Below are 72,089 nucleotides of genomic sequence, written 5' to 3' on the forward strand. Positions count from 1 at the left end.
GCAGGGTCGACTCCAAGGGGGGGCATTGGGGGGCAATACCCATCCAAATAGAATGCTGTGCCCCCTCAAAAAATATTGATATGATCATATGCTTTAAAAATAATAAATAAAATAATGAATTGTTATGTAATGCTGCCTGCAGGGGCGGAGTTATCTGCTGAACTGTGAGGTTGCATCATGCATCTGCAAGGAGCTCTGTGTCTTAACCTCTTATTTGGAATCGGAAATGAATTAGAAACTTTTTGCACTTGTCTTTAACCCTATTAATTTTACCTATCATGAGTTACTCATTTTCTTAACCCTTTGAGTGCTAAGCACTTTCCTACTTGGGTGCTAAGATTTTTTAATGTTTTTTTTATTTATTTTTATTTTATGAACAATTTTTTTAACTTTTTTTTTTTCAGACCCCCAGGACTTACACTGTTGGAAAGGTTGGGTGATTACCTTTCCAATGGTGGGTCTTGGGGGTCTGTAGCTGCTTAGATGCCTGAGATACAGGCTTCTAAGCAGCATGCCCCCTGCTCCTATACTTAACATTGTTAAGTATAAATAAAGTTGTGCGGTGCCGTCATCACGTTATTGCGCGTGACGTCACCATGCAAAACGGGAAGCCCTGGCGATGCCTGTCACTCTACAGGCACGATCGCCAGGGTAGGAGCGGGTGGGAGCCCTCAGATCTCCCTCAAGGTGGGAGAGTGCTAGCGACAGCTCTGAGCCGTCGTTAGTACCAGAGTGGAAAACTCTGCGACAGCTCAGAGCCTTCATTAGCACTCAAAGGGTTAAACAATAGACCATGATAAGAATATGATTGTATAATATAAATATGTCTATAAATGGCTACCGGCTTCTATCGACGCCTCAAAAGTGCACTGTGATCTTAGGCATTGATAGAAGCCGGTAGCCATTTATAGACTTATATTTATATGATACAATCATTATCTTATAGGTTTACAGTACATAGGTTGTATTAAGTAGCTTGATATCCGTTAGTTATTGCGAAACAGGTATAGCTAAATATAATCTACAAAATTACCAGTACCTGAAAACCTAGTATCCTCACTGCTATTGCAAACAAAGGGGTTAATTGCATTGGGAGGTTTGGGGTGTTTAGGGGACATGATTGGGATTTGAGAATGAGTTTAAAGGGACACTGAACCCAATTTTTTTCTTTCATGATTCAGATAGAGCATGACATTTTAAGCAACTTTCTAATTTACTTCTATTTTTCTTTGTTCTCTTGCTATCTTTATTTTAAAAGCAGGAATGTAAATCTTAGCAGCCAGCCCATTTTAAGTGTTTAGCACCATGGATAGCGCTAGCTTATTGGAGGCTTACATTTACCCACCAATAAGCAAGCATAACCCAGGTTCTCAACCAAAAATGGGCCAGTTCCTATGCATCGCATTCCTGCTTCTAAATAAAGATAGCAAGAGAACGAAGAAAAAATGATAATAGGAGTAAATTAGAAAGTTGCTTAAAATTGCATGCTCTGTCTGAATCATGAAAGAAACAATTTGGGTTTAGTGTCCTTTTAAGGGTTTTGGATCATGGTGATTAAGGGGTGAATTGTTTTTAAGGAGCTATTGTACTGGGGGTCTCAAGTTTAATGGCTCTGTTTTAGTGCACTGCATAGGATTTAGACTTCATTATTTTACCTAGTGATTTAGCAGATATACTCCAAATGTTAATAGTGGGGGATAAGACAGCCAGAAGCTAAACTTTCCTGCAGAATATGTAGGTCTGCTCTTATTTTGACTCTCATACATGTTTTGTAAATGTGTGCTCCTCGTGAAAAAAAATGTCCCCCAATTTCATTCATTCTGGAGCCGACCCTGAGTTCATGACAACCTTAGACCTAAAGGATGCATACCTTCATGTTCCCATTCACAGGGACCATCACAAGTTTCTGAGATTCGCCTTTTTGGAAATCATTTCCAGTTCGTGGCCCTTCCATTCGGCCTTGCCACAGCTCCCAGAATTTTTTTAAAGGTTCTGGGGGCTCTTTTAGCTGTTCTTCGATCATGGGGCATTGCAGTGGCACCTTATCTGGACGACATTCTGGTTCAGGTGCCATCTTTTCAACAAGCAGAATTTTTTTTTTCTTGTTGCTATTTCCTCTGCTCAGAGAGTTTCTGAACTTTCTGCTTTACAGTGTGATTCCTCTTATCTTATATTTTAAGATTGGTTCTGCGTACTAAGTTTGGTTTCCTGCCCAAAGAATATTAATCAGGAAATCGTTGTACCTTCTTTGTGTCCTAATCCTTCTTCTCACAAAGAACGCTTGTTGCATAATCTTGATGCTGTGCGAGCGCTAACATTTTATTTGCAGGCAACTAAGGACTTTCGTCAGTCTTCTGCATTGTTTGTTTGCTTTTCTGGGAAACGCAAGGGTCAAAAAGCTACAGCTACTTCACTTTCCTTTTGGCTGAAGAGCGTTATTCGCTTGGCATATAAGACTCCTGGACAGCAACCTCCTGAGAAAATCACAGCTCATTCCACAAGGGCTGTTTTTTCTTCCTGGGCCTTCAAAAATGAAGTTTCTGTGGAACAGATTTGCAAGGCTGCAACTTGGTCATCTTTGCACACTTTTTCCAAATTCTATAAATTCGATACTTTTGCCTCGGCTGAGGCTTCTTTTGGGAGAAAGGTTCTTCAAGCAGTGGTGCCTTCTGTTTAGGTTCCTGTCTTGTCCCACCCTTATCATCTGTGTCCTCTAGCTTGGGTTTTGTTTCCCAACAGTAATTGATGATGATCCGTGGACTCACCGTGTCATTAGAAAGAAAACAAAATTTATGCTTACCTGAAAAATGTATGTATTTCTTGACATAGTGAGTCCACGGCCCGCCCTGTATTCAGACAGTTTCTTTTTATATAAACATCAGGCAACTCTGCACCTTGTGTTACTTCTTTTCTCTCCTTTCCCTTTGGTCGAATGACTGGGGGATTGTGGGTAGTGATATTTAACAGCTTTACTGTGGTGCTCTTTGCCTCCTCCTGCTGGCCAGGAGTGATGTTCCCAACAGTAATTGATGATGATCCGTGGACTCACTTACTTTTTTTGTAATTTAGTGTTTGCTTGTTTTTGTAATTTAATTATTTATTTATTTTTGTAATTAGATACTTTTTGTAATTTTTAGAGTAGTGTTAGGATTTTTTTAGTGTGTCGTTTAGTTTAATTTAATTGGTAGTTTAATTGTAGTTTAATAATTATCTTAGTTTAATTGTTAGTTTAAAATTAATTTATTTAATTTGACCAGTAAGTTTTAATTTAATTTAAAATAGGGAAATTGTAATTTTAATATAAAATTAGGGGGTCGTTAGGTTTAGGGGTTAATAGGTTTATTATAGCGGCGGTGTGGGCGGATGGCAGATTAGGGGTTAATAATATTTTAATAGTGGCAGCGATGTCCGGAACGGCAGATAAGGGGTTAAAAAATGTATTATAGTGTTTGCGATACGGGAGGGCCTCGGTTTTGGGGTTAATAGGTAGTTTGTGGGTGTTAGTGTACTTTTTAACACTTTAGTTATGAGTTTTATGCTACAGCTTTGTAACGTAAAACTCATAACTACTGACTTTAGATGACGGTACGAATCTTGTCAGTATAGGGTATACCGCTTACTTTTTGGCCTCCCAGACTTTTTTAAAAGTGTGGTACTGACGTTGCGTGACAGGCTAAAAGGTGTGCGGCACACCTTTACTGACAAGACTTGTAATAGCAGCGTTATTTCACTCATAACGCCAAACTCGAAATCTAGCTGTTACTGTATTATTACATAGCATTCAAATTATAAATTGTCGATCATTTTTTAACCTGAGTGCAAATACATTTCACAACTAGGTTATCACTGCACAAGCAATTACATGTTCAGACATCCTGCCCACAAAACACTGCTGGGCCTCCAGTAAAAGGTGGGAAGTATTTTGGGCCCTTTCCCCTTTATGTGATGTCTAGAAGCCCCCCTGGTCAAGATTAGAAGTATGGAAGGCAGAAATGGAAATGTCAGGGTTATAATTGAGATCCTTGATTTAAAAAGGTACTGCAATTGGCTGGTTAACCAAATGAACCTTCCCTTAAATATATTGATCTTTGTATCCCAGGGGATATTTTATATATAAAGTAATAAAACTGGGTTCTATATAAATATCTGGTGCCTCTTCTAAAGGGTACTGTACAGAAAAAGTTGTTTCGCATTAAAGAAATAATGGAATGGAAATACAGTATAGAACAAAAGTGAGTACACCATATGCAATATTAAAATATCAAATGATTCAAAGACATATCACCTCGTAATAATCACATTATTTCTAAGTTGACAAGTAGAGTATTTCCTAAAATACTTTAGAAAAACTATATTGAAAATACAGACCACAAAGAAAAGACAGTTCCTCTTGTGGAGCCAGTATTTTTAATATAGTAAATCTAAACTGTTTTTTAATTTTACATAAGAGCAAATACCCTTCTGTAAAATTAAGAAGTAATGCAATTACTGTAAGGTGATAACATTTTGAATCATTTTATATTTAAGTAGTATTGCACAGGGGTGTACTTACTTCTGTTGTATACTGTATATATTAGGAAAATTGAGTCATAACAAATAAGCAATGTCCACACATAGTAAATGATATGTGTTATGAGAGCTTTCTTATAAGTGTACACACTGAGCTTGTTGCAGTGGCGGTCCTGTGGCTGCTGGTGAGCTTGCTGGGTAGCTCTGTGGTCCTGGTCTGCGTTGTTAGCACGTTTATAAGTGCTTTCTCACAAGTGAGTAGAATCTTCTTGCATTAGACTGTTTATTAAAGTTACTGCACCATGAGGAGCCTCCTCTTTCTTTTTCAAGATACGATGAGTCCACAGATTTCATCCTTACTTGTGGGATATCACCACCTGGTCAGCAGGAGGCAGCAAAGAGCACCACAGCAGAGCTGTATAAATAGCTCCTCCCTTCCCTCCCAACCCAGTCATTCTCTTTGCCTGTGTTAGTTAGATAGGAGATGGCAAAGTGAGGTGTTAGTATAGATTCTTCAATCAAGTGTTTAAGATTTTTTAAAGGGGTGCCTCTGAGTGCTACTTTGTGCTAGGGTGTACCCTAGACCAGATCAGTCTCTTCAGTAAAAAGAGAAGCATTTGGTGGCTTTAAAGCAATGGGACTTGCGGGACATAATTCTCACTGCACCTCCCATACTGTGATGCTGCCCTTTCTGTGATGGCCTAAGCTGATCTTAACTCAGGCTTCATTTTTCTGCAGGACTACAGGAGGGACCCAATGGACTTCTGAACCCTGTTGAGGCTGTCTTGCTGTCGGACAGCATAAGAAGTAAGTGCAGCCTTTATTTCTCTAGGGGAAGATTCCTCAGGGACCTATATACCTCAGTGAGGTTTTATGCACTTACGTATGTTTATGGTAATCAGGGTCTCTGTCTGCGAAGAGCTTTTTCCTGACAGCATGTTGCAGAATACTTGTTTGGGGACTAAGGGTTCGATGATTGAAAGCTCTCTGGGCTGGCAAGATTATTAATGAATGCTCGCCAATCCTTCTATTTCCCTGGTGGAATGATCTAAATCCATTTTTTACCCTGAAAACAGGGTTTCTCGCTAAGGGGCGTATACTGCATTTTCATATGAAATGTGCACAACAAAATTCGTATTTTAAACATTATACAAAACAAATATTTGAACTATTCACACAAAAATAAGCAGGGAAAATTTGTATTGTTAAGGGGCATCAAAAATCGTAACAAAATTCTTCACCAAAAATCGTATGTTAACAAAAAAGTAAAATTAGTATGTAATTTACACAGGAATAAATCAAATTAAACATGCACAGCGTAAATCTTAATTGTAGTACACTGGATGTGCAAAAATCACACAGAACTTTGAATTTATAAATACAAAATGCACAGCGTAATTGTTGTTTTTTCGTAAAATGGGCTGAACATAGGCGTTCCATGGGCGTATATGACAATGCCTCACTAATCTCAGCGTAATTCTATAAAGATGTTCGCACTGCAGATATCACAGTTTTTTCTCACCAAATAAAAGGTGGCAAGCTTTTCTCAAAACAATATGAACACTTATAACCCCAATAGAAAAACAAATGCATACTAAAATATAGGCGAATGTAAGATGCTATAAGCAGAAAGCAGCGTAATGTGAGTTATATTGGCTGCAGGATTTTAATTTTAAAGTGCTCCCCACTGCTCTCTGATAACTTCGCACTAAGGAGCGAAATTTCCCTAACCAGCGAGCTCCAATACTTTTAATAGGAGCCAATCGCAGGGACTGCCCCTTTTTTATGATCATTGCACCGGGGCAGCCCTGCGAGTGTCAGCGAGAAAAAGAAGGTTTGAGCTGGCGAACAACATATCATCGAGCCCTAAGTCTTTTTTGCAAGCTGGCTGCACATCATTTTATTATATATAAAAACACGCTTAACTAAGGTTATGTTGTCACTCCCCCATATCTAACAGCTATCCACTGCATACTGCATAGTGTGGAGACCGGGCGGTTGTGTTGTTCCCTACCGGCATTTTTTGTGTTAGATTTAATGGCGACCGGGAGAGGGTTCCCACGATGGGCGGGGTTTTTGGTTACGGACTCTATAATTTATAATGTCTGTCTGTTCCGGTAAGGCTGTTCTTAAGAGACAGCAAGCTGAACAGAGTTGCTTTGATGCACTGTTAATTTGTCACTCCCAGTACCCAATACATTGTTGTATATGTCTGTGTAATACAAATGTACTTTGCAGTGAGTTATAAATACAATAAATCATGGCAATATGTAAATGAATAATGGCGACCGGGAGATAGCTTGCAGAATGCCCACAAGAGGCGGAGTTCATAAAAAGCGCCAAAGTAAAGGGCGCCAAGGACACTTCTTCCTCCTTACTCCTGTTTGCCTATAGCACGGAGTGGAGGACCTTAATTTGTTAGATACGTTTTCCTCCTTATAATATTTTATATTAAAAGGAATGGAGTAATCTAGCTTGGGCAGGTCACTTCCGGTTTTCAGAAGCTCTGGTACAGTTGTTCGTTGCTCATGACGCATTTATACGCAAACTAGTACTTTAGTTGCCTGCATACTGTAAAGAGACGGTATAAGAATTTTAAAGTCACAGTGATCTAATTTCATAGAGGATTTCTGCTTTTTCCTGTTAGTTCATCCGTTGACTTTGGATGAAGATACACACAATAAATAGTCACTTTAGAGTTAAAGAGACAGTATCATATTGTCATGTGTTAATGTTTATTATAAATTCTGCTTATTCTAAAGTGACAGCTGTTAGCAGTCTGGTGCCATTGGTCAATCCATGACTCATTTTTCTACTTATAGTGTCCAAAATGATTTATGACCCACAGGCAGTGCTCTGCAGTTCTCTGCAAGAACATTATCTTTGATGTTCATAGGAATATCTGTGTAAATTTTACTAAACAAATTGCAGGGGCTTATTTGTTTCTTCATCCTTTATGAAGTAGGATGGTACAAAGATTTTATTTCGGTCATAGACACAAAGATGAGCCACTTTAAGATTTAAAGAGACAGTACTGTTTTGTTCTATGTACATTATAATCAATGAATTTCAGCTGTTTATTTGTCACTTCATCCTTTACGACTGAGGATGAAACAAACACACACGTTTCAGATTTAAAGGAACAATATCGTTTTCCTATGTCAACATTTATTAAAATTGGTTCAAATTTATTTTTCCTTTTGAACCTACTCCTTCTCGGCGATGTCGTTTGGGAGTCTGTTGTCATTGGCCACAAATTTCCCCTATAGCTTCCATCAAAATTTTATGGCCCACATGCAGTGCCCTGCTTTTCCTTCATACTCCATTCGGGGGTTATGATGCATCCTATAGTTTTACATAAGGTAAAATCATGGGCATTCCCTATTTTTGCAAGATTGTTTTCCCATAGCCGTATCAGCTAAGAGGCTTAACAACTTTCCTTAGGGGGGAAGGAGTAGTTTTGACTCTCTACAAGAACTTCTATACCCTTAGAGGTTAGTCCTCTGGACGGAATTTGGTATTGGGGCACACACCAGGGTTACATTGGCAACCATCTGTGTACTTGGCTACCGTCACTGGTGTGATGGTATATTGGTTGGATGCATTGTCTGAGACTATTAATCAGTATTTTCCCTGGATAGGATCCAGGACTGGATTAAGCTTTCATTGGCTAATCCCTTTATTTTAATCTTCCCTTCCAGTTATCAACCTGGGAGCATAGGTAACTCTGCACCAGCTCTTGGCACCTAGGGGTTAGAGCTTTGTTTTACGAATATATGTTCTAGGTTGAACACATGACCTGCTGTTGAATCAATTATTTTTCTCTCAGAGGCAATTTCTGCTTTCAAGTTTGTTTGAGGATCAGACAAAGGGAGAGTTGTCCTTATACTACGTAGGAGACCTCTCAGATCTGGGAGTGTTTTTTTCCAGTTCTCATACTGGTACTGGATCTGGGGTTCCCGATCTGGTTGTGGTTCCCAAAAAAAGGGGGAATTTTCAGACCATTTTTTGAGGGTTCTGTCCTTCAAAAGGGAAACTTTTCATTGTTCCATTCCTTCCTTGATCCTAGAGGGTCAATTTATATTAAGGATGGATTGAGGGTTAAGTGGCTTCATGTGCCGTTCAAGAGAATCGTCTCAGTTCTAGGGTTTGCCTTGCTGGACAAGCGCCTTCCATTCTGGTCCTTTCTTTAGGTCTTTCCTCCAGTTCCGAGTTTTAATGGAGGCTATGGGATCGCTGTTGGCGGCATTTCAGTTATGTGCAGGTGCCCTATCTGACCGATATCCTCGTCCAGGCATCATCTAGATTTATATGGACAGGAGGTTATACTTCCTGTGAGCTGATGGGTGGAAGGTGACTTGGGAACAGTGTTCCTTAGTCCCAATCATAAGGATAGTTTTCTTAGGGATCATGACGGATTCCATATCCATGTAGATTTTTCTGACTGAGGTTAGATAATTTGGTCTATCAATAATGGACTGGTCCTTCAGTCCACCTCTCGGCCTTCAGTGGATCAGTACATAGAGTTATTGGGTTGATGGTAATGGCAATGGACATCAGCCGAACAGTGGGCTCAGCATGCTATGTCTATGGCTGAACTCTGTTGCAACCTGAGGGTTGCAGGTTCAATTCCCGGCGCGGTCCACTCAATATTTCATCCTTCTAAGGTTGATAAAATTAGCAGTGCATGGTGTCACTTACACATTCCATTTGTTTGTTCTATTCCAGACCTGTGCAATTACACATACTCAATGGAATGGAGACTACTGGTTCAGGAGACAAGGGACTCTTTCTATGGTGATTGTGTCTGGATCACCTATTCCAGAGAACATGATTTTGCAGAGTGTGGATTCGAGTGGAGTCTGTTCTTTTTATAGTCTTCCTGTAACTGAGAGCGAGCTTCAGGGCTCTTCTGGTCTGGCCTCAGTTGGCTTCGGCCGAGTTTTTTTCTTGCTAATGGTCGGTGATCCATATCCTAGGGGTGGACGCTTGGGAATCGGATTTTCTGAGTAGACAGATTTTTCACTCTGGAGAGTGGGTATTTTCCAACCTGGTTTTCAAATGAGGATCTGTTTCCTCTGTTTGCACTTACTTGCCGTGTGATTGTTCATATCAATTAGGAGACAGCATCAATAATCCTCTTTGATTCTGTGTGATCTCTTAGGGTTTGGTTTACCGATCCGGTGACCATGTCATCTCTGTACCTTGGAGCCGGGCAGATAGCTCAGCATGCTAAGGCACCATGGCTGAGCTCTGTGTAAGCCAAGGGATTGCAGGTTCGTTCCCCGGTGAGGTTCACTCGGTCTTTCATCCTTCCGAGGTCGATAAGATGAGCAGCACCTTGAGGCCCTTAAGGGTGCTTGGCCGCGCTTTACAATAAGGTGATATGCTTCTGTTGAGGAAGGACCTTTAAACATGGGTTCCTTCTTCTGTCCGAGTCAAGTTTCTCTGAAGCTGATGGCTTGGAGATTGGTTGCTTGATCCTATTCAAGCAAGATTTTTATACAAGCAAGATTTCTTTAATTCGGTCCTAGATTCCTTACTTCAGGCATGTAAGCCTGTATAAAGGAAAATTTGCCGTAAGATAAGGCGTCATATCTTTAGTAGTGTGAATTCAGGGGCTACTTTTGGAGTAGAGTTAGGATTCCCAGGATTTTGTCTTTTCTCAAAGAGGGATTGGAGAAGGGATAATCAGCGAGTTCCTTGTGGGGACAGATTTTTGTTTTCACTATTGTGTTCCACAAATGTCTGGCAGATGTTCCAGTTGTGCAATTTTTTTGTCAGGCTCTGCCTAGAATCAGACTTGTATCTAGACCTATTGCTCCTCATTGGAGTTTAAATTTGTTTTTTAGAATTCTTCAAGGGGTTCCGTTTGCACCTATGCATTCCATAGATATTTAGTTATTATTTTGGAAAGTTTTATTTCTAGTTGCTATTTCCGCTGCTCAAAGAGTATCTGAGCTTTTGGCGTTGCAATGTGATTATCCTTATCTTATTTTCCTTTCGGATAAGGTGGTGTTATGAACCAGACCTGGTTTTCTTCCAAAGGAGTTTGTTGTTCCTTCATTATGTCCTAATCCTTCTTTTAAGAAGAAGCAAAAACCTGTAGGAGCAGAGAAAAGAGAGGCGCCTTATGGGACAGTATCGTTGTGCAGCGACAAAGAGACAGGAGACAGCACACACTGAGAGTCAGGGTACTCACAAGGATAATGGCATATACGTATGCCTCACTATGCAGGACGGAACCTTAGTCGCCCGCCAGACAAACCAATTGGAGAAGGTAACCGGAACTCCAGAGTCCAATCCGCAGCTACAGATGGTAGGAGCGTCAGGCAGCAAATCGTCCGTGATACAACCAATCACTGTAAGCTAAACAAAAAGCACCCAATTGGTGCTAATGGAGCAGGCTGAAACTTCACAGTGGTCCAGCACACTGGATCCTTGGCACAGAAACAGTCATGTGTCTTCTGGAAATCCAATGTTCAAGTGCTAGAAGGTGAGCACCTGCAGGACATGCTTGTGCAATGAAAAATGCCGACAGCATATGCTGTCGGCATTTATCGATGTCAGGCGGACATGATTCGCTACAGCGGATCATGTCCATCCGACATTTGATAAATCTACCCCTTACACTGATTTCATTCAGACTATTTTGTATGGAGTTTGCAACAAAGAAGGGGGGGGTGAAAACACATTTGCTATCCAGGTGGATTTTTAGATGCGACTTTCAGACTACATAGTGTGATAACTTGGAGAATAGGGGCAAAAAATATGTGAAATAAATAGATGTGAATACAAATCATGATTAAATCCTAGCGCAGTAAAATAAAAAAAAACAATGTTTTGGGTATAGTGCATACTTTGATAAATCTTAAACCTGAATTACATACATATTTGATGCGTGGACAAAGGGGGATTGAGGGTTGAAACTTTGATAAATTAAGCCCATAATATGTCATTTTAAACATCAATTAAAAACAGTTACGTACAATAAGTAGAGTTTGCAGCGATGATTTAAAACATTGCAGTTTAAAATTATGTTTACTGTCCCTTTAAGAAATTAATATAAAATCATTTTAATACAATGAACTTAGCCATAAAAAAGCTTTTAACCCTTAGCCTGCCAAGTACATATAAACAAACTGGCCTCCTTTGGGTTATTAAGAACTTGGCATTGGTAATTTGTAGAGGATATTGTGTGGCAGATGGACACAGATAAACATCATGAAAGATAGATGTCTGAATTTTACATATACATAATGTGTGTAATCAATCCATTACATATTAGCTTATGACTCTGCAACAGTCTACATTATTGCTAAGTATTAGCAATACAATTACAAGTAGAGAATTTAATACATCATTTATATTAATGGTGCTAAAATAATACCTTTTCTTGATCCGTATTCATTTCAGTGGAAACAGTGTTTATAGATACTGGATGATTTTGTATATTTCCTCTTAATATCAAGGAGCAGACATGTTGCGGGTTTAAGTGCAGACCTTGACTTAAATCCTTAATAGCTTTTTCTTTATCTTGCAGTGTACTCCACACAAGAGCGCGGATGGAGTAAACATCCTACAACAATGTACAGTACATCATATGGCTCAATTTAATATACTGTTAAAAGCATTAAATAAAGTAAAATGTATTTATATACTTCATGAACATTGCATGTATAGAATATTTTATATATATATATATGACATTTTCATAGAAATTTCAGTTTTCTTTTTTTCCCTGTCCCCTGTGTCAGGTGACAGCCAGCAGCAAATCACAGAACAATAAACATACATATTGTGAGCAAATGCTTAGTAGGAACTGGTGTCTCAGAAACTGTGCACTTAAAAATACTGTGCACAATTTTAAATGGGAATAAAATTAGAAAGGAATATTTGGTTTTGGTTTAAATATTAAACATTTAATTTGTTCACTCATGTCCCTTTCAGTCTTATGAATGTGATTCTGGAATACCAAGATATAAGAGAACAAATGGAGTCTCTATGGAAGTGCGCAAATGATCACAAACTGGTGTAAGGTGGCGGATTCAGCAACGGCAATCCAGGCAGCTCTCTTGGAATGTTGTAGATGAAAGTCTTGAACCTGTGGAAGACAGATAGAAGAGGCGCCTCATGGGACAAGTATCGTCTTAGACAACAAAGGAGAGCAGTAGCAGCGGACCCCCCCCCCCCACAGAGTGTTACTCACAAGAGCGGTGGTACAACCGTGTACCCAGACAAGCAGGACGGAACCAAAAGTCGCCCGTCAGACAAGCGCAAGCTCGATACGCTACAGCAGACGTCACTCGGCAGACAGCGTCAGAGTCGACCCAGCAGAGGAGCCAATGGGGTGGATGGAAACTCAGCACAGCAAACCTCCACGGAGGAGTCAGGAACAAGACCAAAATTGCACTTGATAATTGGAGACCGTGAATCACTAAACATATACAGCTGATGCTTAGTGCTTTACATCTCAGTCACTGGCATGAGGACAGCAGCAAGCAGCTTGAGATAAAGTTATACCTTCTGCTCTCTCTTTCCTAGTGATAATGATGTGGTGAATGACAAGGATCAGTACAGCTGTAGTGCTCAGGTAGATGTTACTCCTCTTACTAACAACATAGGCAGTGAAGTCACTGCCTGTGACTGAGATGTAAAGCACTAAGCATCAGCTGTATATGTTTAGTGATTCACGGTCTCCAATTATCAAGTGCAATTTTGGTCTTGTTCCTGACTCCTCCGTGGAAGTTTGCTGTGCCGAGTTTCCATCCACCCCATTGGCTCCTCTGCTGGGTCGACTTTGACGCTGTCTGCCGAGTGACGTCTGCTGTAGCATATCGAGCTTGCGCTTGTCTGACGGGCGACTTTTGGTTCCGTCCTGCTTGTCTGGGTACACGGTTGTACCGCCGCTCTTGTGAGTAACACTCTGTGGGGGGGGGGGTCCGCTGCTACTGCTCTCCTTTGTTGTCTAAGACGATACTTGTCCCATGAGGCGCCTCTTCTATCTGTCTTCCACAGGTTCCCGACTTTGATTCTGGAATACAACTATAAACAGTAAACTTTTTTAACACCTGTTCTGGTATATTGTTTATTATTAATATAATTGTATAAAAAGAATGTTTGCTTTCAATTTTGCTGAGGGCATTTTTTCTGTAACCAGGCAATTATAACAAGAAATTTTACAAACGCAACTGTGAGATCTAGATAAGGATAATAAAAATAGAGTTAAAATCCCATATGAATCCAGCAAACTGTAAACGACAATTCTATTTCAACCCACAATGCATTTGGTTCTCAGAGAAAATAAGTAAACCTACAGGGTTGGTTCTATCCAGAACAACAGCATTGTCAGCATCCTTCAAAGCATCCTTCAGCCGGCCTGAAATGATGTACAGATAGTTTTAGTATTAAAGAAATCAAATCAATAGATACACGCAGGACAGAATAAAGAAATTATGAGGTAGAAATGTTTTCTTCGAGGTGCAGAAAAAGAAAACTCTGTGAGCAGCCGTAAGGAACAGAAAAGGATTGAATGGCTTCATATTGCTTATATAAATATAAAATCTACTGTCAAATCTTAACTCTTTGCATTTCTCATAAGTTTGGGTAAAAACTGTACTAATATTGCTAAGCAAAGAATCTAAATCTGCTCACAGCTTTTATAGATAAGGCTGGTACATACTGATAACCAGGTGCAAAAATATTTAACCAAACCTTTACTTTCTGTGACATAAGCTGTTGTAAAGTGCTAACACCAGTTGCAAAGCAGAGTAGAACATTATTCATCTACTACACTAACCGTAACTTGGCAGCTGACTATCTCAATAAGCACCTAATTACAATTTATATGAATCATAACTTAAAAGGGACAAAAAAGTCAAAATTAAACTTTAAAGATTTAGACATGGCATGTAATTGTAAATAACTTTCCAATCTATTATGAAATATGCTTTGTTCTATGCATCCTTTGCTGAAAAGCATAGGTACATATTCACAGCAGCAACTATGCACTACAGGGAGCTAGCTGGTGATTTGTGGCTGCACATATACAGTATGCCTCTTGTCATAGGCTGACTTGATGTGTCCAACTAGCTCCCAGTAATGAATTGCTGCTCCTGTGCCTATCTAGGTTTAATTGTTAACACAGGATACTAAGAGAACAAAGACAATTTGAAAACGAATAAATTGGAAAGTTATTTAAAATTGCATGCTCTATCTGTGTAATGCAAGTTTAATTTAGAATGTATAGTTCCTTTAATTATCCTTAACTAGAACCCATGCCTGGTGTTAACCCTTACAAAACCTACTTCAGTCCCACTAATCTCAGATTTGGCACATCAACAAATTCCATAAAATAATACACAACTCAAAATTGCTATCTGTACCACACACTACACAAAACGCTATTGTTGGCATTTTTGGGGGGAGGGGTTAATGTATTAGGTTATGTTTAAGCAGAACTTATAGTGCATGTTAGGGATCATGTTCAAAGATTCAATCTAAAGTACAGTTTACCACAAGGTGAAAACATGTTGGGGTTAAGTAGGAAATAAGCTTTTGTGAAGGGTGCAGTTAAAAGGATAGTAAAGTCCAAATTCAACTTATATGATTCAGATAAGAAATGCAATTTTAAACAACTTTCTATTTTACTTTTAACATCACATTTGCTTTGTTCTCTTGGTATTCTTAGTTGAAAGCTAAACCTAGGTAGGCTCATATGCTAATTTCTAAGTCCTTGAAGGCTGCCTCTTATCTGAATGCATTTGACAGTTTTTCACAGCTAGAGGGCGTTAGTTTATGTTTTTTATATAAATAACATTGTGCTTATGCACTTGGAGTTATTTAAGAGTCAGCACTAATTGCCTAAATTGCAAGTCTGACAAAAGATCTGAGATAAAGAGGCAGTCAGCAGAAGCTTAGATACAAGGTAATTACAGAGGTAAGAAGTATATTTCTATAACAGTGTTGGCTATGCAAAACTAGAGAATGGTAAATAAAGGGATTATCTATCTTTTCAAACAATAATATGTTTGGTGTTTACTAGCCCTTTAAGGTAGTCAGGAATAATGCAGCAGGGCTTTGTGATTTTGCATTTTCTCATGATGTCACTTTTTCTTAAAGGGACAGTCTATTCCAGAATTTTTATTGTTTAAAAGATAGATAAACCCTTTTTTATCCATTCACCAGTTTTGCATAACCAACACAATTATATTAATACACTTTTACCTTTGTTATTACCTTGTATCTAAGCCTCTGCAGACTGCCCTCTTATTTCAGTTCTTTTGACAGAATTGCATTTTATCCAATCGGTGCTGACTCATAAATATATCTATATTTATATTTATATCCCTATATGGCACACATGAACTAGTGCTGTTTAGCTGTAAAGAACTGTCAAAATGCCCAGAGAAGAGAGGCGGCTTTCAAACGCTTACAAAAAATGAACATATGAGCCTACCTAGGTTAAGCTTTAAACAAATAATACCAATAGAACAAAGCAAATCTGATGATAAAAGTAAATTGGAAAGGTGTTTAAAATTAGGGTTACCTATCTGAATTATGAAAGTTTAATTTTGACTACACTGCTACTTTTATAAATTAATATGACCTTCTGTGTAGGAATTCCTGATATCCAGAAAAAAAAAAAAAAATAATAATATCAAAGATATTTTTCAAAACCTGGATTATGGATAATTTTTGCTATGGGTCACTAGCTGTCTAGAAGATGCAAATTTACATGATTTGCAGCTCACACAGTTATTGTGCAGTGCAATGGTTCTCAGCCTTTTTGTTTCAGGATGCCCATTTGAAATAGAAGTAACACCAGTGATTTATTTTATAGACATATTGTGCCATCACACAAGTACTATATTAATGTAATAAAATAATTTTAAATTAAAATGCTGTGACCTACAAAATTTGTATAGGCATTTTTTTAACAATGGATATCACTAGTAAATAAACTTACATGAATAACTAGTTTTGTAGGAAAAAATGTACCCTAACAAACTGTTAATATTGTCCTTCCGTCACTAATTATATGTAACACCCTAAACTGACGGCTGTGAGTCAGTGACACCAAAAAAAAACAACAACTCCATAGTTAAAAAATATATATGTAGTGAATAAAAAAAGAGAAATAGAAGAAATAGTAGTGAAAAGAATATAAATTAAATGTATACTTATTCTGCAGTGTCAGTGCTAATTATCTAATGGATAATGACAATAAAATGATAAAATATCACATCTTGACTTTTGTGACTAATTAAGCCGATTTATGGACAAAGAATGTAACTAAATCCAATTAATTCACACACATAGAGATTATGTTGAGCCCAAATGATATTGGAAAAAATATGTTTTATAAGTAATGCAATATTTGCCAATAAAATTCCAAGTAATTTGAAAATGTTATTTGTAGTTGAAAATACATGCAAGTTCTTTATTTTATTGTTTAAAAGATAGATAATCCCTTTATTACCCATTCCCCAGTTTTGCATAACCAACACGGTTATATTAACATACTTTTTACCTCTATGATTACCTTGTATCTAAGCCTCTGCCGACTGCCCCCTTATTTCAGTTCTTTTGACAGACTTGCATTTTAACTAATCAGTGCCCTCTCATAAGAAACTCCACGAGCATTAGCACAATGTTATCTATAAGACACACACTAACTAACGCCCTATAGCTGTGAAAAACTATCAAAATGTATTCAGATAAGAGGTGGCCTTCAAGGGCTTAGAATTAGCCTACCTTGTTTATGCTTTCAACTAAGAATACCAAGAGCATAAAGCAAATTTGATAATATATGTAAATTGGACAGTTGTTTAAAATGACATGCCCTATCTGAATCATGAAAATTTCATTTTGGATAGACTGTCCCTTTAAATTTCATAAATAAGAGCTGTTTAACTTAGGGCAATGCCCTACAATAGGCCATTTTAAGGGCCCCCTAAAAGGCCCTTTTAAGGGCATTTGGTAGTTTATTCTAGATTAGGCTTTTTTATTTTGGGGTGTTTTTTTTTAAGGGTATTAGAATAGGAATCATTTTTATGTTTTTGGATAATTTCGTTTTTTTTGTAATGGCAGGTTTTTTATTTTTTATAATGGTAGTTTTTTTTATTTTTTGTAATTTTAGGTTTTAGTGTAAGGTAGCCTAGGTTTTATTTGACAGGTAATTTTGTATTTATTTTAACTAGGTAGTTAGTAAATAGTTAATAACTATTTACTAACTAGTCTACCTAGTTAAAATAAATACAAACTTACCTGTGAAATAAAAATAAAACCTAAGCTAGCTACAATGTAACTATTAGTATTAGGTATTATTTAGTTAATAATTGTAACTTTATTTTATCTCTATTTTAATTATGTTAAAGTTAGGGGGTGTTAGGGTTAGGGTTATGTTAGGGTTTAGGGGTAGGGTTAGGTTAGGGCTAGGTGTAGGGGTTAATAGTTTAATTTAGGTTGTTGCAATGTAGTAGTGATGTGGGAAGCCAGAGGTTTATGGGTTAATAACTTTATTTAGTTGCAGCGATGTCGGAGAGTGGCGGAATAGGGGTTAATAACTTTAATATAGTGGCGGCGATGTTGGGGTGCAGCAGAATAGGGATTAATAACTTTAGTATAGTGGCGGCGATATCCTAAGCTACAGATTAAGAGTTAATACCTTTATTTAGGTAGTGGTGATATCGGGAGCGATAGATTAGGGGTTAATAACTGTAAACAGGTGTCGGCAATGTCGGGGGCAGCAGATTAGTGGTGTTTAGACTCAGGGTTTATGTTAGGGTGTTACGTTTAAACGTTAGTTTTTTTTTCCCCATAGACATCAATGGTGCTAATTTACGGAGCTTTTCTTTCCGTGATCGCAGGTGTTAGACTTTTTTCTGACCCACTCTCCCTATTGATGTTTATGGGGAAAGCATGCACGAGCATGTCAAAACAGCGCTTGTTTTTGGTGCGGCCCCAAAGAGAGAGAGAAAGAGAGATAGAGAAACCAAGAGAGAGATGCAGGAAGACAACTGCTAGACTCAGAAAAGAAGTTTGACTCAATAACCAATTTATTTGATTGTGGCTATAAAATAATTTTTGCTACAAAAAAAACACCCCCTAAAAAAATACATTACACAAAATAACAAACAAATTATCTAAAATAATAAAAATAATTACTATTCTAATACCTATTAAAAAAAACACCCCAAAATAAAAAACCGAATCTAGAATAAACTACCAATGGCCCTTAAAATGGCCCTTAAAATTGCCCTAAAGATATCAGCTCTTTTTGTGAAAAAAAAATTACAAATATCCACTAGTATTACAAACGCCCACCCCCCCAAACGCACAAAATAAAAAAAATATCAAAAATTCCTAAGCTACCCATTGCCCTGAAAAGGGCATTTGTATGGCCATTGCTCTTAAAAGGGCATTTAGCTCTTTTACATGCCCAAACCGTAATGTAAAAAAAACCCAACCAAAAAAAACCTTAAAAAAAACCTAACACTAACCCTCGACGATCCACACAGTTTTTGAAGTCACGCTTGAACGATCTTTATCCCGGCTGAGAACTCCTCATCCAGGCAGCGAGAAGTCTTCATCCAGACGGCCTCTTCAATCTACATCCAGGTGGCATCTTCTATCTTGATCCCGGCGGCGCGGAGTGGGTCCATCCTGAAGACATCCGGTGTGGAGTAGCCTCTTCATAGGGTCGTCGTTGTACACTGAATCTTCAATGCAAGTTATGCAATCCAAGATGGCGTCCTTTGCATGCCTATTGGCTGAATCAGCCAATAGAATGAGAGCTGCTAAAAATCCTATTGGCTGATTTGAACAGCCAATAGGATTTAAGCAGCTCTAATTTCTATTGGGTGATTCAATTTTTTCAGCCAATAGGAATGCAAGGGATGCCATCTTGGATTGGGTACCTTGCATTGAAGATTCAGTGTACGGCGGTAACCGTATGAAGAGGATGCTCCGCGCCGGATGTCTTCAGGATGGAACTGCTCCGCGCTGCCGAGATCAGGATAAAAATCATTCAAATAATACAAGCAAATTAACATGGATCCATGTGCACAATAGCAATATTAAACATTTATCTGATATCAGTAAAGATGGATGTGCAGTAAATAAAGCTCATACATATGTGTCTGAAATATTAATTCCCTTTGTAGCAGTATTAAACCACCTTTGTGGCTAACAGAGTGTGGTATTGAGCCCCTTTCTGGAATGTAGAAAAAGTAATAATAAGTGAAATTCCCAATATAGAAAAATTTAAAAATAAAAATAAAAGTCAAAATAAATCCGTGTGTATTCCTTTAAATGTGAAAGTGAACTTGCAAAAAGGACAAAAAATTTACAAATGTTAAAAAATTAAAAATTTCACAAAATTCCAAAAAAAATCCAAAAAATTCAAGTGTGCGTGAAAAAACTGAGTGGTGATACATGTGTTTGAAAAATAAGGCTCTTAAGATCCAAATTGGAAGCCACGGAAAACTGCTGTTCCTGAATAGAAGCAACAAGTTAGGAAATCAGGGTATAAAAAGACCACCAGTACACACAGCAAACCAGTCTTGAGAAAGGCCTTTTGAGAGGCGGAAATGCGTCAACCAAGCATCTGCATTAGCTCTGCAGTTGTCCTCACATTTGGATCTTAGGAGACTTATTTTTCAAACACACGTATCACCACTCAGTTTTTTCATGCACACTTGAATTTTTTGGGAATTTTTTGGAATTTTGTGAAATTTTGAATTTTTCAACATTTGTACATTTTTTGTACTTTTTGCAAGTTCACTTTCACATTTAAAGGAATACACACGGATTTAATTTGACTTTTATTTTTATTTTTAAATTTTTCTATATTGGGAATTTCACTTTTTATTACTTTTTCTACATTGGAAGTTTCACCTACTTTGGGATTACAAACAACAACATTATACATACCGTTTGCTTGATCACCTTTGATCAGTAAGACAATTAACCAAACATTCCTTGAAACTTGATTAACATCACTGTGCAGACCTAGCAAGGGGCTCAATACTACACTCTGTTAGCTACCAAGGTGGTTTAATACTGCTACAAAGGGAATTAATATTTCAGACACATATGTATAAGCTTTATTTACTGCACATCCATCTTTACTGATATCAGATATATGTTTAATATTGCTATTGTGCACATGGATCCATGTTAATTTGCTTGTATTATTTGAACGATTTTAACAGTGTAAAATAGTTTTTAATTGTGTACTGTTTTTAACTATGTACCATTTGTACTTTTTATCACATACCATTTATCTTAAATAATACCCAATATTTATACTACATCACAGACTGATTAACACTTCCTAGCCCCCACTAGTGGTGAGGCGCTCGGGCCATACCTTGTTACACTGTTAATAAATTTATTATAGTATTGGCGATGCTGGAGGTCCTCTGTTTAGGGGTTAATAGGTAGTTTATGGGTGTTAGTGTACTTTTTAATACTTTAGTTATGAGTTTTATGTTAAAGCTTTATAGCGTAAAACTCTTAACTACTGACTTTAGATGGCTTTATGGATCTTGTCGTTTTAGAGTGTAACACTCGTTTTTTAGCCTTACCGCAAAACTCGTAATACCAGCGCTATGGGAATCCCATTAAAAAACGTAATTTTTATAAATGCAGGACTGACGTTGCGTTACAGGTTAAAAGACTCGCGGTACACCTATACCGACAAGACTCATAATGTCTGCGGTGCTGTTTTAACACTGAAAATACCATATTTTCAGCATTAAAAGACGCACGCACAGACTTGTAATCTAGCTGTATGTGATTTAAAAACATAAAATACTTATACAAAAATGTATTAATTGATACGGATACAATACATTAGCACATTTATCAGGAGAGTTAGTTAACTATTAAACATAGTCAACATAAATTAAGGATATTTAGCTCATTTAGCTTTTTAACCTTATTTAATATTACATCAATTTTAATATTGTTGTCTACTTTGACAACACTCTCCAGAGTTTCTGCCTAGGACTATACACATAAGTCAATATCTCTTCTGAAATTTAGACCATGTGGTATTGAGGTATTCAGGTTGAAAATCCAAAATATCTCTCTCAGATTTAATTTTTCCTCTCTGTCACCCCTCTTTTCCATATAGAAACATGGTCAATTGCTTGAACAGTTAATAGGTTGGAATGAGAGTTGTGGAATTTCCTATAGTGTCTTGCTATTGGGGAGGGTATAAGATTCAGGATCCTCTATTGATCTGACTTGGTCTAAAAGCCTATCCTTTAGGGGTCTCTTCGTTTTCTCACATACTGCTTAGGAGTAGACATGAAGCTATCGAGAGAGGGGTACCAAAGCGCTGGGTCTGACGTGAAGCTATCACCCTCTGTTACATAATCATATATTTTATATATGTTCCTCCTACATTTGAAAAAAACTTTTCTCTGTTTTAACCAAAAAAACTTTTCTCTGTTTGGTTTTCTACCTGAACAATCTGAGGGGGACACTTAATTTCCAATAGAATGAGAGTTGCTTAAATCCTATTGGCTGATTTGAACAGCCAATAGGATTTTAGCAGCTCTAATTCCTATTGGCTGATTCAAATTTTTCAGCCAAAAGGAATGCAAGGGACGCCATTTTGAAACAGCTCCCTTTCATTGAAGATTCAGTGTACGGCGGTGACCGTATGAAGAGGATGCTCCACGCCGGATGTCTTCAGGATGGACCCGCTCTGCGCCGCCGGGATCAAGATAGAAAATGCCGTCTGGAGGAAGATAGAAGAGGCCGTCTGGATGAAGACTTCTCGCCGCCTGGATGAGGACTTCACGGCCTGGATGAGAATAGAAGAGGCTGTCTGGATGAAGACTTCTCCTTGCCTGGATGAAGATCAAAAACTGTAAGTGGATCGTCGGGGGTTAGTGTTAGTTTTTTTTAAGGTTTTTTTGGGTGGGTTTTTTTTAAGATTAGGGTTTGGGTAGCTAAAGAGCTAAATGCCCTTTTAATGGCCAATGCCCATACAAATGCCCTTTTCAGGGCAATGGGTAGATTAGGTTTTTTTAAATAGTTTTTTTTTATTTAGTGGGTTTGGGGGGGTGGGGGTTTGTAATGTTAGTGGGACTTTGTAATTTTTTTTCTTCAGGTGAAAGAGCTGTTTAACTTTGGACAATGACCTACAAAAGACTCGTTAAAGGGCTATTGGTAGTTTATTCTAGATTGTGTAATGTATTTTTTTCGTTTCCGGGTGGGTTTTTATTTTTAGATTAGGTCTTGGGCAGCAAAAGAGCTAAATGCCCTTTTAAGAGCAATGGATAGATTAGGTTTTACTTGATTTTTATTTTGTTAATAACATTATGTATGTGGTGGAGCTGTTGGGGGAGGAAGATTAGGGGTGTTTAGACTCTGGGTTTATGTTAGGGTGTTAGGTTTAAACTTTTATTTTCCCCATAGAAATCAATGGTGCTGCCTTACGGAGCTTTTCATTCCGCGATCGCAGGTGTTAGGCTTTTTTCTGACCCACTCTCCCCATTGATGTCTATGGGGAAGCGTGTACGAGCACGTCAAAACAGCGCTTGAATTGTGTGCGGTATAGAGCTATAGGGGGTTAAATAACACAACTTTTGTTGCATTCGTTAATTTCAATATAGCGCGCATAACTCGTAATCTAGCTGATAGTGAGGACAAAATGTAAAAATGTAACACTGTACCTTTAAGAAATTAGCCTATTTAGCTGGAGGAAGCTGGTGCACTTTTGAGCAGTGAACAAGTGCTTACAGGCACGAAACATGTCTGCTGCATAGGAGCCCAGCTGTCCTCACTATGAGATAACAGTCAGTGCAGTGTCAAAGCTGTTGATACACTTTTTGCTTTTAATATTTGGATTAAATTTGGAACTTTTATTTACTGAGAAGTGCTTGGACATTTTGTTTGCCTTTATTACTTTAGCGTTGTGGCCGAAAAACGCTGTAGCACTCCTCTCTCTGAAGTGTGACGTCATCCCCACGCTCCAGTGTGTCGCGAGTAAGCAGTGAAGGGTAAGGCAGAGCGCGCCACTGCTCTCTGGTTATGTGATGGTGTGTTATTACATTTATAAAACACAGTTGTAGACTAGAAATACTATTTTAAATTTGAATGCTACATTTGAATTCAAATGTGACATTCAAATTCGAATATTACATTTATACAACACAGTTGTAGACTAGAAATACTTTTTTGAATTTGAATGTGACATTCGAATTCGAACATGACTTTCGAATTCAAATATTACATTTATAAAACACAGTATTAGACTAGAAATACTTTTTTGAATTTAAATGTGACATTTGAATTTGAATGCAGCGTTCAAATTTGAATATTACATTTAGAAAACACAGTTGCAGACTAGAAATACTATTTTGAATTAGAATGTCACATTCGAGTTTGAATATTACATTTTCGAAATTGAATATGATATAAAATACATAGCTAAACATTCTATTATTCAAACGAATATTTGATGTTATTGAAATATTTGAAAACAAAAATTAAAAAAATAGAATGTTAGAATGTTATATAAACATTCGAAATTCAATTCGAACGAACAAATGTATCAAAATTAGTTTTAAATTTCAAATTTTTAGAGACTTTCACCCATCCCTAGTGTGGGTATATATATAAAAATATGTGTGTTTGTATTCATTTGTGTATATATTTGTATTTATGTATACACAAATATACATATATATATATATATATATATATATATATATATATATATAGTCTAAATATATATATAGGGTACTTGTAAAGCCAGCATCTCAAGGCGCTGCTCATTTTATCGACCTCGGAAGAATGAAAGGTTGAGTGGACTACGCAGGGGATCAAATCTGCAACCCTTGGGTTGTTACAGAGCTCAGCCACAGCGCATTAGCATGCTAAGCTATACACATACACATATATAGACATGTATATGTATGTATATATATATTTATTTATTTATTTATTATAGTCCTTTCCATTCAAACACATTGTGTGTGTATATATATAGATAGATAGATAGATAGATAGATAGATAGATAGATAGATAGATAGATAGATAGATAGATAGATATAGACAGATATATACATACACATATTTAGACATGTATATGTATGTATATATTTATTATAGCCCTTTCTATTCAAACACATTGTCATATACCATATATCTTTTAATCTTTTTTTATTAATATTTCTATGAATAATTTAATAATTTTTACTAAATAGTGTATATGTGAGTGTAACATTTTATTTTAGCGTATTTATGTTGTGTTTTGTAAAACTTTTTATTTAGCCCTAACCCTATACACAAGGTCTTCTTTTGCGCTAACCCGACAAGTGCAAATTAAGTTTGCGCTTGTACGGTTGCGTTTACTTTTAGCTTGTAATATAAGCGCAAGTTAGCGCAGGTGTGATATTGCAATATCGGACCCACAATAATGATACTTGCACCACTTGTAATCTAGCCCTATATTTGTTCTGTCCAAGGGCTAGATTATGAGTGACACGCAAATTAGACCTCCGGCTTGCTCGTTAACTTCGCTAGACAAATATTTTTTGCGCATTGGTTTTCGCTCGTATTACAAGTTGAAAGTAAACAAATTGTACAAGAGTGCTAACCTGATGTGTTCAAAAATTCAAACTACGAATATCGCTAATGCAGTATCGTATTTTCCCCTAGACTTCAATGTAGTGCGAAAAGTGGAAAAAAACGACCCAATCACATCTACTCAAGTTAATATAAATATTTCACATTCCAATGTCCTTCACATAGTAGAATATATTCCATTTATATATATATATATATATATATGATTGCTTTTTGGTAAAATATATATCTATACCTATATATCTATATGATTATACAATATATAGGTATAGATATATTCAGATATATATATATATATATATATAGGAATATCTATTTAAAAATACGTAGAACATATTCTCCTATGTGAGGAACATATGTACATACATACACACACACACACATATATATATATATATATATATATATATATATATATATATATATATATATATATACATACACACACACATACAAACACATATTTGGGCATGTGTATGTATGTATCTCTATGTCAAATCCCTTTGCATGCCTTCTTTTCTAACACCTGAGATCTCATATGTTTAAACCCTTATAACTTTTAATGCAATACTTTTTTCAAATATTTTTTATTAGTGTTATCATGAGTGTAACTGTAGTGTACAAAGTATTTTTGATATGTTTTGTGCAACTTTTTAGTCTAGCGTAACAGTACAGGGCTCTGAAGTCACTCTAACACGACATGTGTTAAATTAAATTGCACTCAAGCGAATGTGTTTACCTTCAAACCTTAATACGCACGCTACTTCCGATGCATGCAAAGAACCGCAATAAACCCCTTATCGCTCGCCAGTCGCCTCCAACAATTAGCGCGCCAATCATAATCTCATCCCACCTATTATGTAGCTAAAATGTAAGAATAGCTTTAAAAAGAGTGAATAAATCAAATCAGATTAGAGTGCAAATTATGTAAGTGAATTCAGTTTACCACATTTTGCATACGCATAAGCTCTTCTAGTCAGTACAGGAGTATGTAGATATGATCCAAAAACACAGCCGACAGTGCATCCTTTCTGTGCAGAGCAATAGGAGAGTGTTATTTGTTGGCTTTAAGCAAATGTATCCTTTCAATGCAGCTCTAATTCTAATCAATAAACAACCACTTTATATTTTTAATTATGTTCTTGAGCTGTGGGCATTGGCTCTTAAGACATTTAATTTATTTCAAATTACCAGTCTTATTTTCCCCAGTATGGGTCTATCAGTGATATATAAAGGCCCAATACCTTTCCATTGGGCATTATTTACTTTATAACATTCACTTGATTATTTCTTTAATTGTATTGTGTTTAAGACAAAATTTAACCTGAAGGGGTAACATAACAAGGGTAGAAATTGGCAGAATGTTTCAGTGAATAAATTTATTTACAATGGCAAAATTAAAGAAGTAAGAAGCTGATAATGAGAAAATAAAATATCTCCTGAGTGTATGTGTAATGACTATTAAATTCTGCATCACCAACAGGAATATGCAAAATGAATTTAGGAAACGTGTTTTATCTAGTAATAAAAAGAATATCTTGCTTTTAGAATGATATAACTATTTGTTACAGTGTATTATTATCTATTTCATTAAAAGGTTTCTTTGTAATTCATATTGTTATATATATATGATAAATGTGATGGTATTGTACATATCAGAACTTCTTAAGCAAAACATGGAATCTGGGGAATTCTGAGATATATCACATTTCAGTAACTGTCATTTGCTGTATTTCCTTTGATGAAGATCAAAAATGAATCCTGAAGAAAGCTATATACAGTATACACATACACACTGAAAATGAGCATGCTGTACTTTATAATGATACTGAGTATTTTTATACCCTGACAGTGAGCACACTGTGCTTTACAATGATGTGAGTTTCTATACCCTGATGAGTGCGCTACTCTGGAAAAATGAGTCTGTATACGTAATGAAAATGCTGAGTGGTATGTAATGATGAAACATCTATACACTAATTGGGAACACTCTGCACTGTATAATGCCGATGAGTATCTATACACAGATGATGATGACCACATAATAACATGCCTATATATAGACTGTTTGCTTTGCTCACCCATCACATGGGTCCTAAGTGTGACTGCACCTGCTGCATGAATTGTAATCCCACCCCTGCCAATCAGGACAGACTGGTTAGAGAAAAAAATATATGTATTAACTCATCTGGCTCTCCCTGGTCTCCCTAACATTGAAGGGGGTATTTTGATCCACTATATTTTTTGGGAGTTGTGTCAAGCTGTTTTATGCAATCTGTACTTTTTTGCAATCTGTACTTTTCTATGTATACCCTCTACACACAGTGGTCATAAGGTTGCTTATCTCGTCATTACTTTTCTTTATACATGGTTGCATATTGTTTGAGCTCAGTGATGACAGTGACCTACTTACTGCTCTGGAGTTGTGCGTCCTAACGCTGCTTTTTTACGCCCGCTGCTATTACGAGTCTTGCAGGTTTAGGGGCACCGCACACTTCTTTGACTTTACCGCAAAATGACTTACGTAAACTTTGTAAAAAAAAATTTCTATGGGACTTCCATAGCGCCGGTATTACGAGTCTGTCCTGGGAGGCCAAAAAGTGAGCGGTACACCCTACCCTGTCAAGATCCCTAACGCATTTAAAAGTCAGTAGTTAAGAGTTTTATGGTACAACGCCGTAACATAAAACTCATAACTAAAGTGCTTAAAAACACCCATAAACTACCTATTAACCCCTAAACCGAGGCCCTCTCGCATCGCAAACACTATAATAAAAATTTTAACCCCTAATCTGCCACTCCGGACACCGTCGCCACCTACATTATATTTATGAACCCCTAATCTGCTGCCCCCAACATCGCCGACACCTACATTATATTTATTAACCCCTAATCTGCCACTCCCAATGTCGCCGCCACCTACCTACAGTTATTAACCCCTAATCTGCCACTCCCATTGTCGCCAACACTATAATAAACATATTAACCCCTAAACCGCCGCACTCCCGCCTCGCAAACATTAGTTAAATATTATTAACCCCTAATCTGCCATCCCTTACATCGACGCCACCTACCTACATTTATTAACCCCTAATCTGCCACCCCCAACGTCGCCGCCACTATACTAAATGTATTAACCCCTAAATCTAAGTCTAACCCTAACACCCCCTAACTTAAATATAATTTAAATAAGTCTAAATAAAACCTACTATTATTATCTAAATTATTCCTATTTAAAACGAAATACTTACCTATAAAATAAACCCTAAGCTAGCTGCAATATAACTAATAGTTACATTGTAGCTATCTTACGGTTTATTTTTATTTTACAGGCAAGTTTGTATTTATTTTAACTAGGTAGAATAGTTATTAAATAGTTATTAACTATTTAATAACTACCTAGCTAAAATAAATACAAAAATACCTGTAAAATAAAACCTAACCTAAGTTACACTAACATCTAACACTACACTATAATTAAATAAATTAACTAAATTAAATAAAATTACCTAAATTAAATTAAATTAGCTAAAGTACAAAAACCCCCCACTAAATTACTGAAAATAATAAACAAATTACAGATATTTAAACTAATTACACCTAATCTAATAGCCCTATCAAAATAAAAAAAGCCCCCCCAAAATAAAAAAACCTCTAGCCTAAACTAGACTACAAATAGCCCTTAAAAGGGCCTTTTGTGGGGCATTGCCCCAAAGTAATCAGCTCTTTTACCTGTAAAAAAAAAATACAAACAACCCCCCAACAGTAAAACCCACCACCCACACAACCAACCCCCCAAATAAAATACTACCTAAAAAATCCTAAGCTCCCCATTGCCCTGAAAAGGGCATTTGGATGGGCATTGCCCTTAAAAGGGAAGTTAGCTCTTTCGCAGGCCTAAAGTCCCTAACCTAAAAATAAAACCCACCCAATATACCCTTAAAAAAACCTAACACTAACCCCCTGAAGATCAACTTACCGGGAGAAGTCTTCATCCAAGCCGGGCCAAAGTCCTCAACGAAGCCAGGAGAATTCTTCATCCAAGCCGTGGCGAAGTGGTCCTTTCCGACGGGCAGAAGTCTTCATCCAGACGGCATCTCCTATCTTCATCCACTCGGCGCGGAGCGGGTCCATCTTCAAGACATCCGACGCGGAGCATCCTCTTCATCTGACGACTAAAGATGAATGAAGGTACCTTTTCTTTTTTAAATCTTTATTTGTATCCAACGGAAAAAACTAGCAGATAACAATACAGCAAGAAAAAAAAAAGAAAACAAAACTTTAACCCATGCCTTGAGCTCAACCAATAAACAAAAAACAATCAACTCTAAATTCTGGTTGCACAATTTTAAAACAATACCAGTATATATCATAATAACTGAAAATTACCCAGGTAATAGAGTAAATTTCTTTACATTCATAATCTATACCTTCATATCCTTTTACACAGACATTACCACAAAATAAAACAAAACAGAACAAACAAAAACAACACAAAACCCCCCAAGACAATACCACACAAAACAGCACTAGACAATACAAAACAAACAAAAGTGAAACAAACTAAAATTAAACAATAGAAAGCAAAAACACAATACCAAAAGAAGGGGAAGAGAAGAAAAAAAAAAAGCAATTGAATATTCTGAAGGACGTAGAGTATTTTAGGCAGTAAAATCATCTTGTATGCTGCTATGCGTCCAGATAACGAGAGGGGTAAATTCTGCCAATTTTTGAGAGCTGCTTTAACTTTATTTAATACAGGAAGGATATTCAAGGAGTACCAGGTATCAGGATTACTTGATATATTTATACCCAAGTACTTGAACGAGTCATTCACTATAGAAAAAGGTACATTTGTAGGAGAATTACCTGTCTGTCGGACCCAAAGAAATTCAGATTTGCTTATATTCACTTTATACCCTGAAAAAGAGCCGAACTGTTGTATAATTGCCAAGAGAATTGATAAATTCTTGCGTATATTAGATAGATAGAGAAGAATGTCATCGGCAAACAGTGCTATTTTTAACTCTCGCCCAGCAACTGCAATCCCCTCAAGCCTCTGTCTTATCACTATAGCAAGAGGTTCAATAGCAATATTAAAAAGGAGCAGAGATAGGGGGCACCCCTGTCTAGTCCCCCTCTGCAGGGTTATCTCCGGGGATAATTGGCCATTAACTATCAGTCTAGTGGAAGCCGTATGATAAAGCTTTTCAATAAACTTCGCAAAATTACCTTTCAATCCAAACTGTTCTACGGAGAATAAAAGATGGTCATGGTGGACTGAATCAAAAGCCTTTTCGGCATCTATGGCTAATACTGCTAAATCTGCATTGCTTTCTACCCCAGTTTGATCAGAAGCCATGGTGTTAAAAAAAAATCTAGGGTAAGCAGGAGTTCCCTTATTTTAGCTGCGGAATTCCTATTTTTCATGAACCCAGCCTGATCCGGGTTGATAATGGAGGGTATAAGGGTCTGCAGTCGCTGCGCGAGGATTGTAGCTAAAAGTTTATAATTGGTGTTCATAAGGGCGATAGGTCTGTAAGATTCTATCATTTTTGCATCTTTTCCCTTTTTTAAAATCAAAGACGTAAGTGATGCTGTAAAACTAGGTGTAGGTTCATTCCCCTCTATATATATATATACAGTTAAATAGTGAAGTTAAATACAGTATTATAGTGGCAGATACTGTTTTGTAGAATTCATTTGGTATTGCATCCGGGCCAGGAACTTTATTATATGACAGATTGTTAATAGCCTTAGCCACTTCTGCTTCAGTTATAGGAGACTCAAGTTCTTCAAGTGAGGGAGATGATAGGAATGGAAATGTAATTTCTGACCAAAACTTCTGGTGCTCCATATCATTAGAGGGTTTGACCGTGTATATATATTTATAATAGTCATAGACAGTTTGAACAAGATCCTGTGGGGATCTAACCATTTGGCCATCTCTATAAAATTAATCAATTAACTGAGAACCTAAATCCTGCTTAACCAATCTAGCTAAAAGTTTTCCCGTCTTATTCCCATATTTATATAATTTTGCAGAAAACCGTATATCCTTTTGAGTGGATTTATATATTAAGAGTGAATCTCTTGCCTCCAATGCAGTAATATATATCGCCCACTTTTGTGGCGTCTTGTCCACTAAGTATGAATTGTAGGCATTTGTAACTGCCCGGAGGAGTTCATTCTCCTGTTTTTTAAAGTTCTTAGTACGCCTAATAGTATAGGCAAGAATTTCCCCTCTCAGTACTGCTTTGGCCGTTTCCCAGAACAGAGAAGGCCGACTTATGGCTTCAGCATTAAACAAAGCAAAATCCGCAAGCTTAATTTCCAAAAAGTTTTTAAACTTAGAATCAGAAGATAAAAACTTAGGTTAAGAGAAACGATTATTCACATGTGAGGGGATACCCGATTGAAGTTCAAAACATATTGGAGCATGGTCAGATACCACAATGGGCAAAATTTGAGCCAATACCTTATATTCACATAGTCTTTCATCAACCAGAAATAGATCAATCTGTGACAATGATTTATGTGCTTTTGAAAGACACGTAAAATCCGGGTTTTGAAGTCTCCAGATATCCCTTACTCTCAAATTGGAAAAAATCCTAGAAAACAATTTTGCCTCAAGATTATATTTTTTATTTTTTTTTTAGAAAACACCTGCTGCCTCATTCTATCTATCGGATATTGCAGAGCCATATTAAAGTCGCCAGCTAATATCAGGAAACCTTCTGCACAAGTCATGAGTCTAGCCTGTAGTGCGTCCGAAAATGACAAGTCAAAAACGTTTGGAGCATAAACATTACATAAAGTGTACAAAATATTAGCGATCTTAATTTTCAAAATAATATATCTCCCCTCTTCATCTGACTGGCTCTGAAGTATCTCATAGTTAATTCTTTTCCCCAAGAGAATGGCAACTCCACCTTTTCGCTTACAGCTAGAAGAAAAAAAAAACCTCCCTAACCCAGGAGGATTTGAGTGTAAGGATTTCCTGCGCTTTCAAATGGGTTTCCTGTAAAAAGGCAACAGAGGTGCCTGCCTATTTTCCTAAAATACGAAATTATTGTTTTTCTCTTAATAGGAGATGTAAGACCTCCTATGTTCCAGGAGGTAAATTTGATCCCATTCATTTTACCAACTATCTATAACTCGAGAGAGAGGATGGTGGTGTAGAAAAGAGGATGGAGAAAAAAAAAAACCCAGACAACATCAAACAAAACATAAAACATAAAGCAGACGACTAGAGCGCCTAGACCGTCTGTTACCCTAACCTGAAAAAAGCCCATCATACTGATAAAGCAAAAAAGATATAATCTTAACATTTCTAACGAGGGCCAAATAGCTCAGTAATATATCTACTTAGATAGACAGTTTTTAGTAAAAAAAAGCTTCTTTAGCAGTGGCAGTCTCAAAAAAGTATAAGGTGTTATCATACATTAGTCAAAGCCTGGCAGGATGTACAATTGTTGCACGTAATCCCTGCTGTATAAATTTGGTGCATACTGGAGCTAGCTCCCTTCTTTTTGAAGCCATATCTGCTGCATAATCCTAGAACAGTAGCATTTTTGTTCCTTCAAGAAGTATAGGTTGGTTTTTACGAAAAGCTTGTAGAAAGGTAACTTTATCTTTGTAATTCAGGAATTTGGCTATGATTGGTCTTGGCCTCATGTTTTTTTTTTAGGGAGATACTATTCCTAACCTATGTACCCTTTCTATAACAATGTCTGGATAAGTCTCAGGTATATTCAACAGGGCTGGGAGTGTGTTTGTAATTAGTTTATTTAGATCTTCAAATTGCTTCCCCTCAGGGACCCCTATTACTTTTAAGGAATTTCGTCTAGTACGATTTTCCAGGTCTTCTACTTTATTTTGTAATTTAAGGAGGGCTGAGGAAGTATCTTCTATCTTAGTGTTATGGGCTAAGGTAAGATCTTCAAGATCAGATACTCTTTGTTCCACCTCAGTGAATCTCTCTGAGAATTGTTTCACTTCTGTAGCTAGTTGTGCAATATCGTGTCTGATTTCACATTTAAGAGAATCAAACTTGGGTACAAGAGCCGTAGATATATCTAGAACCAAGGACTGTAAGTCAATAGACTCATGTGTACTTAGGGAATCACGTGCAACCAACTGTACATCACCAACCGCTTCTGTAATAGGTTTGGTTCTCCTATCCCTCTGTCTAGCCGTCATGGCTGAAGGTGAACTTTTAGATTGTGAATGCAGAAACTTATCCATATAGCTGTGGGGATGGGGAGTGGTGGGAAAAAAAATATTCCAAAAGTGATTGATGGGGAAAGAAAACCCCAAAGAGAAAAGGGAAGGGGTGTGGTAGAAGTGTAGATTAAGAATTGTGCCTATTTCTTCCTCTTTTTTTTCCCTTTGATAGTTAATATCAAAAGCAATGTGAAATAATAAGTGAAAGAAGATCAGACATGTTGGTGGCAAAAGGAAAAGAAAACACCCTTGGCAAGTTTTATATACCTTGCAGTAACTAAGCAGGTGAAGATAAAATAAGCATCAAGCTAAAACCACTGATAATGTTGTTACGCCTGCTATGGTATTTGTGCCTTTAACTTAAAAAAAGCAAAGCGAGAGAAAGTACCTTATGTACAAGGACTTAATAGAACTAGATATTATGTATACCACTCCCTGGAATCAACCGCCCCAGAGAGGGACAATATTCACAATATTCCTGTACCTAGATTCGATATACTCAGAAAAAATAAAGTATATATCCTACTTGAGCAGTTGTGATTGCGTCAGTTCTATGCAATCAGTACCCTAAATATAATTTCAGGCAATTTAGTTCTTTTTAAACCTTATATAGGCTTATATGAGTGTAAACAAAGCATATTACAGTCCCTATATAAAGGACAACTTTAACAACAATATATTCAGTTAAAAAATATTAAGATACATTGTTTAACACTTTCAGCTCAGTTATCAGGATAATCTTATCTTATCGCCTCTAGACCCTCAATACCTGTTCTAGAAAAATTTTCTATAGTATACCGACCTAGTGACAGTTTAAGCAGAGGCTATACCTAGAAAAATTATTATCCCATAATTCCGCATATATAGATGTAGAAATAGTCTGCAAAGAAGATGTGGGTTATGTACCAATCTCTAGCTTTTTATAACCTCTGGAGAGATATGGTAACACCAAGAAGAAGAAACATATGTACTTTAGAGGTAGCCTAATAGATGTAAATGATATCAGCACCTTTATGTATAGACTCAGGTACATTAAACCTAGAGCAATAAATCATAAACTATGAAACAGACAACTTTTATCAATTTTACACAATTTTAAGGACAGTCCATTTCCAATACATTTGAACACAGTCCAATGAGACTAACCACATGAGCCAAGGAATAAAAGTTAATATGATGCAGTTACAGCCTAATGGCTTTTATTCTCTGTGCTTTAGGTCAGATGTCGTGACTTTCTCTTTTTTTTTCTTTTTTTTTTTTGTCCCCTTTTTCCAAGTGATTGTCCTTATTTGGGACAATTTAACAGCACAGGCTGTATGGATTTTTAAATTAAGTAGAGGAACAGAGAAGAAGCCCCTCTGGGGACAAGATATAAATTGCTAGGTAGAAGCCCAATAATGCAGAGAGTCGTTCCGGGCTAGAGGCCAAAAAGAGAAAAAGAGCAACTGTACATGTTAAACCAACACTCTACATTACCCATCCTTGTATAAGCGATGCAGTGTTGAAAATCAAAAAGCCTCCGTTGAAAGCAACCCCCCCTCATGCAGCACTGGTGGGAGGGGGAGCGCTGGTCCAGACTAGCAGGATGACGGGTGCCAAGATGTGACTTGCAACATGCCGTATGTAGCACGATCTGTAAGGAGCATCCCCAATGTTAAGGAGGCACCTCCGGGAGTAGTAACAAACCTTACCCCTCACGCAGCAACGGTGGGGGGGTACAGCAAGGGTAAAAGCAGTATGTCTCTCAAGGACTTCACAGATGCCACTGCGTTGTTCTCCCCAGCGGATAGGAACACCGGTACACAAACGGCGAAGACTGTAAGTAGTCCCAGCTCCACAGCAAAGTGTCGGCCTGCACAGGAAAATCAGGTAACGGGCCAATATTCAAATATTAGGAGCAGTGTGACTCAAGTAGTATCTGGCCTCCTTCTAACCGTGACTGTAAGAGAGATACAGAGATACAATCTGGCGAAAATGCCGGTTGCTCTTCTAAGCGGTGTTATTGCAGGGCTTTGCCTCCTCCATTGAAGGGACTGTAAACTAGTAGCCCAGTTGATGTAGAAATATATATTAGAAAATTGGGTCCTTTTCAGGGTTGCCACACGCAGCTTTAGTGCAATGTTGAGGCACTATGGAGTTCCAGCAGCGATGATTCTCGGCAGGGTCTGAGTGTTTAGGCGCAGTTCTTGCCAATAGCTTGTAGGCAGGACAGATCAGAACAGGTGCACCACCTGACCACACACCTGTGCTCCTCCTTTGGAACTCTACCTCGAATGAAGGTACCTTTAAGTGAAGTCATCCAAGATGGCATCCCTTAGATTCCGATTGGCTGATAGAATTCTATCAGCCAATTGGAATTAAGGTAGAAAAAATCCTATTGGCTGATGCAATCAACCAATAGGATTGAAGTTCAATCCTATTAGCTTATCCAATCAGCCAATAGGATTGAGCTTACATTCTATTGGCTGTTTCCCCATCGTATGCCAACCTTTTCATGGGTTGGTGGGAGCAGTCCCACATCTATAGAGATAGAAATATCTATAGGGATCATATAGCTTTTTTCAAACGCTATATAGATGACCTGCTCTTCATTTGGAAGGGATCTGCTGTTCAACTCAATGAATTAATGAATAGTATCAATGACAACGACTTTGGCCTTAGATTCACCTTTGCATTCACCTTTGCATTAACTATTTGGACCTCACTCTTACAGTGGGCGAACAACAGGGAAAAATCCTATGTGATATCTATAGGAAACCAATTACTAAAAACACGCTGCTCCACGCTAGAAACTGTCATCCCAAACATATACCTTTTGCAGTCGCAAAAAGTCAACTAGTCAGAGTTAAAAGAAACTGTACTCAAGACTCAGTATACAGGGAACAGAGTAAGGCCATGAAAGCCTGTTTGCAACAGAGAGGATACCCCAAATATGTGATAGATAAGGCACAGAAACAAGTAGATCTTGTAGATAGGAGGGCTTTCCTTTCTAACTCCTCAGATTCACATAGAACCCAAGACACTATGAGATGTAACAAAATTAGTGACCAACTATAGCGAAGACTATAACGCTATTTGTAAAATTGACAAAAAACATTTCAACATGTTATCAGCTGATGACAAGCTGGTAAATTGGGTCAATGATGGCCTCCGTTGCGCCTATAGGATATGTAAAACTTTGGGTAACTATCTCTCTCCATCGGAATTACCCCTACTCCTCGACAGAGTGGTTCATGGCTGACCCATAAAGGGATGTATAGATGCGGTAGGTCAAGATGTAGACCTTGCGAATTTGGTATTTTTAGAGAGCTTTCGCTCTGAAGTTACAGAGGAGATGTTTAGTATAGATACTTGTTTTAACTGTACCGCATCTTACGTCATTTATTTGTTAACCTGCATAGAGTGCCACCTACAATATGTCGGACCAACGACCACTGACATAAACACCCGTATAAGGAACCACCTTTCAACCATAAAGATAGGTGGAGCAAGCACTCCTCTGGTCAAACATTTCACTCGCATACACCAAAAAGGCAATAGCACATTTATATGGCAAGGGATTGAACAGATAGGGTATCCTCCTAGAGGAGGAGATAGAGGTACAATTATTGGGAAGAGAGAGATGTTTTGAATCTTCACATTACGAACAATGGTTCCTACTGGCCTCAATTCTGAATACAATCTAATAAATTATTGGAAATAGGATGTATCCTTGGCATCTCCCTCTTCCCTACTTTAGTCGATCCTTGCCAGCATCTTTGCCTCCACTCTATGTATATATACGCTTTTTCATTTTTTCATTCTATTTGAGGAATGTACATGTGAACCTGTAACCTGAGTAGATGTAGGCTATATATATATATATATATATATATATATATATATATATATATACATGTATATGGTTAGACATATTTGAATGACTGTTAGTCCCTGTATGGTCTGTATATATATATATATATATATATATATATTTATTATTAGCCTTTTTGATATTTTCTCCATATAATATACTTCACTATATCTGTACCAGCATCTTTATATAATACTGTTCCTCTGCTGCCTCTGACTATGTATGATATTTTGCATTCATTTATATGTATACTGTAATACGCTTTTGATATATTATATATATATGTTTTTAGCATTATTATTACATGCTGTTTTACGGGTTGTTGATATTGTTTAAATAGTGACTTTCTTTTACATTAACCAGATAATGCTATGGCATTCAGACCCAGAGCGTTTGACTCTAGGTGTATATTTTCTTCATATATACGAAGACTTTATGTCTTATAGATATATCACTCAGTCTTTGCACTGTAAATATACAGTTCTGGTTTTTGCGATATCACCCCTTATGTACATATTTACATCTTGATATATATATATACATACATATGTATATGCTTTTACGCATACACTTTAGTATGCATACACATACACTAAATCATGAGAGAGAGAGAGAGAGAGAGAGAGAGAGACAGCAATGATTCAAACCTTCTCCCAGTTAACAGTCTGTCCTGGGATAGTTATGAATCACTGCACTAACCCTAGCTAAGCTTATAAGCTGTGTGAACAGCGATGCTTTGGTGTAAAAGGAATCTGCTGAAAATATAAAATAAAGGTTAAATATGAGCGCAGGGTGATACACCAAACTCCTGAAAAGACCTAAAGGTCCCTAATATAGGCCAGAAAATAGTACTATGAAATAACAGAAAACAGGAGCGCTAAAAAGCTAAAGGTGACGTAACTCTAAACGTGAATATAATAAAACCAGGTATATCCTGCAAATAAAGTGCTATCAAAAACAAAATCTAAATGAATTCAAAGTGCTATTCATTAATGGTGTGTATACACAGTAGAAAACGAAATACTTAATATTTCAAATTACAAAGGGTATCCCTTTAAACAGTACACTAGTGTTCTTAATATGTATAAGATACTGAGGTTGAAAAAAGAGACCAAATCTTACATTTAAAAAAGGACTATGCCAATTTAATATACTTCATAAAGCATAAAAGAATGATATTAGACAATTCTCTTAAAAATTGTATGAATGCATAAAACTAACGGACGTCTCCGTTAAAAATAAAAATAAAAATAAAACTCAGGTTGCCACCACATAAAAATATATATAGAGGAAGATCCGTTATTGTGGGCCAATGGAACTAATACAGTTTAAGTTGGAAAGATATCAGGAGTAAATTCCAAAGTTCATACTCTAAGTTAGCGATCAACCGCAGGCTTACCCCCACACTGTGTGTGCTGAAGTCTCTGTGTTCAAAGTTACCGCCGTAGCGGGGTGACGTCACCTTTATGGGCGCTGTCCTGGATCGGCCTCCTGATTGGTCTTTTATCGGAGCGGCTTTAGAAGGTAACTGAAATTTCCGCTACCAAGGTATCTGCTCTTAAGTGTATAACAACACGCAAGATACCTTTGAAGGAGTAATGTGTGAAAGAATTAGCTTTGTCCAATCCTCAAACTGAGGAGCTCTGATATTTCTCTGCGGAAAAGTTCCGTGCAGTAGTACCCTTGTCGGATTCTGTCGACCTTGCTTGCCAATAATGTCAGTCTCTGCCGGTCCAGCTGACAATTGCAGATTCTTTGTTATATCAAGGGTAACGACTTCCAACAGCAATGCACACTCACAAGTGCCCCACTGTATATGTACTTACAAATATATACACACATATAAACACATAAATACATTATTATACATAAATAGACATATAAATAAGTGCATTGGAGCCCTTTGCAGTCCAGTAGATGAAAACATGTAAAAGCATATTTATGCAATAATCTTTTATAATATAGTCTTTTAGCGTGTATATACTGTAAATATTTCACATTCCAATGTTCTGCACATAGCAGAATATGTTCTGCGTATTTATAAATAGATATTTCTATATATTTATCTGTATGTATATATATATTTATTTTTTATTATGGAAATACCTATTTATAATATTTTTGTTTAATTAAATTTATAGGGATTAAATACCAGTCTAGGTTTTTACCAAGTAATATATACCTTTTGTATGGATGAAACTTGCAGAGCTTTAGTATACTGGTGCACAGCATGATCATGTTGATTTACATTTTGAAAAGCTACTCCATAGTGATAATAACTTTCAAAAAGCTGTAGAAAAAAATAAAAACAGAAGAAAATTGAATTAAACATGTACATGGACATCTACAAATTATACACACATATCCCTAATTAATAATCTTAGCATTCCCACAATTCGCCCAAAAAATAATTCAAATTAATTAGCACTTAGTAAAAACCCACACCAATGCACAGATTCATTATAATAAGCAAATATACACTTAAAAGAACTTCCCCAAGTTTCTAAGCCTGACACTAAATAATCAACAAAAAAGCTTTAAGAATGGATTTAATCAAGTGTAGGAAGAAGGATGTTTGCAGATCAGATACTATAGTGAAACATATATTAACTAGAATCAGGTATTGCCTTATTTGCAGTACAGACTCAGGATGTTCAGTAGGAACTGGTGCCTCATAAAGTGTGCATATAAAAAACCGGCAACATTTGATAATAGAAGTAAATTGGAAAGTCTTTTAAAACTCCATGCTCTTTCTAAATCATGAAAGTTTAATTTTGACTTTAGTGTGCCTTTAATGAAGAGGAAGCAAATTCAATAGAATCAAATTTAAATCCCAATGAAATGAATCTTCTTAGGTGTGAAGAAAACTCTTCCACTAATTCTACTCCTGAAAATGAATATACTGAAATACCCTTAAAACATAGTGGACTAGATTACAAGTGGTTCACTAAAGTTAGAGCAGGTTGCCATAAGCAAAATGACAACCGAGCTAACTTGCACAGATATAACAAGTTGAAAGTAAACGCATTCACTCAAATGCAAACAAAAGTGTAAGGGGTTAAAAAAATGTGCACCAAACACAACATAAATACACTAAATACACTTATATATACACACTATCTAATATTCATATAAATATTAATATTTTTGTATAAGGATTAATAGGTATATGACAAGGTATTTGACTGGAAAATACATACTGTATGTGTCTAAATTTCTGTATGGGTATATACATATGTATATGTGTGTGTATGTATTTATATATGTATATACATACATATATACACATTAAACACAAATATACACATTTATATATAAGTATATAAATATTTATATATACACTTATCAGACAATAGGATTTTTTCAACCTTAATTCCGATTGGCTGATAGAATTCTATCAGCCAATCGGAATCTAAGGGACGCCATATTGGATGATGTCATTTAAAGGAACCTTCATTCATCATTAGCCTTCGAAAGAAGAAGATGCTCCGCGCCGGATGTTTTGAAGATGGAACCGCTCCGTGTCGGAAGGATGAAGATAGAAGATGTCGTCTGGATGAAGACTTCTGCCCGTCTGGAGGACCAATTATCCCCGTCTGAAGGACCACTTCTGCCGGCTTCATTGAGGACATCTTGCCGCTTGGATGAAGACTTCTCCTGGTAAGTGAATCTTCGGGGGTTAGTGTTAATATTTTTTAAGGGTGTATTGGGTGGGTTTATTTTTTTAGGCCCATCCAAATGCCTTTTTCAGGGCAATGGGGAGCTTAGGTTTTTTTAGTTAGGCTTTTATTTGGGGGGTTGGTTATGTGGGTGGTGGGTTTTACTGTTGGGGGGGTTGTTTGTATTTTTTTTTTTTTTTTACAGGTAAAAGAGCTGATTTCTTTGGGGCAAGAAAAGGTCTTTTTATGGGCTATTGTTAGTTTAGTTTAGGCTATGTTTTTTTTTATTTTGGGTGGACTTTTTTAATTTTGATAGGGCTATTAGCTTAGGTGTAATTAGTTTAAAGATCTTGTAATTTGTTTTTAATTTTCTGTAATTTTGTGTTTGTTTGTTTTTGGTAATTTAGCTAATTTTATTTAATTTATTTAATTGTATTTAATGTAGGGAATTTATTTAATTGTAGTGTAGTGTTAGGTGTTATTGTAACTTAGGTTAGGTTTTATTTTACAGGTCAATTTGTATTTATTTTAGCTAGGTAGTTATTAAATAGTTAATAACTATTTAGTAACTATTCTACCTAGTTAAAATAAATACAAACTTGCCTGTAAAATAAAAATGAACCCTAAGCTAGCTACAATGTAACTATTAGTTAAATTGTAGCTAGCTTAGGGTGTATTTTATAGGTATTTAGTTTTAAATAGGAATAATTTAGGTAATGATAGTAATTTGTATTTAGATTTATTTAAATTATATTTAAGTTAGGGGGTGTTAGGGTTAGACTCAGGTTTAAAGGGTTAATAAATTTAGAATAGTGGCGGCGACATTGGGGACGGCAGATTAGGGGTTAATAAATGTAGGTAGGTGGTGGCTATGTTGGGTGCAGCAGATTATGGGTTAATAGGTATAATGTAGGTGGCGGCAATGTCCGGAGCGGAAGATTAGGGGTTAATAAGTATAATGTAGGTGGTGGCGATGTTGGGGGCAGCAGATTAGGGGTTAATAATATTTAACTAGTGTTTGCAAGGTGGGAGTGCGGCGGTTTAGGGGTTGATATGTGTACTTTTTAGCATTTTAGTTTTGAGTTTTATGCTACAGCTTTGTAGCGTAAAACTCATAACTAATGACTTTAAAATTCATTAGGAATCTTGGCGAGAGAGGGTGTACCACTCAGTTTTTGGCCTCCCAGGAAAAACTCATAATACCGGCGCTATGAAAGTCCTATAGAAAAAAGCCTTTATGAAATTTACGCAAGTTGATTTGCGGTAAGGCCAAAAAAGTGTGCGATACACCTATACCTGCAAGACTCATAATAGCAGCGGGTGTAAAAAAGCAGCGTTAGGACCTGTTAACGCTGCTTTTTACCTTAACGCACAACTCGTAATCTAGCTGAAAGTTTTTTCATGTGATTTCCATAGCGCTGCCATTACGAGTTTTGCAGTGAGGCAAAAAAGCTTGTGTTACCCCTATAACGACAAGTTTCCGTACCGCCATCTGAGAGCAGTAGTTATGAGTTTTACGTAACAAAACTGTTAAAAAAACTCATAACTAAAGTGTTACAAAGTACTCTAACACCCATAAACCACCTATTAACCCCTAAACCGAGGCCCTCCGGCATCACAAATACTATATTAAAGTTGTTAACCCCTAATCTGCCACTCCCGACATCGCCGCCACTAATAAATTTTATTAACCCCTATTCCGCCGCTCCCCGACATTGTCACCACTATACTAAAGTTATTAACCCCTACTGCCCTGCACCCCAACATTGCCCACACTATAATAAAGATATTAACCCCTATTCCGCTGCTCCCCAACATTGGCGCCACTAAATAAAGCTATTAACCCTAAACCTCTGGCCTCCCACATCACTACTACTAAATAAACCTACTAACCCTTAAACTGCCAGCCCCCCACATCGCAACAACCTAAATTAAACTATTAACCCCTAAACCTAACCCTAACACCCCCTAACTTTAACATATTAAAACTAGAGCTAAATTAAAGTTACAATTATTAGCTAAATAATACTGATTTAAAACTAAATACATACTTACCTGTGAAATAAAACCTAAGAAGCTAGCTACAATATAACTAATAGTTATATTGTAGATAGCTTAGATTTTATTTTTATTTCACAGGTAAGTTTGTATTTATTTAAACTAGGTAGACTAGTTAGTAAATAGTTATTAACTATTTACTAACTACCTAGTTAAAATAAATACAAACTTACCGGTGAAATAACACCTAAGCTGCCTTACACTAAAACCTAACATTAGACAAAAAATAAAAAACACTAAATTACAAAAAATAAAAAAACCTACCATTACAAAAAATAACAAAACGAAATTACCCAAAACAATAAAAAGGATTCCTATTCTAATACCCTGTTTTAAAAAAAACACCCCCAAAAAAAAAAAACTAATCTATAATAAACTACCAAGGGCCCTTAAAAGGGCCTATGGTAGGGCATCGCCTTAAAGAAATCAGCTTTTATTCTGCAAAAGAAAAACACCCCTCCCCCAATAGTATACAAACCCCCACCACCCAAAACCACAAAATAAAAATAAAGTAAAACCTAATCTACCCATTGCCCTGAAAAGGGCATTTGATTGGGCATTGCCCTTAAAAGGGCATTCAGCCCTTTTGCTGCCCATTAAAAATAAACAATGGCTATTCTAAAAAAAAAAAAAAAAAAAAAACACCCCAAAACGAAAAGAAAAACATTACACAAAATAAAAAAAACAAATTATCCAAAACAATTATTCCTATTATAATACCCATTTTTAAAAAAAAACTCACCAAAATTAAAGAAACCTAATCTATAATAAACTACCAATAGCCCTTAAAAGGACCTTTTGTAGGGCATTGGCCTAAAGAAATCAGCTCTTTTGCTAAACAAAAATACAAACCCCCACCCACCCAAATCCACAAAATAAAAAAAACTATCTAAAAAAAAATCATCTACCCATTTCCCCTAAAAGGGCATATGTATGGGCATTCATGTCTTTTTCTTGCCCTTAAAAAGGCATTCAGCTCTTTTAAGAAATGCCCAAACCCTAATCTAAAAAAAAAAAACTCCCCAAAAAACCTTAAAAAAACCTAACACTAACCCCTCTTTAGGTATTCACAGTTGCTGAAGTCCCGCTTGAACGATCTTCATCCCGGCGGCTCCATCTTCATCCAGGCGGCTCCATCTTAATCCATCATGGGACCGGCATCTTCTTCATCCCTGTGGAGGCGGAGCGGTCGATGCGCTAAGGCAGAGGTCCCAGGCAGAGGTCCAGGCGGAAGTCCATCTATCCGATGTGGAGGTCATCTTCATGCGATCGTCCGCCACACACTGAGGATTGAAATGTAAGGTAGCCCTTTTATACTGAGGGTACCATTGCATTCCTATTGGCTGAAAAATTTAAATCAGCCAATAGGAATTAGGGCTGCTAAAATCCTATTGGCTGTTCAAATCAGCCAATAGGATTTAAGCAGCTCTCATTCTATTGGCTTGAAGGTCACCTCTTATCTTAGTGTATCTTGACAGTTTTTCACAGTTAGACAGCGCTAGTTTATTTGTGCCATATAGATAACATTTTGCTCACTTCCGTAGAGTTATTTATGAGTCAGCACTGACTGGCTAAAATTCTAGTCTGTCAAAAGAACTCAAATAATGGGTCAGCCTGCAGAGGCTTAAAAACAAGGTAATCAAAGAGGAAAAAGGTAGATTAATCTAACCGTGTTGGTTATGCAAAACTGGAGAATGGGTTATAAAGAGATTATCTTTTTAAACAAAAAGAATTCTGGAATAGACTGTAAGAGACACATTACATCTTTTAACCTTACAGGAAAAAATTGAATGGAAAGAGAATTAGGCATTTGCAACGTTAGATGTTAGTTCCCTGCTTACATCAATTCCACATGAAAAAGTAATAGAAGGAGTTACTTATTTCTTACAAAGCAGAAATGTGTAAAAAAAAATAAAAAAATTGTGATTTTTTTTTCATGATTAATTTAATTAATTAATTACAATTATTAATTTCGCTCTAATATATATATATATATATATATATATATATATATATATATATATATATATATTTAAAGTTAATGGCCCCAATTTATCAAAGTCTGGCGGACCTGATCCGACAGTGCGGATCAGGTCCGCCAGACCTCGCTGAATACGGCGAGCAATACGCTCGCCATATTCAGTATTGCACCAGCAGCTCACAAGAGCTGCTGGTGCAACGCCGCCCCCTGCAGACTCGCGGCCAATGGGCCACCAGCAGGGGGGTGTCAATCAACCCGATCGTACTCGATGGGTTGATTTCCGGCAATGTCTGTCCGCCTGCTCAGAGCAGGCGGACAGGTTATGGAGCAGCGGTCTTTGTGACCGCTGCTTCATAACTGCTGTTTCTGGCGAGCCTGCAGGCTCGCCAGAAACACGGGGAATCAAGCTCCATTTGAAGCTTGATAGATAGGCCCCAATAATTTTCTTCAAAAATGAGGTACGAATTTGCACTGAATTTTACAAACGTATACAAGGTTTTTTTGGCCAAAAAAAGAGTGTGCAATAATAACAGACTTTTGAACAACATTGTCCTATAGAAAAGTTGTTTTGATGATAGTATCTTAATTTGGGAGGGAGATGAGGAAAGTTTTTCGGATTTTAAATATCATCTTCATGATAACCCAGGACATACTTAAAAATGAGAGAAATCTCAATGTATCCTTCCTGGTAAAATATTTTATAAATAAATAAATAATGATAAGAACGTAAAATTTAAAAAATTATTGAGTAAATCTACAATCATTTTTTTAGACATTATTCTCTATATTGAAGATAGCAAATCAAATGGATATTTACATGCAAAAATTGGCACCTCCCATGGTGGATTAAAAATATCCCTAGAACGTCTTTTGTTATTATTGAAGATGATACAAATATTATGGGTCCAATATATTGTTTGTTGTTTATAGAACGTAATCCTGGTATGATTAGACCTACTAATTAGTAATTTCAAGGTTAGTCTGTTAAACGAGCAACAAATTGTTTATTTACTCTCTTTTTGTATAGTTTGCTCAGACCTCTTAATTTCTTTATAGGTAGCCAATAGTTCACAACAAGTTTATTCTTTTGTTTAACAAGCTCTTTTGTTTACTTATTTGGATTGTGTTCTGTAATTGATAAAGAAACACATATTTTAAGGCTGTCTTGATTGTAATTAGAGTGTATTGTTTTTAATAATGTAAACCTTAATAAAGATATGTGTAAAATAAAATCTGAACAATTCAAGAGATTAAAAATAAATTGCTCAACAACAATAAAAGCATACATGAGCCAAAGCAGGGTACTAGGTTTGTCACTATACACACAGATCTGGAAAATTTTGAAAAAAGACCCACTTTTGAAAGTTTTAAAGTTATAATTAGCACAATAAAATATAATATATATAAAAAATAAAACCTATAGGAAAGGCATGACTTTAAAAAAATATTCTGGCGCCTACAAGATTAAAAAAGATCTTCTTTAAATACAACAGAAAAAAACTGTTTTTGCTGTAGCTATACAGATAAGAAGAAACATAGACATAAGTGGATTGTAAACTCAAATACGCAATAAATTTCAATCAAAATTTTCATGAACTGCAAGTCAACATATGTAGTTTACATGTTGGAATGTAGTTGTTTTGCTTTCCATAGGTCTCACTAAGAGAAGCCTAAATACCAGAGTTCCAGAACATAAAAATATAGAGAAGAAAGATTCAGAATATGGGATATGAACTTATTTTGAAAAGTATTATATAAAAATACCAGTAACTAAAGGGACAACTTTACATCCAATGGGTTCAAATAAAGACATTGATCTAGTAGCTTTTGTCTTGAATTTGGTCATTCTAGGAGCTCAATCTAACCATAGCTACAGCTAAAATACACATTTAAAGATGGTACACATCCGTATATTCATAAATAGTGGATATAGTGAGGATACATTAGGAAATATAACATCTTATCCTCTGCATTTTGCCAACAAAATATTTTGACAGTTTTTTTTAATTAATAAAACTCTTTTCCCTTTTGTAATTATTTTCTTTTAAAGTATGCAAAAAATAATACAACTTCTTTTTCTCATTTATTCACATAAAAGCTTATATTTATTCACAAGAAATTAATCAAGTAGATAATTAGATAATAAAATATAAAAAAATTATTTCATAAGGTGGCGAGAATCCATGAGACTTAAAAGATGGGATTAAACTCCAGTCCACCAGGAGGCATGCAAAAATTACTCAACACAACATAAGTTTTTAATTTCTCCCACTTCCCTGTTCTTCTCAGTCTTAATTTTTTCCTTCACAAGAGGAAGGTAAATACTTGAGGTGCTCATGATTCTTCTGGGAAATCGGATGCATTTTACCCCTCAGAGAACCGAGAATAGGACAGAGGGGTGTAGAGGAGTACTACAGGCAGTTAGAGTAATTATCCTGCTGGGGTTTTTCACTAGACTGCACAGGTGTCACTGGGACTGGTTCTAAAGCCTCTTCCTGTTTGGCATCATCGGGGTATCTCCAATCTCAGATCCTGAGTTAGTTTCATCTAAATAGGATGGACTCTGCAGATGGAAAAGTCAGTAAAGTGGGTGTTTTAAGGTAAGTTTATTAGTAGGTGCAATATTTATTGTATACCAGGGCCAGGCGACACATTTTTAACACCTATTCTGACATATTTTGGGCTCATATATTGTGGAAAATACTTTATTTGGGTATGATATTCCTTTGCTCTTTCAGCCAGATGTCGGTACTCAAGGGCAGCTCTTGTTACATTGCTTTACGTTTTAGTTAGCGCAGCAGCACTATCAATGTTTTTCCACTTTATTTTTATATAGAATGGGAATATAGTAGGGAAGGTGTTGCTTAGAGCTGTTGGAGTAGTGCTATTCAGTATAATGCTATGGGCTCGCTGGGATTAACAGTTTTTTTTCTGGCATTATCTCTCATCTCTTTCTTATTCCTCAGTGCTGTGGCAGCCTTCTACAGCGCATGCACTACTTTGCTCTACCAGCGAGGGTAAAGTACTTATCAGGAGTTGTTTTGGGTGCCAATGTCTTTATAGTATTACCTAATTTAGTACTGTGGCTGTTGGTTATTTGGAGCAAGGGGCTTAGTTTCTTATTATAATATTGTATACTCACAATTAGAATTTTTTACTAATATGATCCTTATAAGTGTATATATGCATAATTCCATAAGCTTGTGGTCCTTATTTTGTGCTTTGTGCATTTAATCTGTTATTATTTCAAGCTTGTTACAGTCAGTTAGGTTTATCAAACCTTTCCTTCCAGGTTCCAGGCTGTGTGTACAACCTGATTGTGGGTTGAGTAAGATAGGTGTTTCCTCTACATTCTGTCATAAAGCATGCCGCAACTGTTCCCTCTGAAAATATGCATTCCTTTAGAGGGGAGATTTGTAGATCACCTTACATTTAAAAACAGTGTACTTTGCAATATTGTGTTTGTGTGTCCTGCTAAATTATGCAATTCCTATTTAAACAGTATTGCTAACTCTAGGCAGGTTTTCTCTATCATCCCCTCTCAAGATCATTGTCCTGCTCCTTTGACTAATTCTCAAAGAGGTAAGATGGACTTTTTCCCTGACTTCAAGGCTCATCTGTTCTCTGGGCATTATAAGAAGAAAATAGTTTTTGATTGTCCCAAAGAATCAGATACTTCTGATTTTGAACTATCTTTGAAAGGCAAATCTTATCTGAGGAACATGATTCTTCTCTGGAACAATATTTGGAACTTCTGCTGTACTGTTTAATTTGGAACTTTTACACTCTCTTTGACATAAGAATTTTACCGACTCTTGGAGTCCAGAGGCCCACCTCTTTGGAGGGTCAGTCAGTCAAACACCTGAACTTACTGTTTAAACCTTCAGCTAAACCTGCATATGTTTTTCTGGTCCTGAAAGCCATTTCTTAGGTGATTTATAAGGAGTGGAACAAGCCTAGCTTTCCTTTAACTCTGTCACTAAAATTTAAAAAAAGATGTCTCAGATTTCTTCTCCTAATTCTGAATTTTAGGAATATATTCCCAAGGCTCAGGGAACCATTTCTTTGCTTGCCAAAAGAACTACTATTCCTTTAGAGGATAGTAATTCCTTTAAAGATTCCATGGAGAGGAAATTAAAGTTTTATCACAGGAAGGTTTTTTCTTCAAGCAGGTTTTTTATTCAAACCAGCTGTCCAGTGTAGCTTGGGTAGACGGCATGGTTCCAATTTGGGTGTCTCTTTGTATGAAATGGTTTCTGTGGCGATTTCTCTGGAGAATTTTCAGAACCACCCTAAACTGTTTAAAGTAGCAAGTGTGTTTATTTGCAAAGCAATTGTGGATATTATTAATTGAATAATGGCTGGCTGTTCTTTCTAGAAGAGCCTTATGGTTAAAATTGTGGTCTGTGGTCATGGTTTCTAAGAGTAGACTCTTATCTCTTCCTTTTCAAGGAAAGATTCTTTTTCATCCTGGTTGAGATGCAATTATTGATACAGTAACTGGTGGTAAGGGTGCTTTTTCCCCTCAGGATAAATGGTCTAAGGGCAAATATAGACTTGGTTGGTTTAATTCTTTTTGTCAATCTTGAATTCCAAGTCCTTCTGGAAACCTTACAATTCTTACAAGAATTCAAACTGGACTAACAAGTATGCATACTCTTTGAGGTTAGCAGGAAGGTGTGGCCCCAATGGGATCCTTGAGAAATATATATAGTCTCCCAAGGTTACAGAATAGTTTTTGTTCCAGGTCCCCTCTAGGAAGGTTCTTTCTCTCTCATGTTCCCAAGGATCCATGAAAGGCAGGAGTCATGTTCAGTGTGTTCAAGATCTGGAATGTTGTTTAAGATCTAGAATGTATGGTAGTAATTGTCCATGTTACAACATCACAGCAAGAGAAAGATTCTATTCAAATCCTTCATAGTGCCTAAAAAGTAAGGAACATTTAGACATATTTTAGCTCTGAAAACTCTAAACAATTTCTTGAGAGTTCTCTTGTTTAATATGGAGACAATCCCAACCATTTTACCTTTGATTCATCAGGGTCAGTTCATGACCACGATCAATTTGAAAGATGCGTAGCTTCATATTCCCATAAAAAAGAACATTCTGTACTTAAGATTATTGTTTCAGAACAGGCATTTACAGTTTGCAGCTCATCCTTTTTGGCTGGCTACATCCCTCAGAGTTTTCATAAAGGTTCTGTGACCATTATTCTCAGTGAGTAAGAGCTCAGGGAATTTCAGTAGCTCCATTACTTGGATGATAACTTAGTCCAGGCCACCGATTCAGTTTTTTGAGCAGTCATTTTTGGAATATTAATATTCCGAAGAGTTCCTTGTCTCCACACACCTGGGTTACCTTCTGGGTGTGCTTATAAATTCAGTCTCTATACAGAACCAAAAGCCCAGGTAATCTCTTTCTTTGTGGATATCTCACAGATCCCTGTTCCAAGGGACTTGTTTTCTCTGGACTTTTTGGTTAATAATTATGACAGGTGCCAGTCTTTCAGGATAGGGAGGCTGTCTTGGAGTCACAAAAGGTGAAAGGAGTTTGGCCTTCTCAGGAAGTGAGTTTACAAATCAACATTCTCTATCTTTCAAGGCTCTTCAGAGTTGGCCCCTTTTTATGCAAGAATTTTAAGTAAGTTTTCAATTGGACTTTGTCACGGTGGCGGCATATAAACATTATCAAGGGGAACTTGGAGTTCCCTGGTAATGAGTGAAGTACCTTGCATTCTAACTTCTGCAGAACAAAATCAATGGAAAAAAAATAAACAACAATAGTTGCTTATATGGGGGCGCACTAACTCCCAGCTAGATTACGAGTTTTGCGTTAAAGGCTGTGCGGTGCTAATGAGCAGTTTTCCCTCACCGCTCACTCACCTACAGCGCTGGTATTACGAGTTTTAATAAACCCGTCATTAAAAGACAAGAAGTGAGCGTTGAGCAAAATTTTGCTCATTACTGCACTCCAATACCAGCGCTGCTTAAGTCAGCGGTGAGCTAGTGTAACGTGCTTGTGCACGATTTCCCCATAGGAATCAACGGGGAGAGCCGGCTGAAAAAAAGTCTAACACCTGCAAAAAAGCAGCGTAAAACTCCTTAACGCAGCCCCATTGATTCCTATGGGGAAATACATTTTATGTCTACACCTAATACCCTAACATGAACCCTGAGTCTAAACACCCCTAATCTTACACTTATTAACCCCTAATCTGCTGCCCCCAACATCGCCGACACCTACATTATAATTATTAACCCCTAATCTGCTGATCGGACACCGCCGCCACCTACATTATACTTATGAAACCCTAATCTGCTGCCCCCAACATCACCGAACCCTACATTATATTTATTAAACCCTACTCTGCCGCCCCCAATGTCGCCGCCACCTACCTACACTTATTAACCCCTAATCTGCCGCCCCCAACGTCGCCGCCACTATAATAAACATATTAACCCCTAAACCGCCGCACTCCTGCCTCGCAAACATTAGTTAAATATTATTAACCCCTAATCTGCCGGCCCTAACATCGCCGCCACCTATCTACATTTATTAACCCCTAATTTGCTGCCCCCAACATAGCCGCCACTATATTAAAGTTATTAACCCCTAAACCTAAGTCTAACCCTAAACCTAACACCCCTAACTTAAATATAATTAAAAGAAATCAAAATAAATATTCCTATCATTAACTAAATTATTTCTATTTAAAATAAATACTTACCTGTAAAATAAACCCTAAGCTAGCTACAATATAACTAATAATTACATTGTAGCTAGCTTAGGATTTGTTTTTATTTCACAGGCAAGTTTGTATTTATTTTAACTAGGTAGAATACTTACTAAATAGTTATTAACTATTTAATAACTACCTAGCTAAAATAAATACAAAAGTACCTGTAAAATAAAACCTAACCTAAGTTACAATTACACCTAACACTACACTATAATTAAATTAATTCCCTAAATTAAATACAATTAAATAAAATTAACTAAAGTACAAAAAAAATCAAACACTAAATTACAGAAAATAATAACCAAATTACAAGATTTTTAAACTAATTGCACCTAATCTAATTTGTAATTTTTTTACAGGTAAAAGAGCTGATTACTTTGGGGCAATGCCCTGCAAAAGGCCCTTTTAAGGACTATTTGTAATTTAGTGTAGGGTAGGGCTTTTTTATTTTGGGGCGGCTTTTTTATTTTGTTAGGGGGATTAGATTAGGTGTAATTAGTTTAAAAATCTTGTAATTTGTTTATTATTTTCTGTAATTTAGTGTTTGTTTTTTTTGTACTTTAGTTAATTTTATTTAATTGTATTTAATTGTATTTAATTTAGGGAATTAATTTAATTAAAGTGTAGTGTTAGGTGTAATTGTAACTTAGGTTAGGTTTTATTTTACAGGCACTTTTGTATTTATTTTAGCTAGGTAGTTATTAAATAGTTAATAACTATTTAGTAAGTATTCTACCTAGTTAAAATAAATACAAACTTGCCTGTGAAATAAAAATAAACCCTAAGCTAGCTACAATGTAACTATTAGTTTTCAATTGGACTTTGTCACGGTGGCGGCATATAAACATTATCAAGGGGAACTTGGAGTTCCCTGGTAATGAGTGAAGTACCTTGCATTCTAACTTCTGCAGAACAAAATCAATGGAAAAAAAATAAACAACAATAGTTGCTTATATGGGGGCGCACTAACTCCCAGCTAGATTACGAGTTTTGCGTTAAAGGCTGTGCGGTGCTAATGAGCAGTTTTCCCTCACCGCTCACTCACCTACAGCGCTGGTATTACGAGTTTTAATAAACCCGTCATTAAAAGACAAGAAGTGAGCGTTGAGCAAAATTTTGCTCATTACTGCACTCCAATACCAGCGCTGCTTAAGTCAGCGGTGAGCTGGTGTAACGTGCTTGTGCACGATTTCCCCAAAGGAATCAACGGGGAGAGCCGGCTGAAAAAAAGTCTAACACCTGCAAAAAAGCAGCGTAAAACTCCTTAACGCAGCCCCATTGATTCCTATGGGGAAATACATTTTATGTCTACACCTAATACCCTAACATGAACCCTGAGTCTAAACACCCCTAATCTTACACTTATTAACCCCTAATCTGCTGCCCCCAACATCGCCGACACCTACATTATAATTATTAACCCCTAATCTGCTGATCGGACACCGCCGCCACCTACATTATACTTATGAAACCCTAATCTGCTGCCCCCAACATCACCGAACCCTACATTATATTTATTAAACCCTACTCTGCCGCCCCCAATGTCGCCGCCACCTACCTACACTTATTAACCCCTAATCTGCCGCCCCCAACGTCGCCGCCACTATAATAAACATATTAACCCCTAAACCGCCGCACTCCTGCCTCGCAAACATTAGTTAAATATTATTAACCCCTAATCTGCCGGCCCTAACATCGCCGCCACCTATCTACATTTATTAACCCCTAATTTGCTGCCCCCAACATAGCCGCCACTATATTAAAGTTATTAACCCCTAAACCTAAGTCTAACCCTAAACCTAACACCCCCTAACTTAAATATAATTAAAAGAAATCAAAATAAATATTCCTATCATTAACTAAATTATTTCTATTTAAAATAAATACTTACCTGTAAAATAAACCCTAAGCTAGCTACAATATAACTAATAATTACATTGTAGCTAGCTTAGGATTTGTTTTTATTTCACAGTCAAGTTTGTATTTATTTTAACTAGGTAGAATACTTACTAAATAGTTATTAACTATTTAATAACTACCTAGCTAAAATAAATACAAAAGTACCTGTAAAATAAAACCTAACCTAAGTTACAATTACACCTAACACTACACTATAATTAAATTAATTCCCTAAATTAAATACAATTAAATAAAATTAACTAAAGTACAAAAAAAATCAAACACTAAATTACAGAAAATAATAACCAAATTACAAGATTTTTAAACTAATTGCACCTAATCTAATTTGTAATTTTTTTTACAGGTAAAAGAGCTGATTACTTTGGGGCAATGCCCTGCAAAGGCCCTTTTAAGGACTATTTGTAATTTAGTGTAGGGTAGGGCTTTTTTATTTTGGGGCGGCTTTTTTATTTTGTTAGGGGGATTAGATTAGGTGTAATTAGTTTAAAAATCTTGTAATTTGTTTATTATTTTCTGTAATTTAGTGTTTGTTTTTTTTGTACTTTAGTTAATTTTATTTAATTGTATTTAATTTAGGGAATTAATTTAATTAAAGTGTAGTGTTAGGTGTAATTGTAACTTAGGTTAGGTTTTATTTTACAGGCACTTTTGTATTTATTTTAGCTAGGTAGTTATTAAATAGTTAATAACTATTTAGTAAGTATTCTACCTAGTTAAAATAAATACAAACTTGCCTGTGAAATAAAAATAAACCCTAAGCTAGCTACAATGTAACTATTAGTTATATTGTACCTAGCTTAGGGTTTATTTTATAGGTATTTAGTTTTAAATAGGAATAATTTAGTTAATGATAGTAATTTTTATTAAGATTTCTTCTAATTATATTTAAGTTAGGGGGGTTAGGGTTAGACTTAGATTTAGACGTTAATAACTTTAGTATAGTGGCGGCGACGTTGGGGCGGCAGATTAGGGGTTAATAAATGTAGGTAGGTGTCGCAATGTTAGGGACAGCAGATTAGGGGTTAATAATATTTAACTAATGTTTGCAAGGCGGGAGTGCGGCGGTTTAGGGGTTAATATATTTATTATAGTGGCGGCGATGTCCGGTTCGGCAGATTAGGGGTTAAAATTTTTTTATCGTGTTTGCGATGCAGGAGGGCCTCGGTTTAGGGGTTAATAGGTAGTTTATGGGTGTTAGTGTACCTTTTAGCACTTTAGTTAAGAGTTTTATGCTACAGCGTTGTAGTGTAAAACTCTTAACTACTGACTTTAGAATGCGGTACCAGTCTTGACAGGATAGGGTCTACCGCTCACTTTTTGGCAGACTCATAATACCGGCGCTATGCAAGTCCCATTGAAAAAAGAGGATATGCAATTTACGCAAGTGGATTTGCTGTATTTCCAAGTCTGGCATAAAAAGTGAGCGGTGAGCCTGTACCTTCAAGACTCGTAATACCAGCGGGCGTTAAAAAGCAGCGTTAGGGCAGCGTTGCTAAGCCGTCGCAATGATCAGTCATGGATTCCAGTAGCTCTGACTGTATCCTGATCTAAATGACAGCTAAACATAAGCAAACAGCTAAACTAACAGTATAATTGGAGGTATACATTGAATAGCAGTTCCGGAGTCTACTGATATCTTTTTTTAATTTTTTTTTACTGTGAACCAGATCCTAGAAGCTCTGAATCAACTGAAACTGCAGACGGCGGCCTATATTTCAACATCTCTACCCCCCCCCCCCCAGTTAAAAGTTAGACCGGTATGAGCTTTACAATTGGCTGAGTATAACACACTAAACAGTTCTGAACACACTCCTTTCTCATAGACAACTCTGACATCTGAGAATCAGCTATTTTGTGCAAATATGGTGACAGAGATTGTGATGCTTCTGAAACAGCTCACTCACAAGATGGAGGAACAGTTTATTTCCCTGTCCAGCAGTCTGAGGGCAGCGATTGTTAACCCCTTTGAAAAAGATAAGACCCATGTTCCAGCTGTTCGCTGGATACAACTGAAGAGGAGTACAGGGAACTGAAGGAGAGAGATTCTGTAGAGCGCAAGATGGTGGCTAATGCAGACAGTGTAAAACCACACAGCTACTCACAGCCCTTTTCCCACATGGCTAAGCCGGTCAAAGATGGATCGCTGCTGACTCGGGATGCGCATAAGAAACCTCAGGGACCCGATACGGATATGCAGATACCGGGGATACTTTGCTATACTGCCATTTCACCTGAGACCATAACAACAATGGAGGAGGGACTGATTGTGGCCCGGTCGGATGCGGCAGGCTGCGTGGGTCATAGATCGGACCGTTCCTGCATTCTAAGAGTCACCCTCACATTCAAACCCGGTTTAGAGACTTCTAGGCTCAGATCAAGCATGACACCGGGTGCTCATGCCCTTAGTAATGCGGCAGCTTCGTGGTGGACAAAGCCACAACAGCAATACCATGGTCCCAACTACTCTTTTTGCTCTGCTTGCTATGGGCTCTTTACCAAACGTACTGGGATTGGGTAATATTCCTTTTATTGTCGGCCGCACAGGCGGGGATATGTGAGGGATATGCATGCACATATGGAAATTCATGCCCCTGTCTGTACAATGTGATAGGCATTGTATAAACAGCCTCGTCCCCCAAAGGACCCTGATATTTCAGTTTAACTAATTGGGGAGCTAATTGCCCCAGAACTCTTTGCACAGACTCTACTATACTCCCTAACTATATACGACAACTTTACAGTTTAAAATGTTAGTCTCTGTTCTATATATAGTCTAGTTATATTTTAAGCTTTGTGGTAACCCTAGCACCTACAATCTTGTATATAATAGGATATCTCCCGGTATTATGTAATTTAGGGTAAACAGATCAGAATGTCTTTGATCTTTCTTTGCACTTTCTTGTAATGTGATCTCTAGTTACCTCAATATTATCCAAAGGAATGTTTTTTCCTGAAACATAAGACCCTATTGTATGTATGTTACTGTACATACATCTTTAATACTCCAGATCTTTAATGGCAGAATATAGCATATATTGTGTATGGGTTCTCTTGCAGAACCTAGTAGCTACAGAATATGCCTAATAGAACAAGCTGTTACTCCAACCCTACAGCCAGCACTCCTATCATTTACATAACTATTTGCCTCACAACCAGATCTAGCTACTTCCACAATTTTTAAGTCACCCCTATAGATTTAGTAGACATGGCATGCATTTAGTTTTCTGTCTCCAGCCAGTCATGCTCCCACTGAATGGCACTCTACTATAAGGGAACACTTACTGATGCTGTATATTATCTCTGACTACCCTTAGAGATCTCCCTACCTTAGTACTTCAAACTCAGGTCATAACGCTCAATCTTCTAACTTGAAACCTTTTTTCTATACTACAAATCAGAATGCCACGCCTCCACTTAGTAATATGTCAGATCCCTAGCAGACTCAAGGCTATACAAAAGAATGGTTTTTTTACATGAAACAGAAGATCTTATATTGTATACCCCACATTATATATATCTTTAACGTTTCATACTCTAGATCTCTACTAACAGATCATAGCGGATGCAGCATATTGAGGTTAAATGAGAAGCTAGTCACTAGAGAATATACACACTAAAATAGGCTGATCCTATGAACTCGAAAATTTGTCCCTAGCAGAATTATAGGCTGGCGTAAAGTGTAACCTACCTTGATCTCTTCATTCCCCTATTTGAGATTCATTCAGCAACTACTGCAATCCCCAAGCCTACACCTGTTTTTCTTGCCCATGTAGCTGTTCACTTTATAATTAAAACTGGGAACCACTTTTACAATATCTGTGTATCCTTAAAAGGTAGGTTAGCATTGATATGTATTTAGTTTCATGTATTCAGCATATAAACTCTGAATTCCTTTGGAGATACTGTTACTCTGGCACTTTAAATTTAGGTCATAATCCTTATCATTCATATGATCTTCACTGTCTAAATTTGGTCTTAAAATATAGCTCCCACCCTTAAGTACAGTCACAGCAGGATGATTCTCTATGTAACACTATGGTTAGCCCCTGACTTAATATATATCAGAACAGATCCTTTCTCAATATAGTTGTTTTACTCTTCTCCCTTCTAAGATCCTTAAAAAACTTGGACCAGCATTTACATAAGGGTATATAAAGATCCTCAGAATAGAGATAACGGTGAATGTAACGAAAAGGACATAACCCCTGACATTGATCTCATCCTAGCAATAGTTTCTGTTGTAATACTGTCATAAGAATCTAGACAACTATGCTCTTCATCAAGACACTCTCCCTTACCCTTCCTTATATGGCTCACCTAATATTATAGGCCTCATTACACATCTTACGCCATATAGCCTTCATCGCAGATCCCAAAGGGTCCCTCATATCAGCCTCTCCTTAGCCCATCCACCTCTACCTAGTAAATTTTTATTCAAATACGTCCCTCCAGTACCAACTCCCAGTTGCATCCCGTACTCCCATTTATATACTCTTGGCCGACCGGATTATACTCTTAAAATACCTCCCCACCCTTCTTCGAGCGGCTCTTGCCCGCTGTATTCCCTTATCCCATTTATCTTCTCACTAACTATGCTCACCATATATACACTTTAATGATTTTTTGCAATTATATAATTCATTAGTCTTAAAATAACGCTTTGAGTTACTTTTAATTTACATAAGTTGTTTTCCATTTAGTCCATGCAACACCTGAGCAGTAGTTACCATAACCCAATTTATAATACAGAAAATGAGGTCCTTACTATATAGACTTAACATTATCCTTGACTACTTTTCATCATATCTAAAGTATAATACTTATCTGCACAGTACTCTCATTAGTTGGTTTAATTATTATTTTTTTTAGAGATGAATATCAGTATTCTTCTTTTTTTCATGTATACCAATATGATATCTTTGTCGTCAATTTAGGTGTTAATAGAGTTGTAACTTCTTAGTTTGTACTGAAAGCAATATGTTTCTAGAATGTAAAAGTCTGATCACTTTATGTATGTTCTTAACACCTCAATTAAAAACTTTATTTAAAAAAAAAAGCAGCGTTAGGACCTCTTAACGCTGCTTTTTAAGCCTAACGCACAACTCGTAATCTAGCCGATAATGTGTGTAATGCTATCAATGAAGCAAAATAGGAAATGTTAACAATAAAAATAGAATATATAAACTGTAATATGAAATATATATATATAAAATATGCCAGAAACACTAGCATGTGTGCCAATGTCCAAACATAAGGAATATCTATTTCTTGATAAATGTCTGTATCAAAATCTTCATTGGCAGTGTGTTTCCAAAAGCTGTTAGAAGAGATTGTGGCTTTCTAAATGGGGCTGCTCCACTTGATCTTGTAGGTGAAGGGTTTAATCTGAATATAAGAAGTAAGAAAGAAAGGGGCGCCTCATAGCGTAGCCAAATCTTTAACTCAAGGAGGATGTGTATTATATATGTAATGGCACTCACATTTAAAGCTGGCACATTGTGATGGCAAAAGTGCGTTTAGGCAAACTGACACTTGCAGCAGTCTGTATGCTGTTCCAGGCGGTGTTGGTCTGATCTGGCAACCCACCGGGGGTCAACTCCAGATGACGTGTCTGATGCAAACTGGATGGCGGTCCTGGTGGTATCTCTGATTCCGTGAATGGATAAGAAAGGTTTTCTAATAGATAAAACAGGATGAGCGCACACCCAGGAAACCTTTGATTTGATAAAATCAATTTATTTGCGGCGCATTTCTCAGCTATAAAAAGCAGTCTCTTCAGGCATAAAAGTTAAAATATACAAAGCGCTTATTTAAGACTGCATACCCAGATGTTTCAATTGACAATCAACCAATCACAGGTTGCAACATATTTGCATACAATCAATAGTAAGAACATTGTGTCCTTTTTACGAATTCATTTAAAAATTACATTTAAAGAATTTCTGTCACGTATAAAAACATCTAAAGAGGAAAAGTGTGTCCCATTCTACATAAAGAGTGTATTGTGTTATACAGTAAAAACATATTTGGTGATGTATATGCAAAAGAGAAAAAGAGAAATATATATGAAAATATATATAAAAAAAGAAGAAAGAAGAGGGATCTCAAAAAACTTTGGAGGCTCTGTTTCTGCAGATCAATGTCAATAAATATTTTTTATATATACACATATGTATTTAATGCATATAGATCGTGTAAGTGAGACGTGTATAAAATCTCCACTTCTATGATCCCATATATGGATATATAAGCCCATATTCCTCTGAAAGAGTATAAAGGAGTAAAACAGGATAAATATTTACACACACATATGTACACATGTGCAGTGAGTATTGAAAATAATTTCCCCCTCCCCTTGAAAATAATCACATTTTGTTGCTTTGCAGCCTGAAATAAAGATAGATACATTTTTTATTTATCCATTTGTAATTACTCAGTGCAACTTATAACATCCAAATGGAAGATATAACACCAACATGTCAGGCAAAAATAAAGACAATTAAAAAACAGAATCACTAAGTTGGAAAAAGGATCACCCCCTTCTGTCAGTATTTTGTTGAACCACCTTTTGCTTTAATTACAGCCTTTAGTCTGTTGGGATATGTCTCTGCTAACTTTGCACATCTAGACTGTGCAATATTTGCCTACTCATCCAGTTCCATTACATTTGATGGTTACCATTTGTGGACTTCAGTCTTCAAGTAATGGCATAGATATTCAATGGTTTTAAGTCTGGGCTCTGACTAGGCCATACAAGGACATTCACCCTTTTCTCCTTCAACAACTGTGTGGTATTTTTTGCTGTGTGCTTTGGGTCATTATCATGTTGGAAGGTAAATCTTCTTCCCATTGACAACTTCCTGGCAGAGGGCAGCAGAACTTCCTCAAGAATTTGATGGTATTTTGCCCCATCCATTATTCATTTTATCCTGACAAGTGCTCCAGTGCCTGCTGCATAGAAACACCCCTATAACAGGATATTACCACCTCCATGCTTTATTGTAGGTATGGTGTTATTTGGATGGTGAGCTGTATTGGATTTCCTCCAGACATATTGTTTGTTGTTGAGGCCAAATAATTAAATTTTAGTCTCATCTGACCATAACACCTTTTTCCATGTGGTCTCTGAATCTCCTAGGTGTGTTATGACAAAGCTCAGTCGTGACTGCATTTGGACTTTCTTGGGGAGTAGTTTTTTTCTTGCAACCCTCCCATACTGCCACATTTATGGAGAATATGTGATATTGTTGTCACATGCACACATTGACCACTCTTTGTCATGAATTCCTGCAACTGCTACAGAGGGACTGAGATGCTCCAGGAAAGCTTGTTTCATGCTGAGCTAATCTATATGCCCTCAGCTGATCACAGTTGAAGGTTAAATGGCTTTATGTGTGCGGTTGAGAAGGTGATTAACTACACCTGATTGAGTTTACAAGTAATTTTAGGAGGGGTGAATCTTTTTCCAACTCAGTGATTCTGTTTTTGAATTGTCTTTATTTTTGCCTGACATATTGGTGTTATATCTTTCACTAAGATGTTATAAGTTGCACTGAGTAATTACAACTGGATAAACAAAAATGTGCCTGTCTTTATTTCAGACTGCAAAGCAACAAATGTGATTATTTTCAAGGGGGGTGACTGTTATTATTTTCAATACCCACTGTATATATACTGTACAGATATACATATGTGTGTGAATATATACATATTCCTTCTGAATATACCTTCTAAATGTGTATACCTTCTGAGTGGCAACATATGTAATCTTATTAAGACACTATAAATACTAAATGGTGTATGTGAAGATTATGTTTTATATTAAATATATTAAAGTTTTATGTATATCGTGCCCGCAAAAGAAAGGGGGGAAAGTGTATCATACCCTCAAAAAAGATATTAGTCTAAATGTTAAGGAATTTGTGTAAGTGATATAGGGGAATGCGTGATGTCCTGCAAATCAATATGAAATGTGGAATAAGTGGTGTGTTGTGTGTTTTCCACTTAGAGGCTAAGTCAAATATATAATGAATGTGGATATGGAGTGGAGTGAAGTGGTGTAGTGTGTGTGTGGATAACAACCTTTATTAGAGGTAGTTAGATAATTAATGTTTGGTTGTTTAGTAGTACCCACATCTGCTTTAAACAGATTATCCCTTAGGTTTTTTACCCGTCGATACGAAAGCGTGGGGGCAATTTAAATGATTCCACTTCTGGATTATATTATGATAAGAGGTGCCAGTGTTTCTCACTATTTGGAAGATATCTTTACTTCTGTCACTATACTCTGTGGCAAATACCAATCTGTTGGTGTCACTGTTACTCTTAACCTTCTTCTTATCGAGATACTCAATGCTATCTACAATGATCTCTTTGGGATAACCTATTTTTTCAAATTTATTGCTCATAGACCTTAGCCTGTCTGGTAATTTTTCTTGGTCCCTGACAATCCTCTTGGTACGTAGCAACTGACTCCTAGGTATCGATTTAAAACTGTATCTGGATGAAAACTCTCATACCTAAGCAATGTATTCTTATCAGTAGGCTTAGTATATAAATCAGTGTTTAATTTAGTACCTTGCTTACATACCATAGGCCTAGATTTAGAGTTCGGCGTTAGCCGTGAAAACCAGCGTTAGAGGCTCCTAACGCTGGTTTTAGGCTACCGCCGGTATTTGGAGTCACTCAAAATAGGGTCTAACGCTCACTTTTCAGCCGCGACTTTTCCATACCGCAGATCCCCTTACGTCAATTGCGTATCCTATCTTTTCAATGGGATCTTCCTAACGCCGGTATTTAGAGTCGTTTCTGAAGTGAGCGTTAGAGCTCTAACGACAAAACTCCAGCCGCAGGAAAAAAGCAGGAGTTAAGAGCTTTCTGGGCTAACGCCGGTTCATAAAGCTCTTAACTACTGTACCCTAAAGTACACTAACACCCATAAACTACCTATGTACCCCTAAACTTAGGTCCCCCCACATCGCCGCAACTCGATTACATTTTTTAACCCCTAATCTGCCGACCGCCACCTACGTTATACTTATGTACCCCTAATCAGCTGCCCCAACCCCGCCGACCCCTGTATTATATTTATTAACCCCTAACCTGCCCCCCACAACGTCGCCGCAAGCTACTTACAATAATTAACCCCTAATCTGCCGACCGCAAAGCGCCACCACCTACGTTATCCTTATGTACCCCTAATCTGCTGCCCCTAACACCGCCGACCCCTATATTATATTTATTAACCCCTAATCTGCCCCCCTCAACGTCGCCGACACCTGCCTACACTTATTAACCCCTAATCTGCCGAGCGGACCGCACAGCTACTATAATAAAGTTATTAACCCCTAATCCGCCTCACTAACCCTATCATAAATAGTATTAACCCCTAATCTGCCCTCCCTAACATCGCCGACACCTAACTTCAATTATTAACCCCTAATCTGACGACCGGAGCTCATCGCTACTATAATAAATGGATTAACCCCTAAAGCTAAGTCTAACCCTAACACCCCCCTAAGTTAAATATAATTTAAATCTAACGAAATTAATTAACTCTTATTAAATAAATTATTCCTATTTAAAGCTAAATACTTACCTGTAAAATTAATCCTAATATAGCTACAATATAAATTATAATTACATTATAGCTATTTTAGGATTAATATTTATTTTACAGGCAACTTTGTAATTATTTTAACCAGGTACAATAGCTATTAAATAGTTAAGAACTATTTAATAGTTACCTAGTTCAAATAATAACAAAATTACCTGTAAAATAAGTCCTAACCTAAGTTATAATTAAACCTAACACTACCCTATCAATAAATTAATTAAATAAAATACCTACAATTACCTACAATAAAACCTAACACTACACTATCAATAAATAAATTAAATACAATTTCTACAAATAACTACAATTACATAAACTAACTAAAGTACAAAAAATAAAAAAGAACTAAGTTACAAAAAATAAAAAAATATTTACAAACATAAGAAAAATATTACAACAATTTTAAACTAATTACACCTACTCTAAGCCCCCTAATAAAATAACAAAGACCCCCAAAATAAAAAAATGCCCTACCCTATTCTAAATTAATAAATTTAAAAGCTCTTTTACCTTACCAGCCCTGAACAGGGCCCTTTGCGGGGCATGCCCCAAGAAAATCAGCTCTTTTGCCTGTAAAAAAAAACATACAATACCCCCCCCAACATTACAACCCACCACCCACATACCCCTAATCTAACCCAAACCCCCCTTAAATAAACCTAACACTAAGCCCCTGAAGATTTTCCTACCTTGTCTTCACCTCAACAGGTATCACCGATCTGTCCTGGCATTCGGTGCTGAAGAGGTCCAGAAGAGGCTCCAAAGTCTTCCTCCTATCCGGCAAGAAGAGGACATCCGGACCGGCAAACATCTTCATCCAAGCGGCATCTTCGATCTTCTTCCATCCGGTGCGGAGCGGGTCCATGTTGAAGCAGCCGACGCGGATCCATCCTCTTCTTCCGGCGTCTCCCGACGAATGACGGTTCCTTTAAGGGACGTCATCCAAGATGGCGTCCCTCGAATTCCGATTGGCTGATAGGATTCTATCAGCCAATCGGAATTAAGGTAGGAATATTCTGATTGGCTGATGGAATCAGCCAATCAGAATCAAGTTCAATCCGATTGGCTGATCCAATCAGCCAATCAGATAGAGCTCGCATTCTATTGGCTGATCGGAACAGCCAATAGAATGCAAGCTCAATCTGATTGGCTGATTGGATCAGCCAATCGGATTGAACTTGATTCTGATTGGCTGATTCCATCAGCCAATCAGAATATTCCTACCTTAATTCCGATTGGCTGATAGAATCCTATCAGCCAATCGGAATTCGAGGGACGCCATCTTGGATGACGTCCCTTAAAGGAACCGTCATTCGTCGGGAGACGCCGGAAGAAGAGGATGGATCCGCGTCGGCTGCTTCAACATGGACCCGCTCCGCACCGGATGGAAGAAGATCGAAGATGCCGCTTGGATGAAGATGTTTGCCGGTCCGGATGTCCTCTTCTTGCCGGATAGGAGGAAGACTTTGGAGCCTCTTCTGGACCTCTTCAGCACCGGATGCCAGGACAGATCGGTGATACCTGTTGAGGTGAAGACAAGGTAGGAAGATCTTCAGGGGCTTAGTGTTAGGTTTATTTAAGGGGGGTTTGGGTTAGATTAGGGGTATGTGGGTGGTGGGTTGTAATGTTGGGGGGGGGGTATTGTATGTTTTTTTTTACAGGCAAAAGAGCTGATTTTCTTGGGGCATGCCCCGCAAAGGGCCCTGTTCAGGGCTGGTAAGGTAAAAGAGCTTTTAAATTTATTAATTTAGAATAGGGTAGGGAATTTTTTTATTTTGGGGGTCTTTGTTATTTTATTAGGGGGCTTAGAGTAGGTGTAATTAGTTTAAAATTGTTGTAATATTTTTCTTATGTTTGTAAATATTTTTTTATTTTTTGTAACTTAGTTCTTTTTTATTTTTTGTACTTTAGTTAGTTTATGTAATTGTAGTTATTTGTAGAAATTGTATTTAATTTATTTATTGATAGTGTAGTGTTAGGTTTTATTGTAGGTAATTGTAGGTATTTTATTTAATTAATTTATTGATAGGGTAGTGTTAGGTTTAATTATAACTTAGGTTAGGACTTATTTTACAGGTAATTTTGTTATTATTTTAACTAGGTAACTATTAAATAGTTCTTAACTATTTAATAGCTATTGTACCTGGTTAAAATAATTTCAAAGTTGCCTGTAAAATAAATATTAATCCTAAAATAGCTATAATATAATTATAATTTAAATTGTAGCTATATTAGGATTTATTTTACAGGTAAGTATTTAGCTTTAAATAGGAATAATTTATTTAATAAGAGTTAATTAATTTCGTTAGATGTAAATTATATTTAAGTTAGGGGGGTGTTAGTGTTAGGGTTAGACTTAGCTTTAGGGGTTAATCCATTTATTATAGTAGCGATGAGCTCCGGTCGTCAGATTAGGGGTTAATAATTGAAGTTAGGTGTCGGCGATGTTAGGGAGGGCAGATTAGGGGTTAATACTATTTATGATAGGGTTAGTGAGGCGGATTAGGGGTTAATAACTTTATTATAGTAGCGCTCAGGTCCGCTCGGCAGATTAGGGGTTAATAAGTGTAGGCAGGTGTCGGCGACGTTGAGGGGGGCAGATTAGGGGTTAATAAATAAAATATAGGGGTCGGCGGTGTTAGGGGCAGAAGATTAGGGGTACATAAGGATAACGTAGGTGGCGGCGCTTTGCGGTCGGCAGATTAGGGGTTAATTATTGTAAGTAGCTGGCGGCGATGTTGTGGGGGGCAGGTTAGGGGTTAATAAATATAATATAGGGGTCGGCGGTGTTAGGGGCAGCAGATTAGGGGTACATAGGGATAATGTAAGTTGCGGCGGTTTACGGAGCGGAAGATTAGGGGTTAATAATATAATGCAGGGGTCAGCGATAGCGGGGGCGGCAGATTAGGGGTTAATAAGTGTAAGGGTAGGGGTGTTTAGACTCGGGGTACATGTTAGAGTGTTAGGTGCAAACGTAGGAAGTGTTTCCCCATAGGAAACAATGGGGCTGCGTTAGGAGCTGAACGCTGCTTTTTTGCAGGTGTTAGGTTTTTTTTCAGCTCAAACAGCCCCATTGTTTCCTATGGGAGAATCGTGCACGAGCACGTTTTTGAGGCTGGCCGCGTCCGTAAGCAACTCTGGTATCGAGAGTTGCATTTGCGGTAAAAACGCAGCATTTTTTTGGACTCTCGATACCAGAGTTAATTTTATGGTGCGGCCAGAAAAAAGCCCGCGTAGCGTTAACAGCCCATCTACCGCCAAACTCCAAATCTAGGCCATAGTGTCCAAAAAGCTAACCTCCTGTTCAGAATATGTGAGTGTAAATCTAATGCCTACCATGGATGCATTAATATCTTCTACAAATTGTAATAAGGACTCCAGTATGCCCCCCATATGTCAAATATATCATATACCTTAGCCAAAGCTTACAATAGCTGATAAATGACTATTGATTATGATTATTGTAAACAAACTTGTTTTCAAAGCCACTCATAAACAAATTGGCATATGAGGGGGCTACATTGGAGCCCATAGCTGTTCCCCTGCTTTTGCATGTAATACGTGTCCTGAAAAAGAAAATAATTGCAATAAAGCACAAGTCTTAGCAAATCATAAATAAAATCAATCTGCAATAGATCATACATTTTACTTTCCTTTAGAAAATGTTTTACAGTTGTCAAGCCAGTCTCATGGGGAATAGAGGTATATAGATTCACCACATCTAGGGAAAAAATAAACAATGTTTCTTCAATTTCGACCTCAGACAATTTCACTAGAAATTCATTTGTATCTTTAAAGCAACACTGAACCCAAATTTTTTCTTTCATGATTCAGATAGAGCATGCAATTTTAAGCAACTTTCTAATTTACTCCTATTATCAAATTTTCTTTATTCTCTTAGTATCTTTATTTGAAATGCAAGAATGTAAGTTTAGATGCCGGCCCATTTTTGGTGAACAACCTTGGTTGTCTTTGCTGATTGGTGGATAAATTCATCCACCAATAAAAAAGTGCTGTCCAGAGTTCTGATCCAAAAAAAAGTTTAGATGTCTTCTTTTTCAAATAAAGGTATCAGGAGAACGAAGAAAAATTGATAATGGGAGTAAATTAGAAAGCTTCTTAAAATTGCCTGCTTTATCTGAATCACGAAATAAAAAATGTTGGTTCAGTGTCCCTTTAAAGAAATATCTTTGTTGTTTAACCATAGGAAAAAGGATTTTATCTAAAAAAATGGATACATTGGAGAATATAGATTCTGTACAGGCTACAATAGGCCGCCCTGGTGGGGAAGATACGTTTTTATGGACCTTGGGCAATGTAGCCCCCTCATATGCCAATTTGTTTATGAGTGGTTTTGAAAAGAAGTTTGTTTACAATAATCAGTCATTTATCAGCTATTGTAAGCTTTGGCTAAGGTATATAGATGATATATTTAGCATATGGGGGGCACATTGGAGTCCTTTTTACAATTTGTAGAAGATATTAATGCATACATGGAAGGCATTAGATTTACACTCACATATTCTGAACAGGAGGTTAGCTTTTTGGACACTATGGTATGTAAGCAAGGTACTAAATTAAACACTGATTTATATACTAAGCCTACTGATAAGAATACCTTGCTTAGGTATGAGAGTTTTCATCCAGATACAGTTTTTAAATCGATACCTAGGAGTCAGTTGCTAACAGATAGTTAGTCAGCTCCGATTTCAAGTAATTAACCACATTCCCATACACAGGAGAGGGGGCAACAGGGAATTAAAACTGAAACAAAAGGAAGTTTGGTGGATCAAGCATCTAAATACATTACACCCTTATGGTCTGAATAGAGATTATGATTTGTATTTGTTTTTATAGATTTTGTGGGTTATGTTTCCTGGTACCACTAGAGGTCACTATTTAATATGATTCCCTTAAAACCTGGATAGGTATGAGTTAATCCAATTAACAATACAAACTGTAATCTGATTGGTCCAGACACCATTTTTAAAGTGTATGTTCAGTTGTTTTTAACTATGCATGATCAAGGACCATGTAGGTCCGAAACGTTGCTGTTTTTAAGGTTTTTATATCGCAATAAAGAAATAATTTTTCACCTTTGAACAAAGCTGCTGTATTGTGGTGCTGTCACTTGATGCATTGACTATATATATATATATATATATATATATATATATAGCACACAGAGAAATTCCAGCTCACTTACAAGCTCTCAGCTAAGATTAAAAGCAAAAATGGAAGAGTTAGTTACTGCATCTGAATAAAATGGGACAAGCCAAGGTACCACGTCAAGGTCTCTTCCAAAAACCTGGGTCCCTAAACAGCCACACAATGCAAGCTCTCAATCCAACAAACTGGGAACAAGTGAAGGGTGCACAGGCTTATGTAATCACCCTAGACATATACAAAACACAGAAGGGGACTGCACTCCCAGATCTGACTGGGTACACATCCCATGACCCTGCAACATGCACAGCCCTGGGTGCACAATAGCACTCTCAGGAAGCTGCACTGTCCCCAGAGTCACAGGCAGTTAACCCCAGACAGGTCTGGGTTCAAGGCCTATAGGGAAATTTACAAACCAAATTAATACAGCACACAGAGAAAGTCCAGCACTCACTTACAAGCTCTCATCTAATATTAAACGCAAAAATGGAAGAGAGCTTGTAAGTGAGTGCTGGACTTTCTCTGTGTGCTGTATTAATTTGTTTTGTAATTTTCCCTATGGGTCTTGCACCCAGACCTGTCTGGGGTTAACTGCCTGTGACTGTCATACTCTGCAAGGGAGCAGGTTCAGGAGTAAGGAGCTGTTGTGCAGAGGTGTCAGGTTTTGGGGTTAATGTTGTGTTTTGTCTGCATGAGTCTTTCCTTTTAGGCATAATTAAACAGGTACAACATTTTAGGAAATAAAGGAGATGGTTTTATTTATAGGATATAGCAATGTAGAGATATGCAATTAGATAAGACAAAGTCTATAGGTTGTAGTATAAGGCAGGAATACAGTTCTTTGTAATAACAGGCAGGAATGCAGAGCTTTGTAATAACAAACAGGATATTTGCATATGCTGTAGACTGGAACTTTTTAATAACACTCAGAAAAGCAGAGCTTTGTAATAACAAGCAGGATACTTGCATATGCTGTAGAACTGGAACTGTGTAGTATCAGGCAGGAAAGCAGAGCTTGTATAACAGACAGGATACTTGCATATGCTGAAGACTGGAACTGTGTAATAACACGCAGGAATGCAGAGCCTTGTAATAACAAGCAGGATACTTGCATATGCTGTAGACTGGACACAGTTGTAACAAACTGGAAACTTGCATAAACTGCAAACTGGTACTTTAAGGAAACTTGCATAAACTACAAACTGGTACTTTGTAGAAACAAACAGGAAACTTGCATAAACTGCAAATTGGAACTTTGTAGAAACAAACAGGATATTTGCATAGACTGCAATTGGAACTTTGTAGTAACAAACAGGATATTTGCATAGACTGCAATTTGGAACTTTGTAGAAACAAACAGGATATTTGCATAGACTGCAATTTGGAACTTTGTAGAAACAAACAGGAAACTTGCATAAACTGCAAATTGGAACTTTGTAGAAACAAACAGGATATTTGCATAGACTGCAATTTGGAACTTTGTAGAAACAAACAGGATATTTGCATAGACTGCAATTTGGAACTTTGTAGAAACAAACAGGATATTTGCATAGACTGCAATTGGAACTTTGTAGTATCAGGAAACAAGCAAGCAAAAGTACCTGAGTCAGTCCTTAGGAAAGAGAGTTTTAGGCAAGATCAATTGCCAGGAAATCAGTCCCAAAATGAAACACAGTGCCAAGGGATTGTCCAGAAGAGTAGTCAGTAATTGAAGCAGAAATCAGGAACCAGGAAATCCAAAAAATCTGTATTTCACACAGGATACAGGAGCAGAGAGTGTTTCAGAGTATAACTCTCAATGTGAAGGCACAGAATTGCAAACAAACCTCCCAGATAAAGCAGGCTGCTGATTAAATGATTTTTTTTCAGCTGGCAAGCAGGTGGAGCCAGAGAGCCAAAGTTGCAGCAAACAGAAAAACACAATATTCTTTTCTTGTGTTCAAGCCATCTGGTGGCATAGTGGTAAAACAACAGGCTGGGAAAGAACAACAGCAAAGACAGGTCCCAGGTTCAATTCCAGGCTGAACCATGACAGTGACTCTGGGGACAGTGCAGCTTCCTGAGAGTGCTATTGTGCACCCAGGGCTGTGCATGTTGCAGGGTCATAGGATGTGTACCCAGTCCGATCTGAGAGTGCAGTCCCCTTCCGTGTTTTATATATATATATCTGGAAGTGATGAGATCTATATAATGTGTGATAGCAATAGGTGTAGGAATAATGTGAGTTCATACGTCCACTAGGAAGTGTGATGTACGTTAAATTGTGAATATGTAAATTCCCAGTGATATGAAAAAATGGATCGTGTTTAAGGACTCAAATTGTGTATGTGACTGCTACTGGTGAATATATACCCATGATATGTTGCAGTGTTGGTAATGTAAAGATAAAATGAAAGAGCAATAATATTGCATTGGTTGTAAGTGAATTAATTGAAGGCAGCAAGATCTACAGGGAGTGCAGAATTATTAGGCAAATGAGTATTTTGACCACATCATCCTCTTTATGCATGTTGTCTTACTCCAAGCTGTATAGGCTCGAAAGCCTACTACCAATTAAGCATATTAGGTGATGTGCATCTCTGTAATGAGAAGGGGTGTGGTCTAATGACATCAACACCCTATATCAGGTGTGCATAATTATTAGGCAACTTCCTTTCCTTTGGCAAAATGGGTCAAAAGAAGGACTTGACAGGCTCAGAAAAGTCAAAAATAGTGAGATATCTTGTAGAGGGATGCAGCACTCTTAAAATTGCAAAGCTTCTGAAGCGTGATCATCGAACAATCAAGCGTTTCATTCAAAATAGTCAACAGGGTCGCAAGAAGCGTGTGGAAAAACCAAGGCGCAAAATAACTGACCATGAACTGAGAAAAGTCAAGCGTGCAGCTGCCAAGATGCCACTTGCCACCAGTTTGGCCATATTTCAGAGCTGCAACATCACTGGAGTGCCCAAAAGCACAAGGTGTGCAATACTCAGAGACATGGCCAAGGTAAGAAAGGCTGAAAGATGACCACCACTGAACAAGCCACACAAGCTGAAACGTCAAGACTGGGACAAGAAATATCTCAAGACTGATTTTTCTAAGGTTTTATGGACTGATGAAATGAGAGTGAGTCTTGATGGGCCAGATGGATGGGCCCGTGGCTGGATTGGTAAAGGGCAGAGAGCTCCAGTCCGACTCAGACGCCAGCAAGGTGGAGGTGGAGTACTGGTTTGGGCTGGTATCATCAAAGATGAGCTTGTGGGGCCTTTTCGGGTTGAGGATGGAGTCAAGCTCAACTACCAGTCCTACTGCCAGTTTCTGGAAGACACCTTCTTCAAGCAGTGGTACAGGAAGAAGTCTGCATCCTTCAAGAAAAACATGATTTTCATGCAGGACAATGCTCCATCACACGCGTCCAAGTACTCCACAGCGTGGCTGGCAAGAAAGGGTATAAAAGAAGAAAATCTAATGACATGGCCTCCTTGTTCACCTGATCTGAACCCCATTGAGAACCTGTGGTCCATCATCAAATGTGAGATTTACAAGGAGGGAAAACAGTACACCTCTCTGAACAGTGTCTGGGAGGCTGTGGTTGCTGCTGCACGCAATGTTGATGGTGAACAGATCAAACACTGACAGAATCCATGGATGGCAGGCTTTTGAGTGTCCTTGCAAAGAAAGGTGGCTATATTGGTCACTGATTTGTTTTTGTTTTGTTTTTGAATGTCAGAAATGTATATTTGTGAATTTTGAGATGTTATATTGG

The sequence above is a fragment of the Bombina bombina genome, unplaced genomic scaffold (genome assembly GCF_027579735.1).
Source record: "Bombina bombina isolate aBomBom1 unplaced genomic scaffold, aBomBom1.pri scaffold_831, whole genome shotgun sequence".
Classification (NCBI taxonomy): Eukaryota; Metazoa; Chordata; class Amphibia; order Anura; family Bombinatoridae; genus Bombina; species Bombina bombina.